At 38.3% G+C, this 72,089-nt stretch overlaps 1 protein-coding gene and 2 long non-coding RNA genes across 8 annotated transcripts; all 3 read left to right on the top strand.

Moving 5' to 3' along the window:
• Positions 1-4,770: 4,770 nt before the first annotated feature.
• On the top strand, positions 4,771-9,821 carry LOC121798100 (phosphatidylinositol/phosphatidylcholine transfer protein SFH11-like). 6 transcript variants are annotated; one of them, XR_006050001.1, is made up of 13 exons: positions 4,771-5,394; positions 5,461-5,560; positions 6,353-6,619; positions 6,869-6,946; positions 7,228-7,329; positions 7,479-7,528; positions 7,598-7,706; positions 7,806-7,874; positions 8,144-8,269; positions 8,338-8,379; positions 8,454-8,534; positions 8,623-8,672; positions 9,726-9,821. XR_006050001.1 is itself a non-coding variant. In XM_042196940.1 (12 exons), exons 1-11 carry the CDS (start codon positions 5,066-5,068, stop codon positions 8,496-8,498), a joined length of 1,317 nt encoding a protein of 438 aa, XP_042052874.1. In that variant the 5' UTR covers positions 4,771-5,065; the 3' UTR covers positions 8,499-8,534; positions 8,623-8,810. The 6 variants fall into 6 exon arrangements, 5 of the variants coding, with proteins under 5 accessions (XP_042052874.1, XP_042052876.1, XP_042052875.1 ...); XM_042196940.1 differs by lacking the exon at positions 9,726-9,821 and having other exon boundaries at positions 8,623-8,810; XM_042196942.1 differs by lacking the exons at positions 8,623-8,672; positions 9,726-9,821 and having other exon boundaries at positions 4,771-5,020; positions 5,109-5,394; positions 8,454-8,593.
• Positions 9,822-36,604: 26,783 nt separating this feature from the next.
• LOC121799330 lies at positions 36,605-52,456 on the top strand. The gene is made up of 5 exons (XR_006050255.1): positions 36,605-36,749; positions 38,612-41,389; positions 42,968-45,746; positions 47,610-50,387; positions 52,257-52,456. It is a non-coding gene; the product is annotated as an uncharacterized LOC121799330 (long non-coding RNA).
• Positions 52,457-69,695: 17,239 nt separating this feature from the next.
• LOC121798574 lies at positions 69,696-71,087 on the top strand. Its single transcript, XR_006050071.1, has 2 exons — positions 69,696-70,071; positions 70,198-71,087. It is a non-coding gene; the product is annotated as an uncharacterized LOC121798574 (long non-coding RNA).
• Positions 71,088-72,089: the final 1,002 nt, after the last annotated feature.

The following is a 72,089-nucleotide window of genomic DNA, read 5'->3' as shown; positions in this document are numbered from 1 at the left end:
CGTATGAAACAGCAGCACGATAAACATCGATTGGATCGCAAATTTTCTTTGGGAGATTGGGTCTATTTGAAATTACAACCATATCGCCAGAACACACTACGCGATCGACAATTTCACAAGCTTAGTCCGAGATATTTCGGCCCCTTCAAGGTTATTGATAAGTTTGGGGAAGTAGCTTATAAACTGTCATTACCTGCTGATTCCAAGATCCATCCAGTGTTCCATGTATCCCAATTAAAGAAGAAAATGGGTCCTCTTTCACAGCTCCACGGCACACTACCTAGCGTGGGCAACTCCACCTTTTTAGAACCGGTACAAGTATTGGAACGCTGCTTGGTTAAGAGGGGTAACAAACCAGCAACGCAAGTCTTAATACATTGGGCCAATTCTTTTCCAGAGGATGCTACATGGGAATGCCTCCACGACATTCAAGAACGCTTTCCGCATTTTCAACCTTGAGGACAAGGTTAATTGAAGGGAGGGAGATTTGATGCATGAAAAAGGAAATAAGAGAATAAGAATGCATTTGGAAGACGAGCTGACGAGCTGAAACGAACGACACGTGTGCATGGACGAGAGAAGCTTCGAGAAGATGACACGTGGAGTTAGTTAAAAGAGTTAGTTACAACGGCCGTTTCAAGTTAGTTAGTTAGTCGAGCTAACAGCTATATAAGCTGTAGCTTCTTCATTGTAATTCATCATCAAAATTAATGCCAAATACTTCTCCTTCTTCATTCTATTCTCCTTCCCGGTCTTCTGTTCAAATAGGTGCAATTCCGGTCACTATTCCGATCACCGGTGACCCCGATTCCGCACCAGCGCCCTCTCTCCCTCCGGTCGGCGTATCGCGTCTCCCGTGCAGACGCTGTTCGTCCGCTCCAGTGGACCAGCCGTCGCCGCCCCCGTGACTCCCTCTCTGCTGTGCATATAAATTAATATATGCACAGGCGGTGCTCTCGCCGTTGCCTCGTCGGCGTCGCACCGAGGCTGTCTCCTTTCTGCCGGAAAAGCCGCTGCTTCGAGGACAGCTCTCGGCATCCGCTCGACGTCATACGCTCCTCTGTCGGCTAGGCTCGGAGACTCCGGACAGCTCCCCCCTTAAGCTAAGTCTTCTATTTTATCCTATTTCAGTTTGGCCTCTCGGGGAAGTAGCTATGGAGGGTCTCTAAATTGGGGTTGGGAGTATTTGGGTTCTATAAAAGCATGCTCTTATCCTAAATTCTCTTATCAATTATTATGTCACAAAAACAAAACTTGGTTAGTCGTTTTTGTGAAGTTGGGGTTCTGGTGCTTACTGTGAAGAAATCATAGTTGAGAGTTTATACTATGTGATGAATGGAGCATTATTTGAGACTTGGGGTGAGGAGTGTGTTACCTCTTGAAGGTAGTAACTGCTTCTGATTTTCTGCCTGATTCCTTTTTGAAAAGTTGGGGAAAAGATGAGCTTGAGCTTTAGCATAAAGTGTTTGTGAAGAGGGCAGAAAAACGGTGTTACCTATGGGGAGTAGGAGTTGCTCTTGCTGTCACTGGTGTTTATACTCCAAGCCCTCTAACTTTGCGGAAAATTTAGGTTGTGCGGGAGGGGGTCTTTATAGGAGAACTTTGGTGTACTTTGCTGAATTAAATGTGGCAGATTTCCCATTTTGTTTTCTATATACAACATATCTTCCTTTTTACGATTCTGCAGTACTTTAACTTAATGTAGCTTTGTAGCTTGGTGTTTAGCTTGGGATTAAAATGACTCCTCATTTACTCATTTTGGTTGATTGTGTAGGCTGTGAGACCACCCCCATCGGTGACTTTGTGATAGGGGGCAAGCATATAAGACAAACTAGAGAGAAATAAAAATAAAGCAAAAATGAAATAACCCAACCCAACCCCCATTTTGTGGTCTTCTCAGCCGGCCCAACCTAAAGTGGAGGGCAAATGACACATGTCCATTTTCTATTTGGTCAATGCATTATTGTTTTTGCTTTTTTTATTTACTATTAATTATTGATTTATACTACTTTATTTAATTGTGTACATGTTTGAGAATTGTATACTATAAATATGAAATGTAAATATTTTAGATAATCAAATTTTGAATATTTTGAACATTGTGAATTTATGATATTATTATTTTTATCTTATATATCATTTCAAAACTCATGTGAATTATTCTTCCAAACATTCATGTGAGCCCCTCTTCTGAAAAATTCACGTGAACTAGTTCATTTTATTTATGATTAATTATTATTTTTTATTATTTCTTTATTATTTGCTACTTTTTGAATGTGCTTAATTTTTTCTATATATATCCCACTAAGTATGCAAAACTCTTCACAAACTAACTTTCTTTTCATTCTTCTTGTGATAAATTTGGTTTCATGGATCCAAATTATCCACACTATCGTCCTTGTTTCCCAAACCATCAAAATTTTCAAAATTATCAACAATTATCAGAATATCCAAACTCTCAATTTTCTGCAAATCCAGAGTATTCACAAAACCTTGAATTTTCTCCAAATCTAAGTCTAATTCCTACATCTACTGAAATTCCCACGTCTGGAAATATCACCCGCAATTTGTTCGGAGATGTCCAACAAGCGAACAAAAATCAGAGGAGCTCAAAAAATGGAAAACCAACGATCATTTTGGAAGCTGTGGCATCGTACGACTTATGGATATGGCATGCATTCTTTGGGACTCCAGGTTCGTGCAATGATATTAATGTGCTCCATCGGTCTCCTGTTTTTGATGATGTCTTAGAAGGTCGAGCACCATATGTTAATTACGTAGTGAATGATCATCAATATAATATGGCATATTATCTTACTGATGGCATATATCCTGCATGGGCTACATTTGTCAAGTCTATCACTTCTCCACAAACTCAAAAGCATAAGTTGTTTGCTCAACACCAAGAGTCTATTAGAAAAGATGTTGAGCGGGCATTTGGAGTCCTACAAGCACGTTTCGCATTTTTGCGAAGGCCGTGTCTTGTATGGGATAAGATTTTGATGGAAAAAATGAACGTGAAGAAAATGTTGAAGCCTTTTGCTATTCCACTCAACGGATCGGGAGCTTGTCATCATATATGACTAATCGAGCTCAACTCCGCAATAGAGAAGCTCATATTGCTCTTCGAGAAGATTTGATTGAGCACATTTGGATTAAATTTGGCACAAATAATTAAATATGTACTAATGTTTATCTTGTTTAAGCTAGCTTTTTTTTCACTCTTCATTTGTATTTTGGTTTGTTTATTTCTATTATCGCCTTGTATGTTTTAATGTGTGTAATTTATTATTATATTGTGCTTTAATTATTTGAATATCTAATATTTCCTGTTTTAAATTTGAATCATATACTTTTTTATTACAATTTTTAGGCATTATTTATAATATCTAAATTAATTATAAATCAAAATATTAATATAAAATATATAAAAAAGAAAATATTTAATTGGGTTGGGTTGGGGTCACTGATGGAAGTAAAAAAGTTGATAGGGGTTGAATTGAGAGAGGTGTGTACATGGAGGATAGAGAAATGAATATTTTATTAAAAAGTTGATTGAGGATGGAGATAGTCTGAAATGGTGGTGCGCAGTGGCTGTTGTGAGGGGAGATTGCAGGTTTTGACTCGCCTTCTTTGGGAAGTCATTAGTTCCCCATCCTTAAAGGAGAGTTGTCTCCCTTCCTCTAATGTTCCTGTACTTGGAAGGCTATGGTAGATGTATTCTAGGATTTAAATATTTTTTTGTTTTAACATTGCAGGATTTGAAGGACGAACACAGACGGGCTGGCCGAGACATTGGGCCGAGCAGCTCTGGGTCCGACGGACCTAAATTTGGCTTGGAAAAGAGGGGCCCAAAATGCAACTATTTTTATTTCCTTAAGCTTTTGGTCCATTCAAGAGTATTGTAGTATTGATACCCCATATCCCCTTTTTTTCATTTATGTAAGACGACCATGTAGTTCAAAAAAATATTATTCTAAATTTGCGCGAACACTTTCATTCGGAAAACAACTTCATATCTTTGTACAACGTTCCTTTTATTCCATGACGTATATTAGATTGTTTAGTTCTTCCGTTTTTTACTTTATTTTTTTATTCTGTGAACTAACAGCATTAAATAACAACAAAATGGCAAAGAGTTCCTTTTAAAAACACGAAACAAGGGAGCCATAATTTCTAGTTCGACAATAACACAACGAAAGAGGTAATAAAGGGGCGGGTATTACAACTAACTCTTTACATTCACATTCTATTATAAAACTAATACTCCATTCGTCCCTTAAAAATATATATACTTTCCATTTTTGTCCGTCACATCAAAATATATGCATTCCATTTTTGAAAAAGTTATATCAATTAAATAATGTAGTCTCACTATCTACTAACCCTATTTTAACTACCATTCACCTCCTTTCTCTTATTTTAGCATACCATTCACCTCATTTATCTTATTTTACCAATTTTGTCTTAATTCCCGTGTCATATCCGTTGCCCATATTTTTATAGGACGGAGGGAATACTGTAAATGTGAGAACCTCATTCCACTAACTTTTTCAAACTTACTTTTATTCATATTTCTTAAAAATTAGACAACATTTCATGGATGTAGGAGCATGTTTCACATTTGTTTTAAATTAATGTAAAATCAGTGAAAATAAGTGAGGAGAAACGTCCTGTATTTGGCGGGGTTTCTTGGCATTCAAACATTCGCAATATTCCACTGCAATGTATGAAAGCAATCTCAATACCCAAAACCCACGCAATCACCATTTCGCAGCTCTCTCTCTCTCTCTCTTACCTATACAGTAACGCCTTCCACATTTTGTCTCATCCAGCTTCCATATATTCCTCTACCTTTTCAAATTCGATGAATTTTTTATTTGCCTCTGCTTACTTTGCAATTAATCACAATATCAACTCGTGAGCTTTTTTTTTTTTTGGTTTCACTGTCATGGTTGAATTGCAACAATCAAGCAAAACAGGATCTCAAAAACCTTGGATAATTCTGATTATAAACTCAGTAATTGCATATTTCCTGATTTTGATGGATTTTAGTAGGTAAATCATGCTGAAACCGAAGGAATTGCTGAAAGAGGTGTTGATTTCAGGGTCGGCAAACCCTAGCAGTAAGTGTACTAAAACTGGCCCCAAAACCTTCCACCCTCCAATTGAAACTCACTGGCAGCTACCGCCGGTGAAAGAGCAACGCCCCCGCGGCATCATGAAGCTTCTCTCGCAGCCGTTCAAGTTCCGGTGGAGGAGCCAGAGCCAGAAATTGCTCCTCGAGGGGACTCATAATCCGAAAGACGATAAAATTGTCGATGCGTTTCGCGAATTGCTCTTTCTCGAGGGTCATTTATCGGAGAAGCATTTGGATTATCACACTCTTTTAAGGAATGCATTGTGATTTGAATTTTTTTTTCGTTTTGAATTTGTGTTGATGTGCTTGTTTCGGTGCAGATTCCTTCGAATGCGAGACTATGATCTGATGAAAGCTAAAGACATGTTTGTGCAGTATGTTAAGTGGCGAGAGGAGATGCGGATTGACACAATTTTACAGGTATCGATTTTCCTAACGTTCGAATGTGTAGTGTCTCTATTAGAAATGGGCCACTCACCCCTTAAAAGGCCTCATAAGGGGGAGGGTTATCCACACTTATATAGATTAGATGGGATCTTCACCAAGTCGATGTGGGACAGAATTTTTAGATAATTTAACACGCCCCCTCACGTGTGGGCCGGAAAGGACATCGGTCTTCCATCACGTGGGTAGGCAATGCAAGAGAAGCCATCATCGATGTGGGCCGGAAAGGACATCGGTCTTCCACTCGTGAGGTAGATAAGAGATAAAGAGAGAACCATCATCGACTTGGGCCCGCTCTGATACCATATTAGAAATGGGTCACTCACCCCTTAAAAGGCCTCATAAGGGGGAGGGTTATCCACACTTATATAGGTGAGCTAGGATCGTTACCAAGTCGATGTGGGACAAGAATTATGAATTTTAACACGCCCCCTCACGTGTGGGCCGGAATGACACATCGGACTTCCATCACGTGGGTAGGCAAGAGAAGAGATAAAGAGATATAATCCATCATCGACTTGGGCCCGCTCTGATACCATATTAGAAATGGGCCACTCACCCCTTAAAAGGCCTCATTCCGATGTGTCATTCCGGCCCACACGTGAGGGGGCGTGTTAAAATTCATAATTCTTGTCCCACATCGACTTGGTAACGATCCTAGCTCACCTATATAAGTGTGGATAACCCTCCCCCTTATGAGGCCTTTTAAGGGGTGAGTGGCCCATTTCTAATAGTCTCGTTGATAATGAGTTATAAAAATCGACGCAGGAATTCAGCTTTGAGGAATGTGAAGAAGTGAGGAAATGTTATCCTCACGGATATCATGGAGTCGACAGATGTGGGAGGCCGGTTTATATTGAGAGAATCGGAATGGCTGATCTTGACATGTTACTACGAGTAACTACTATTGAGAGATTTGTGAAGCATCACATATGTGAGCAGGAGAAGACTCTGAGCTGGAGATATCCCGCGTGCTCACTTGCTGCAAAGAAACACATCGCTTCAACCATAAGTATCTTGGATGTAAAGGATGTGGTATGACGTCTCTGGCTGCACTATAGTAGAAAAGAAGACAAATTTGATCCTAAATGCTTTATCAAGTTGGATTCAACATAGCAATATAGTTTCTTGAATTGAAAACAACATAGAATTGGTGATACAAGAATAGGAATTTCTTGAAGCAGTAGACAACATGCTAAATTTATTTGTAATCTATTGAAAACTTTCCTGTATCTTGCTGTTGTATTTGATAATTTTACTCAGACATGCAATGTTGTTTGACAGGGAATGAACCATTTTTCAAACCCTGCTAGGTATCTGTTTATGGAAATTCAAAAAATCGATAGCTGCTATTATCCCGAGGTAAATACATTCACCATGTAAATACACAAGTGCTATATCATAGTAGTATCTGATATTGTGTGACCAAATGAAAAGGGATTCACATTGCCTACATTATATCACACATCAACTTTTTTAACCGTTCTAAAAACTTAAATTGAAACATAACTAACTAACAACTATGAGAGAAGTGATTGCTATAACAGAATGTCTCGTTTTTGTTGTTTATTCAGCAAAGTTAAGCTTTTTTAGGCAGCTCCAAATTCTATGCAGTGAATACCTCCCACCTATAATGTTTGCAGACGTTGCATCTGCTTTTTATTGTAAATGCTGGACCAGGATTTAGGGTGCTTTGGAAAGTAATCAAAGCGTTTCTTGATGCCCGCACCTTGGCTAAGATCATAGTAAGCACATCTTGAATGTTGTTCGTTTTCCTTTCTTGCTATTTTCCTAGTTATCTCTGCTTTCTCCCAAAATGATCATGGTTATCTTATAGCCTTGAAAGGTAGTAATAAAGAATTTCAATGTAAGTTTTCACGGAATAAATCTGCAGGTGTTGGGATCAGACTACAAAAGAAGCCTAATTGAAGCTATTGATCCAAGGTACTCTACTCCTCAGTGCACTTGGTTTTATTGTTTTATTGTTTTAAACCATGTCTTATGATCAAATAGTAATCTCCCGAGTTTCTTGGGCGGTGACTGCACATTTTGTGACACTGGTGGCTGCCTCTTTAGCGACAAAGGACCTTGGAATGATCCTGAAATCACTGCAACGCTCGAGGTTATTCCTCAATGACTCCTAGACTTTCAAAAATTATACTCCGTATACGCATTGATGCATTTTCGTGTAATGTGGCTTAGTTTGTACTTTTTCTGCTAGGCAATGCTTTATACCGAGGAGGGGGAGCAGGGGAAGTGTTCGAGCGAAAAGAGTGCCTTTGATCACAATGTAAGCCATTCTGTGCAATCTTTTCCATTTGCTACCTTAGCTAGTAGCTCAGTGATGTTCTGCTAAATCTCAACGAGAAATATGTTGAATCACGCCAAAATATTCTTGCATCTTACTGAAATATCTTCCTTGCAGAAGTAACATTTATGGCCATGAAAAACTGAGGGAAAAATGTGATTAGTATTATTAGTTCATTGAGGTTCCCATCTGTTCTAATTCTCCTTGTTTTTACTAACTTTGTTTCACAAACAAATATAAAACCGATGCAGCAGAATTCTGGATTCGAAGACGCGTCTCCAACAAATGAGATCGCCAGAGACTCTAGGAAATATGTGGATGAGCATTTCTTTCAGAAGCTCCAGGCTTTTGAGCCTATGATTCAAGATGCAAAACAAGTAAGGTTTTTTTTCAAAAATTTAAAGTTTCAAGTAGGTTTCTAACTATTATTCAATAAATTCTGTAGAAAATTAAGATGCTTGAAACTGCAATGGAAGATGCCAAGTTGGTGAGTGAGCAGAATTAGTCAACTTATTTTCTAACTTATTTCTTTTAGTCATTAAATCAACTAAATTTTCCCAGGTCTTAAAAGGACTTTCACAGCATATGGAAGAGCTGAAGAGATGATAAAACTACCACAAAACAGTTATTACATCAGTAAATGTAAATAAATGGCAAAACATGTGTTGTTTGGCAGTCACTATTTAATAAGTTTGCCGTCACCACACTTAAGTGTTTTTTTTGGTGCTAGGTGAATACACGCACATTACTCCGTAATTATCGAGGAGATAAAGATGCTCGGTAAATTTTATTCTCCAAAGCCTTTCTTTTTTATCGTGATACATACACTCAATTAAAATTTACTGAATTTTCACAACGAGACTGATATAATGTGAAAGTGATAGTTTTAATTGGAATAAAATTGTTGACAGAAAAATATTAAAAGTACACTAAGTTTGTGTATTTGGTACGAAAACAAATGTATAAAATAAGGAAATATATCTTCTTCATATATATTTATTTCTCACATAATACATGGTACGCATAACATTTAATACATAAGAAACAGAGAATTTAAGTATGCATTGTACATAGATTTATTTAGCTAGAGAATTTAAGTATGCATTGTACATAGAATTATTTAGCTAGGGGAGTGTTATATTACTAACTCAATACTTAATTGCTAACTATAATTAAATAATAGCCTTAAATATACAAATTAAGGGCTTAGATTATCAATCCCAAAATGTCAATACGATCAACAAAAAAGTGTATTAAGGTCAATTTACAATAAATTAGTTGTAACTAATATTTAAAAAATATCACATAACTTTAAAACACATATAACTTTATCGATTTAAATTATTTTTTCGCACAACATATATCAAAATAAAGATAATTTCATAAGGAATCTAACGAGATCTCCCTTGCATATGTTTCGATGTCAAAATTTGAAAAAAGTTTAAAAAAATTTTAATTTTTTCGTACAGCAACAAATGTCAACATAGTATATAAAATATGTCAATATAATACATGTAGAATGTCATTCTCAAAGCAATGTGTTGACATTCTCAAAGCATTGTGTTGATATTTTCAAAACACAATATTGACATTTTCATCTAAAACCCTAATTTGATAGTTTTTTTTATCCTTTTCAATTTAATTAATAAAAATGAAAAATACACGTGGCAAATTTAAGACCACTAGATTTTTAAAATCAAATGGTCTTAAATTAGTTGTAGTTAACAACTAGAGAGTGAGTTAGCAATTGATCACTCCCCTATTTAGCTATTTATTATAGAAACTGGAATAATATGGTGACTAATTTGTTTGCTGGAGTCTAACCAACATTAGGAACCCTCTCAACTATTCCATTAGAGTCTACAAACACCAAAACTCGATCGCAATAGAGAGCCGGAAGGTACGCATCATCCGGTGTGATTACAACCGCATCAACCGAAGGGTTTTCCTTTTCGATAGTAGCCACAGCGCTGTCTCCAGCCACCCCCACGAGCTCCGGCCACGAGATCTTACCAACACCTGCATCAAAATATTAAGTCATTTAGGTCTAAACACCAATTTCATGTAATTACAATATACTAAGGTTGTTTTAACAGTACTTCCTCCGTCCCTCTGTAGTAGAGACGTTTTTTTTCGACACGATATTTATGAAATTGTGTTAAAAGTGAATTAAGTGAAGAGAGAATAAAGTAGAAAAAGAAAAAGATAGAGTGGTGAAAATAGAATATAGTAAGAGAGAGTAAAATAAGAAAGAAGATATAAATATAGTTTGCTTTTTGCTAAAAGATAGAGTAAAATAAGAAAGAAGATATAAATATAGTTTGCTTTTACTGTAGTGTGATAACCCAAAAATGAATACTTCTGGCATACCTGGACAAAATTCAGACATCTCTCTATCTCTGTCTCTTTTGTTTGTGATTTATATAGTATATGGAATGGAGTTGGATGGTTGTGCTTCAGTTATTTATAGGGAAAAAGATTATGATATTGCTTGTCGTGTGATTTGTAAAGAGCTATCGAAGTCTTGTGTTTTTAAAGAATTGTTGAAAAGTAAAAGTGGCTGCATGCCATTGAACAGAAATGTCAATGATAATAAGTTGACAACCAAAATTTCATAAATCCAGCTAGATGGATAAAATCTTGTAAGGAAATGAAAAGTTAAACCACGACGGCCGTAATATGAATTCTTGTTACAAAATTAAGATTTAGGGTGTCCACATTGGTTGAAAGAAAATACTCCATATACATGTGTAAGTGCGAAGCATTGATAATAGTTTTCGTGAGATTTATAATTGTTTAATGAATCTACATAATACTCCCTCTGTCCCATTAAATGAAACGTTTTCCTTTTTGGTCAGTCCCATTAAAAATGAAACGTTTCTAAAAATGGAAACAATATTCTCTCTACTTTTTATTCTCTCTTACTTTACTCTCTCTTCATTAACTCACAAAACAACATTACATAAAATCCCGTGCCGAAAAGCAAATGTTGCATATTTAATGGGACGGAGGGAGTATGTTATATTTCTAACATTATACTGAGAAACAACATTTCTCCCTTTATATGTATATTAATCAAAATATAAAATATAATTCTTAAAAAAAAGTGCTTCCTTAGTCCCCTAAAAATAAGAAGCTTTGGAAACAGCACGAGTTTTAATGTAAAATTTGAAAAGTAAGAGAGGGATAAAAAGAAAAGTGTGTTAGTGGAAAATGAGTCCCAACTCCCAACTCATTAGAGAGAAAGAAATTTTCTTACATAAAAAGTTTTTATTTTTAGGAAACGGACAAAAAAAATAGATTTTCTATTTTTAAGAGACAGAGAGAGTATAAAGTTATTATGTATTAAAATCATAACCCATTTAAAAAATATTAATGATAAAAACTCGTGGGAGAGCGAACCATATCCCACATCGGAGGACTACCCCAACTTCTATGACACCTTTGAGGAGTACTCTTAAGAGCAAAACCTTGAAGGTTTTACCCAAAATGAACATATTATACTAATAGTCTAATATGAAGTTTGAGTGTTTAACACCAAACCCTTACAAAACTTACCAACAATCACACAAAAAATAATAGGAAGTCATATCAATGCCTAGCGTCCTAAACTCGGAAGAATAATTTAGATTGACTTTGATTGTGTAAATATATAATGAATTATTGCATTAATGATATATGAGTGTATCATATAAATAATGAAGAATTTGTTAATAAATCATAATCATGATATGACAATAAATTGTTACGTGCAAACATATAGATTTGTATTTTAAATAAAATGTTTTACCCCTCCTTCCCTATTTTTAGTCCATTTTGTAGTGGGCACGAATTTTATGATATATTCCCTCCTAAAGGGGTTGACAGCGGAAGCGCGTATGAAATAAATCACATAAAGAATTCAATCTATTTAGCGGATTATTTAGACAAATTCTATTCGCGCAATTATCACATGTATCATGCTCATAACTTGAATTAAAACATGCTTTAAGTATAATTGAAACCTAAAACATATTTTTCTACGGAGTAGGAATAATACCTAATGATTCTCCAAAGAATCGAAGATTGCTCGCTACTTCTCCTCGTGAAGATGTCGCGTACTAGACCACGAATCTTCTGAGTGGTTCCTAACCTGTATTCCGATATCACGGTGGCTGATCACACCAGAACACTATGACTTTAATAAAGGAGGCAGAAAAATCGATCTCATGGAGGAAAGCCGAATGAGAATTTTCGTCCTCTTCTATGTGGAGAGGGGGACGAAAAGAGTGAAACCCCTCCTAAAAGGGGTTGACAGCGGAAGCGCGTATGAAATAAATCACATAAAGAATTCGATCTATTTAGTGGATTATTTAGACAAATTCTATTCGCGCAATTATCACATGTATCATGCTCATAACTTTAATTAAAACATGCTTTAAGTATAATTGAAACCTAAAACATGTTTTTCAACGGAGTAGGAATAATACCTAATGATTATCCAAAGAATCGAAGATTGCTTGCTACTTTTCCTCGTGAAGATGTCGCGTACTAGACCACGGATCTTTTGAGTGGTTCCTGACCTATTCCGATATCAGGGTGGCTGATAACACCAGAACACTATGACTTAAATAAAGGAGGCAGAAAAATCGATCTCATGGAGGAAAGCTGAATGAGAATTTTCGTCCTCTTCTATGTGGTGAGGGGGATGAAAATTTTGCAATTAAATTAAGTGTATTTTTTGTCTCCTTTATTCTTCTATTTATATTAAGTTACATATAGGGCACAGTCAGGGATCTATGGTCAGGGATCTATGGAAGGTTTTGGATATGGACTCACCCCAATTAGTTTTTTACTAATTAAATTGAACCCACAATTTAATACAAGCTTATATTGGAATATTCTGAGCAGCCACTACAGAAGTAATATTAACTTCTCCATCCAAATCCGAAATTGCAAGTAATCCGGGTTTCCGTTTTGACTTTCATTTCCCACGCTTAAGATATAAATGTACATTAATTAATTAATTAATTAATTAATGTCTGCTATGGACTTAATTAATTAACATCTTATTAATTCCAAGAGTGGACTTAACATGAAACACTTATTTATTATTCATAGAGTAATCAAACTCCAACTAGTTAGGTTCAAAATAATAAAACCTTATTTCGAGCTCCTCTTGAAGACATTATCAAACGAGACTCACCTTGCGCATGATTCAACATAATAGCAATCCTAGCACCGCTAGATTTTAATCACCACTACCTAATATATCAGGATTATTGGGTTGCGAAAAACCCGCACCATTTGATAAGTCAAAGTAGTGCATAATCAATACCATATGCTCAATGCTAAGCTACATTGATTAAGAAATAAATATTTATCAAGACCTCGTCTTTCAGTAGATAGCGTAAAGACTTATCTCGTTGTTAGACCCATTCAGTGCTGTACCACACCAATGTCATCTTATTTCAGTAAGGTTTAGAAATATGCGGACTGAGATTGCAACCTTTCTCGATAGGTAGTCTAGGCTAGGGGTGAGCATAAAATCTGAAAACCGAATATCCGAACCGATCCAAACCGAAAATTTAAAATTCGGTTCGGTTTGTTCGATTTTCCGGTTCGGTTCGGTTTTACAATTTTGAAAATTTTGGTTTTTCGGTTCGGTTCGGTTCGGTTCGTACGAAAAAAACAGAAAAACCGAAAAACCAAATTATATTTTAATATTATATATTTATACTACTCCCTCCGTCCCGAGCTACTCGCTCATTTCTTTTTCGGCACGGAGATTAAGGATTGAGTGTATAGGAAAGTCAAAAATGACGGATATAGGTGAATATTTTTACTAAAAATGGAAAGAGTGCAAGTAACTTGGGACGCCCAAAAAGGAAATACGTGCGAGTAGTGCGGGACGGAGGGAGTATTATTTAAATATATTTAAAAATAAAACCCTAAAAACTAAAACATTGAGCGTGACTTTTTGTTTTCCGTCGCTTAGCCCCATCCTCTCTCAAACCCAAAATCTCTCCACCTCTCATCAATGATTCACCAAGCCATCGCCTCTAACGGTCAGCTCCGGCCCGACGCCCCTCCACACTGGTAGAGGGAGAGAGCTCAGCCCGTCGCCCCTCAGTCCTCACGCTTCACGCCGTCGCCCCTCCACAGCTTCACGCCGTCGCCCCTCCACTACCCAAACCTTCAATTGCACAATTATGTGACCCATTGCCCCCCCTCTCTCTCTCTCTACCTTTATTGTGTGATGTATAATTAGAGGTCCCCAAACCGAACCGGCTGAATCGGCCCGGAACCGTCACCGGCGGTTCTGAACCGGAACCGGAACCATGACCGGAACCGCCGGTTCCCCCGGGCTGGTTCAGGTTTCAATTTCAGGCAAACCGTAACCGTCGGTTTCGTCGGAACCGTCGGTTCTGAACCGGCGGTTCGGCGATTTCCGATAACTTTTCAGGCCTATTTCCGACCTATACCCTAGCCTTTTCAGAAACCGGTTCAGAAACCGCTGGTTTTCGTCAGAAACCATTGACGAAACCGGCGGTTCTGACCCAAAAACCACCGGTTCCGGCGGTAAACCGGCGGTTCCGCTGGATTTTCAAAAATTTGAAATTTTGAATTTTTTTTATTTTATTTAATTTAATCACATTTTTCCCCTATAAATACCCCCTTCCTCTTCATTTCTACTCACCTCATTCTTGTGTTAACAAGTCTTTCTCTTCACAATCTCAATTTCTCTATTCTCAAGCCACCATTCTCTCTAATTGCTCAAGTTGTTTACGTTGTTTGCGCTCATAATTTACTCACGTTGTTTACGTTATCATATTCACACAATCACACTACTCTCTAGTCTCTATTCTCCACTTTCAATTTTCATAAATATCATTTCTTCATCTCATCATGGTGGTGATCGGGGCAAGGGAATTGCCCAAGATTAAAGTGATACTCGTTGCGACGTGCCCCTACTAGAGCACAAGTTGCGGAGGAGGTGGGAAGGCGAGCCGCTCTTCGAGCGCACGTAAGTTCTAATATATTTTTGTTTTTTAAATTCATTTTTATTAAATTCATAATTTCATTTTTTAACATTTTTGTGTCTATGTGTTTTATTTTTGTTAGTATTTTTACTTAATTGTATAATTTTCGTAGGAGGAAGAAGATCGAATTGTGGCCTTGTTACTTGCCCTCATTGACACCGACCAAGAAGGGGGGCATTCACATTCGGCTTCGCATTTTGAATACGATGTGAATCTATCATCGGACGAAGGCGATGATGTATCGCATCAATTCCCCCCTTTTAGCGCCGGCCAAGTTGGTGAAAATGATGAGGAGACTGATGCTCCTCCTCCTTCAGGACGACAAAAGAAGAAGATGCCTCCAAAGTTGAAATCCGATATTTTCACCAAACATTACAAGAAGGTCCCGGTGGTAATTTCAAATCCTAATGATCCGACCACTACCATAGAGACAAGTGAGTTCAAAGCATATTGTAACTATTGCGAGAAAGTCTATCCATTTGGAACCAACGGGGGATATGGTACTCTCCATCGCCGTTTGAAGGTAAAACATCCCGTGATATATGGGCATACTAAGTCCCAAAGCCAAATAAATTTCCCTGCCGGCTCATCGTCTCAAACAGGTACGCCTCTATTTAAATATGATCCCAAAAATGTCACCGATGCTATGGTAAGATGGGCGGCAATGAAGCATTTGCCGTTTAATTTTTTTAATGACAAAAAATATGAAGTTACTATGCAAACCGCATTTAATTTCAAATCCTAATTTTTTTAATGTTGCCGTTAATATGATCCCAAAAATGTTACCGATGCTATGGTAATGTTTTCTTGAACCGGAACCGTCGGTTCCCGAACCGTGGTGACGTCTATGTATAATTTTGTCTTATTACAATATTTGTTTAAGAAGCAATTTATGTATTTAATTTTAGTTTCTTTTAAATCGTGTGTGACTTCATACCTTGCATTGCTTTTGGAAATATTGTGCGTGAGATGTTGGAATCATTGGCATCACTTTTTTTCGGTTTTTCGATTTTAGGTTTTAGGTTTTTCGATTTTTTGTATAGTTTCAATTTTTTCGGTTTGATTTGGTTTTTTAAGTTCGGTTTTTGGTTTTTCTATTTCTCGGTTCGGTTTCAATTTGAGCCTAAATTCGGTTTTTCGGGTTTGGTTCGGTTTAGGCAAAAAACCGAACCGAAACCCGAATACTAGAACAAAGACTTAGACTTTGTTAAGTTTATTATACTTTCAAACATGCAATAAACATCCATTAAATGCAAAAACATAACAACATTACGACAAAAATAATCTGTTTTATTCCTTGGAAAATAAAATAAGAGTTTAACAGTATTCAATCACTCGAAAGGTGATTTATAGTATACAAACTGTAATACCTCCGTCCCGTAGAAATAGACCATATTTCATTTTTCGTCCGTCCCATACAAATAGTCCATATTCATTTATGACAACCTTTCTCTCCTTCTTTTTCATTTATGGGGCCCACCATCCACTACACAATTTCAACTTCTTTTTCTCCTTCTCTCTTACTTTACCAATTATGCATTTAAACCCGTGCCAATACCATATTGCCTATTTCAATGGGACGGAGGGTGTATATGTAACGCCCGTACTTTTTAAAGTACGAATTTGAATTTTATGTAGCGAAATAATTGATAAAATTATTTTGGAATGCTATGCTTCTCGATAAATGAGATTTGGAAAAATTATGGTTTATGTGTTTAATGTGAAAAGGAGCGTGCTTGTTTTTTTTAATTGTGAACGATGGGAGACATGTGGAAGGTCTCGTAGAAAGAATGACGATGAAATTGCTATTTGTTTAGCAAAACGAATGAAATACGTGGAAAGGAATATATGTTTCTATGGATAGTGATGCACGTAAATCGAGGAACGGTTGAAGGAATATTATATTTAGAACAACACCAAATATAAATTATGTACGATTTCCCGTACTTTAATTTTCGGTTATGAAGAACAAGATAACAAAATAAAATAAAGACCCGTGAATTTTTAATTAACAAAGGAAAATACTTAAAATAAAGTATGAATTTATTTTGGGCTTTTCAAAATAAATTAGAGTCCAATTAACTACAAAATAATTTGGATCCTAATTATTCTTTTTAATCCACCAAATAATAGTATTATTTTCAATCTTGGGCTTCCAATTAAATTGAGCCCAAGACCATTAAAATAGTTTAGTAGCCCATTCTACTTTCCAAACAATTGGGAACAAGCCCAAAAGTTTTTGTCTTCTTCTTCCTCACACATATGGCCGACGGTTTCCTTCCTCATGGAGGGGACTCTCCATTTTCTCCACCTCCCCATCTTCCCCATCAATGCTACCATCCAAGAGCCTCACCGCTCCTCTTTAATCCATTCCCTAAACACTTCACATTACACTACAAAGAAATCAAAGAGAAGGAAAGTGAGAGAGCCGAGAGGAAAGGAGGAAGATTTGGCCACCATCTTTTGTGTTTCTTCTACCATTTTCAACCATTTTTGGAGGTATAATCCATTCCTATCAAAGCATGAGTTTATTTTAGCTTTGCATATAAGTTTTTATACCTTCTTGTTCCATAACCAAAACATATAACAATCCATTAAGAAACAACCAAACGATCGCCGTACGTAACCGAAACTATGAAAGAACTTAATTTTTTAATGAAAACGCGTGTTGCGGGTTGATTCGGGGTCGTTCGGGGTAATTTCGAACGAGAAGAGGTCACCGCCGGCGACGGGCCGCGGCAGACATGCCGTGCTCGCCGGTGCTGACGACGTTCAGAGGCTGGACCTCCCACGGCGACGACCGCCACGTTCCTCTCCCCGGCGAGACAGCAGCGGCGCTGGAACTGGCGGCGACGGCGGGCGCAGAGGGACGGCCGTGGCTCTTTTCCCTTCGGTCTGCGACGGCGGCGAACGGAGAGGGGAGGCAGCACGACGTCGTGACGTTCCTCTCTCCGGCGGCGACAACAGCTTCCGACGAGCAGCAGTACATCCGACGGCGAGCAGCGGCGGCTGGCCGCTGTGTTCGGTCGGCCGAGAGAGACAGGGAGAGAGAGAGAGGGAAGAGAGAGAGAAGATAGAGAGGGAGATAAAGTTTAGGCCTTTTGTTTCTTTAAAAGAATTGGGCCTCTAATTTAAATTTGATTAGTTGTTAGATGGACTCTATTTAAATTGTTGGGCCGATAATTAATCGTGATGAATTATTTAATTAAATCCCGATTTAATTTTGAAGTATGAATAAATTCTATCCTATGTCCGAAATAATATAGTTGCGAAGAGAAATAATTGCGATAGTTTAACTATACGCTTGAATAATTTTTAGAAATTATTTTCGACGACATGGAAAATACGAGGAGCCAACGGAGGAAAGAACGAGCGTAAGCGGCCGACCGGCGTCGCACGCAACGCCTTGGGCGGCCGCCGAATAACCAAAAATGCACGAAAAGCGAGGAAGAGAATTAAAAGATTCTAATTAGAGTGCATGCATTCTAAATACCTTCGTTACCGAGAATTGATATGAATGTTATTTGTTTTCCGAAAAGGTGGTTCGCACGAACGCTAAAAGTCGGAACGAGGAACTTTTTACGGGAATCCTAAGCTTTTGAGGTGGGCTTTATTCTTTAACGTTTCATCTTAAATCAATATGTTTACGGTGTTATAAGGATGTTTTTATAAGTATGTCATGCCGTGTTTATGTTTTGAAACTGCCTATCTGATTGTCTACTAGAATAAAACTCTACTAGACTTTGATAGTTAACGAATTCGGGTCTAACTAGGGTCTACGCCCTACTTAGGCTAGTGCACTGATGGGGATCATGAGCTGTCCCCTAGGTCGGCCGGTCCAGTGATCGAGATTGTGGCCACAGTCTCGTTTCACATGATGGTTCAGATATGGTATATGATGGAGGATGATGCTTGTCCGCGCGGACACTATTTTAAGGAATGATTTTTTTAGTGTTTCTCGGCCTTTTAAAGTAAAACCCGAGATTCACTCGATGATGGCTTGACATATTTTAACGATAAATGTATTTCGGGCATGAGTTCACTGGGTGCATCAAGTACTCAGCCCCTGCATATGTTTTCCCTATGTGCAGGTTGAGCGAGGCCGGGAGGCGGAGGATGTTGAGAAATGAGCCAAGATTTTTATTCAATAAATGTTCCGGTTACTACTGTGTCCTCATACATAGTAGTAGTCAAACTCTCAACTGCTTCCGCTACTCAATGTTTTAAGAATTTCTGTTTTTTTTAACTGTTGAACTCTGTCATTTTCATTATGTAAATCTCGGGTTCGAACCTTTGGTTTGAATAAATGGAATTTCATCTTTTGATCGTTAAGTTGCATTGTCTTGATTGTTTTCCCCCTTTTTCCCCGCTTCTTAATTCCCCCACTAGTCACGATTTCCCGTGCTTCCTATCCTTAGGAAGTGCGGTCGTGACAGAATGGTATCAGAGCAATTTTTCCTTCCGCTCTGGACCGAGAGTCGTTTATTCAATCTAGTCTAGACTCGTTTCGCTAGACTAAAAGAGTATCCATTTAAGGCTCAACACTCCGTCTCACCGCGCTCAACACGAAAGAAGGCAAAAGTTTGAAACGAAGCATATTAGAAGTGATAGAACGAATGGGGCGCGAAAGGGTGCGAATTCCAAGGGATGATGAGATGACTAGACAAGGATTACCTTGTGAAGCGCGATTTGTGTTAGAACGAAGGATTGACGAAACTGCAAAAGTACCACGTTTTTAAAATACGAAACATCTATCCTTAGATGATAACTTAAAGAGAAAGAATTGTTATGACTTTTCCTTATGGAAATCGACAGGTATATGCACGGTAGCACGTATGACGTTCTCTACGCGTTTTATCTTTCTCTACCTTGCTTTATTCTTTTTCTGCGACTGGTTGCTAAGGGAACTTACTTTCATGTAGATGGCGATCATGATCCACGCACCGCTAAGGGGAAGGTACGTCAAGAATGGACTGCGGGCGGTGGAAATGTATCGCGGGTTCGAGAGGGACGAGAAGGCCCCTTTGATATCTTATGTCGCCGACTACTTGACCCTATGGCGGGACGCTCATGGCTGTGGAGTGAGGCACTATGAGGGGATTAAGAGTTTGATTGATGGACTACCGGGGCCTTGGAATAGGTGGGCCGACGAGGCTTCACGGTCATACATTTGGCATAAGCTCCCCGACTATAGTATGCAAGGTGACATGCATGGTTTTGTAAAGGTCCTCTTGGAAGCCCTGGTCGATGCTCGTGACGGACCGCCACCCTATGCCCCTCCTAGGAAGGAGGCATCCTCATCGAGTCTCAGCCCCTACAGCGGGGGTCGGTACGAGAGTGAGACTCCGCAACCAAACTTCCCCAAGAGGAGGAGGCTTGGGATGCGCACCTCCGCACCTCCCGCGACGGAAGTTCTTGTGGTCGATAAGCATATCGACGTCGCTACTTATGTGCGGGAGAATGATGAGGAAGAAGAGGAAGATCCTCTCGAAGATGAGGAAGAACCCCTTGAAGACGAGGAGGATCCCATGGAGGATGAGGAAGACCCCGAAGAAGAGCCCCTTGAAAGGGAGGTTGAGGTTGACAGCGAGGAAGGGGCGAATTATGAGAGAGCTCCCGAGGAGTAGTGTTTCTTTTGTTGTTTGTTAGCTTTTGAATGTTTTGTTTTGACGAACTATGTAATGTTTCTTTCGAAGTTTTGTTTTGTTCTCTTGTTGCAAAGACTTTGTGGAATCACGTACCTCTTTTGTTTGAAGTTAAATTAAGTTTCCGTTGTTTTACCGTTGTGTTCGTTTTGCCGTGTTTATGTTTTGAAACTGCCTATCTGATTGTCTACTAGAATAAAACTCTACTAGACTTTGATGGTTAACGAATTCGGGTCGAACTAGGGTCTACGCCCTACTTAGGCTAGTGCACTGATGGGGATCGTGAGCCGTTCCCTAGGCGGCCGGTCCAGTGATCGAGATTGTGGCCACAGTCTCGTTTCACATGATGGTTCAGATATGGTATATGATGGAGGATGAGGCTTGTCCGCGCGGACACAATTTTAAGGAATGATTTTTTTAGTGTTTCTTGGCCTTTTAAAGTAAAATCCGAGATTCACTCGATGATGGCTTGACATATTTTAACGATAAATGTATTTCGGGCATGAGTTCACTGGGTGCATCAAGTACTCAGCCCCTGCATATGTTTTCCCTATGTGCAGGTTGAGCGAGGCCGAGAGGCGGAGGATGTTGAGAAATGAGCCAAGATTTTTATTTAATAAATGTTCCGGTTACTACTGTGTCCTCATACATAGTAGTAGTCAAACTCTCAATTGCTTCCGCTACTCAATGTTTTAAGAATTTCTGTTTTTTTTTGAACTGTTGAACTCTGTCATTTTTATTATGTAAATCTCGGGTTCGAACCTTTGGTTTGAATAAATGGAATTTCATCTTTTGTTCGTTAAGTTGCATTGTCTTGATTGTTTTCCCCCTTCTTCTCCGCTTCTTAATTCCCCCACTAGACACGATTTCCCGTGCTTCCTATCCTTAGGAAGTGCGGTCGTGACAGAATGGTATCAGAGCAATATTTCCTTCCGCTCTGGACCGAGAGTCGTTTATTCAATCTAGTCTAGACTCGTTTCGCTAGACTAAAAGAGTATCCATTTAAGGCTCAACACTCCGTCTCACCGCGCTCAACACAAAAGAAGGAAAAAGTTTGAAACGAAGCATATTAGAAGTGATAGAACGAATGGGGCGCGAAAGGGTGCGAATTCCAAGGGATGATGAGATGACTAGACAAGGATTACCTTGTGAAGCGCGATTTGCGTTAGAACGAAGGATTGACGAAACTGCAAAAGTACCACGTTTTTAAAATACGAAACATCTATCCTTAGATGATAACTTAAAGAGAAAGAATTGTTATGACTTTTCCTTATGGAAATCGACAGGTATATGCACGGTAGCACGTATGACGTTCTCTACGCGTTTTATCTTTCTCTACCTTGCTTTATTCTTTTTCTGCGACTGGTTGCTAAGGGAACTTACTTTCATGTAGATGGCGATCATGATCCACGCACCGCTAAGGGGAAGGTACGTCAAGAATGGACTACGGGCGGTGGAAATGTATCGCGGGTTCGAGAGGGACGAGAAGGCCCCTTTGATATCTTATGTCGCCGACTACTTGACCCTATGGCGGGACGCTCATGGCTGTGGAGTGAGGCACTATGAGGGGATTAAGAGGTTGATTGATGGACTACCGGCGCCTTGGAATAGGTGGGCCGACGAGGCTTCACGGTCATACATTTGGCATAAGCTCCCCGACTATAGTATGCAAGGAGACATGCATGGTTTTGTGAAGGTCCTCTTGGAAGCCCTGGTCGATGCTCGTGACGGACCGCCACCCTATGCCCCTCCTAGGAAGGAGGCATCCTCATCGAGTCTCAGCCCCTACAGCGGGGGTCGGTACGAGAGTGAGACTCCGCAACCAAACTTCCCCAAGAGGAGGAGGCTTGGGATGCGCACCTCCGCACCTCCCGCGACGGAAGTTCTTGTGGTCGATAAGCATACCGACGTCGCTACTTATGTGCGGGAGAATGATGAGGAAGAAGAGGAAGATCCTCTCGAAGATGAGGAAGAACCCCTTGAAGACGAGGAGGATCCCATGGAGGATGAGGAAGACCCCGAAGAAGAGCCCCTTGAAAGGGAGGTTGAGGTTGACAGCGAGGAAGGGGCAAATTATGAGAGAGCTCCCGAGGAGTAGTGTTTCTTTTGCTGTTTGTTAGCTTTTGAATGTTTTGTTTTGACGAACTATGTAATGTTTCTTTCGAAGTTTTGTTTTGTTCTCTTGTTGCAAAGACTTTGTGGAATCACTACCTCTTTTGTTTGAAGTTAAATTAAGTTTCCGTTGTTTTACCGTTGTGTTCGTTTTTCCTTGTTGTGTTCGAATGGGAAAGTTTGTGATATCACTTTTGGAAAGGTTGTGTGGTGTGGTGATGGTAAATTGGACTTTAGTACTAACGCATGTGTTGAACAGAATACCTCCCAGACGTGCAGCCGTTCACCACGAGAATGAGGCAAGCAACGAGACCCAAAGCAGTGTGGGTCCTGAAGGACAATCACAACCACCACCACCACCTCCACCACCGCCACAGCCGGAACGGAACATCGAGAAGGAGTTTCAAAAGGGAAGTCCTCCCGTGTTCGATGGAATGGGAGATCCAACCAAGGCCGAGACCTGGATTCAGGCCATAGAACGCATCTTTAAGTTCTTAAGGTGCACCGACCAGGAGCGCCTATCGTGCGTGACCTACCAGCTCACCGGGTCCGCCGAATTTTGGTGGGAGACTAAGCAGCGGCCAATGACGCAAGAGCAATTAGACACCCTGACGTGGGAAGACTTTAAGGAGGAACTGTATGACAAATACATTCCAAGGAGCTACCGCAAGGCAAAGGATGCCGGGTTCTACAACTTAAAACAGGGGCGGATGACCGTGACAGAATATGACCGTGCCCTATGTGACATGTCTCGATATGCACCGGAACAGGTAAACACTGACGAGAAGATGGCGGAAAAGTTTTGTGCCGGTCTGAGGCACGAAATCAGGATGGCTTTGGTATGTCGTGGAAGACTCTCGTATGCCGAGTCGTTATCTCGTGCATTGGATGTGGAGGAAGCGATGCCACGGGAAAAGACCGTTACACCCACTACTCCAACACCGCCGACCCCACAGCAGAATTTCCAGGATAAGAGGAAATGGGACGGAAACCGCGAACCCTTTGACAACAAGAGGTTCCAGGGTACCCCAAACTCTTCCTGGGGAAAAGGAAAGCAAGCTACTCCATTCCAAAGTGGAGATTTCCGTCAGAGAGCACCGCCTTGTGCCAAATGTCAGAAGAACCACATAGGAGAGTGCAGAGTCGGGACCAACGTGTGCTACAAGTGTGGTGGAGTTGGACACTTCGCCAAGGAGTGCACGAGCAACAACACTGGAGTTGGGAGAACACCGAATAGGCCTCGAGGGAATCCTACACCACCTCAGCAACCGCAGCAGCGTCGCCAACCATACCCAACTCAAGCTAGGGCCTATGCCTTGGGATGCAAGCAAGCTAAAGCCCCACAGGGAGATCCAAAACAAGATAATCTGGCAGGTATGGGAACACTACTTGACATGCCTGTTGCTGTTCTATTTGATACAGGTGCGTCGCACTCCTTTATATCGCACTCCTGCGTGAATGCTTTAAGACTACCTGTTAATGAACTTGAACATAAGATGAACGTGAACTCACCGGTAGGAGGCCTTGTAGAAATTTCACAATCTTGCTCGAACATAGAACTTGTGGTGGGAGAACTTAGCTTAGAGGCTCACAACTTACACGTTATGCCGATGGATAACGTGGACATTATTCTGGGGATGGACTGGCTAGCTGAGAACTATGCCACTATCCGATGCCAAGAAAGACATATCTCATTACAAACCCCGGGGAAGGAGCCCTCTACCTTCCACGGGATTTTGATGAATCAACAGACTTGTGTAATATCGGCACTTCAAGCAACTACGACGATTAGAAAGGGGCGTCCGGCCTATCTCGTGTATCTACAAGGACATGACAAGAAAGAAAGGAAAGTGGAAGATGTGGCTGTAGTACGTGAGTTTCCCGACGTATTTCCCGATGCTTTGCCAGGCCCTCCGCCTGACCGACAGTTGGAATTTACTATCGATCTGGAACCAGGAGCCGCACCAGTATCGAAAGCACCATATAGGATGGCACCGAAGGAGTTGGAAGAACTCAAAATCCAGCTACAAGAACTACATGACTTGGGTTTTATCCGACCCAGTGTATCGCCATGGGGAGCACATGTGCTGTTTGTGAAGAAGAAAGATGGGACACTGAGAATGTGCATAGATTATCGGGAACTGAACAAATTGACTCTCAAGAACAAATATCCGCTGCCGAGAATAGATGACCTGTTCGACCAACTCAGGGGAGCAGGAGTATTTTCAAAAATGGATTTAAGGTCAGGATATCACCAGCTGAGGGTACGAAGGGAAGACATACCCAAGACGGCATTCCGAACAAGGTATGGGCATTATGAGTTTGTAGTAATGCCGTTTGGACTAACAAATGCACCGGCAGTATTTATGGATTTAATGAATCGAGTATTCCATCCATACTTGGACAAGTTCATCCTGGTATTCATAGATGATGTGCTGGTTTACTCGAAGGATGAAAAGGAACATGAGGAGCACCTAAAGATCACGTTGGAAACACTATGAATGGAGAAGTTGTACGCCAAGTTCAGTAAGTGTGACTTCTGGCTAAAGGAAGTGAATTTTCTGGGGCATATTGTGACGGCCGAAGGGATTCGAGTCGAACCTGCAAAGGTGGAGGCCGTACAACAGTGGAAGGCGCCAAAGACCCCAAACTAGATTCGGAGTTTTTTTGGACTGGCAGGATACTACCGGAGATTTATTGAAGGATTTTCTAAAATCGCAAGGCCGATGACTCAACAACTGAAGAAGGGGACCAAGGTCAATTGGACACCAGAGTGTGAGGCTAGCTTCCAATTGTTGAAGGAGAAGTTGACCACCGCTCCTATTTTAGCCGTGCCGGAACCAGGGGTAGACTATGTGGTTTACACTGATGCGTCGAAAGTTGGACTGGGATGTGTTTTGATGCAGAACGGTAAGGTGATTGCCTATGCTTCACGGCAGTTAAGGCCACACGAGTTAAACTACCCTACTCATGACTTAGAACTAGCGGCCGTTGTACACGCGTTGAAGATTTGGAGGCACCATCTCTATGAAGTTCGGTGTGAGATTTTTACCGACCACAAGCCCTGAAATACTTCTTCGAACAGAAAGACTTGAACATGAGGCAATGCAGACAGCTCGAATTAGTCAAGGATTATGACTGTGGCATTCACTATCATCCCGGCAAAGCAAACGTAGTGGCAGATGCATTGAGCTGGAAAGCCCAACCACAGTTGGCGACATTTCTCACTCAGGAAGCGGAGTTGATTCGCGAATTTAGCAAGATGCGATTGGAAGTAGTGAGAGCTCCGGAGACCGTGAAGGGAAAGATCGCCACCTTGGTAATTGCATCCGATCTGGGAACAAGGATAATAGAAGGACAACGAAATGATGAAAATTTGGAGAAAGTTCAACTGAAGGTTAGGAAGGGCGAACAAGAGAAATTTCGAGAGGAGGCTGATAATGCTCTCACCTACGAGGGGAGACTATGTGTGCCAAGCGATGAAGGACTTCAAAATGAAATTCTGACCGAGGCACACGAGACTCTATACACCGCTCATCCTGGAAGTACAAAGATGTACCAGGATTTGAAAGGATCATTCTGGTGGGATGGAATGAAGAGGGACATAGCTTCATTTGTAGAGAAATGTTTGGCGTGTCAACAAGTAAAAGCTTTGCATCAACGACCCTATGGGAAGTTGCAACCATTGGAGATTCCCGAGTAGAAATGGGAACATATCGCTATGGATTTTGTGACAGGTTTACCAAAGACCCGGCAAGGGAATACGACCATTTGGGTAATCATAGACCGCCTCACCAAGAGTGCGCATTTTATACCTATCCCTATAACTTATGGATCCGACAAACTGGCCCAGATTTATGTGAAAGAAATCATTCGGCTACATGGGGTGCCAGTAACAATTACGTCAGACCGAGATACAAGGTTCGCTTCAAGGTTTTGGATAAGTCTGCAACGAGAGCTTGGTACACGACTGAATTTTAGTACTGCTTTCCATCCACAAACCGATGGACAGTCCGAGAGAACGATTCAAACTCTCGAGGACATGTTGAGAGCCGTGGTTCTCGACAGAGGAGAAAATTGGGAAGTTGTACTACCGTTGATCGAGTTGGCCTACAACAACAGTTTCCAGGCGACAATAAATATGGCCCCATATGAAGCATTGTACGGGAGAAGTGTAGATCACCACTCTACTGGGATGAGGTTGGTGAAAGAAGAATACTCGGGCCAGATTCGGTCGAAGAGATGATTGAGATTGTGCGGCAAATTCGACAAAGGATAAAAGAAGCTCAAGACCGACAGAAGTCGTATGCTGATGTTCGGCGTACAGATTTACAGTTCAATACTGGAGATAAGGTGTTCTTGAAAGTATCTCCGTCGAAGGGAATAACGAGGTTTGGTGTAAAGGGGAAGTTGAAGCCACGATACGTAGGGCCTTATGAAATTCTTGAGAAGGTGGGACCCGTAGCGTATAGGTTGGAACTACCACCGAGTTTTGGGACTGTGCATAACGTTTTCCATGTGTCACAATTACGAAAGTACGTGTTCGATCCCAAACACGTGGTTCACCAAGAGGAAATGCTTTTGAATCTCGACTTGAGTTACGAGGAAAAGCCCAAAGCTATTCTGGACAGGAAAGTGCAGGAGTTGAGGAATAAGTCAATCGTTTCCGTGAAAGTGCTTTGAAAACATCATGGTCACGAGGAGGCTACTTGGGAACTCGAGGATAAAATGAAAGAGAAATACCCAGACTTGTTCGTTAGAAATGAGTAAATTTCAGGACGAAATTTCTGTTAAGGTGGGTAGAATGTAACGCCCGTACTTTTTAAAGTACGAATTTGAATTTTATGTAGCGAAATAATTGATAAAATTATTTCGGAATGCTATGCTTCTCGATAAATGAGATTTGGAAAAATTATGGTTTATGTGTTTAATGTGAAAAGGAGCGTGCTTGTTTTTTTTTAATTGTGAACGATGGGAGACATGTGGAAGGTCTCGTAGAGAGAATGACGATGAAATTGCTATTTGTTTAGCAAAACGAATGAAATACGTGGAAAGGAATATATGTTTCTATGGATAGTGATGCACGTAAATCGAGGAACGGTTGAAGGAATATTATATTTGGAACAACACCAAATATAAATTTTGTAAGATTTCCCGTACTTTAATTTTTGGTTATGAAGAACAAGATAACAAAATAAAATAAAGACCCGTGAATTTTTAATTAACAAAGGAAAATACGAAAAATAAAGTATGAATTTATTTTGGGCTTTTCAAAATAAATTAGAGTCCAATTAACTACAAAATAATTTGGATCCTAATTATTCTTTTTAATCCACCAAATAATAGTATTATTTTCAATCTTGGGCTTCCAATTAAATTGAGCCCAAGACCATTAAAATAGTTTAGTAGCCCATTCTACTTTCCAAACAATTGGGAACAAGCCCAAAAGTTTTTGTCTTCTTCTTCCTCACACATATGGCCGACGGTTTCCTTCCTCATGGAGGGGACTCTCCATTTTCTCCACCTCCCCATCTTCCCCATCAATGCTACCATCCAAGAACCTCACCACTCCTCTTTAATCCATTCCCTAAACACTTCACATTACACCACAAAGAAATCAAAGAGAAGGAAAGTGAGAGGGCCGAGAGGAAATTGCCGAGAGGAAAGGAGGAAGATTTGGCCACCATCTTTTGTGTTTCTTCTACCATTTTCAACCATTTTTGGAGGTATAATCCATTCCTATAAAAGCATGCGTTTAATTTAGCTTTGCATATAAGTTTTTATACCTTCTTGTTCTATAAACAAAACATATAACAATCCACTAAGAAACAACCAAACGATCGCCGTACGTAACCGAAACTATGAAAGAACTTAACTTTTTAATGAAAACGCGTGTTGCGGGTTGATTCGGGGACGGGCAGCGGCGGACATGCCGTGCTCGCCGGTGCTGACGACGTTCAGAGGCTGGACCTCCCACGGCGACGACCGCGACGTTCTTCTCCCCGGCGAGACAGCAGTGGCGCTGGAACTGGCGGCGACGGCGGGCACAGAGGGACGCTGCGGCTCTTTTCCCTGCGGTCTGCGACGGCGGCGAACGGAGGGGGGAGGCAGCACGACGTCGTGACGTTCCTCTCTCCGGCGGCGACAGCAGCTTTCGACGAGCAGTGGTACATCCGACGGCGAGCGGCGGCGGCTGGCCGCTGTGTTCGGTCGGCCGAGAGAGACGGGGAGAGAGAGAGAGGGGGAAGAAAGAGAGAGAAGATAGAGAGGGAGATAAAGTTTGGGCCTTTTGTTTCTTTAAAAGAATTGGGCCTCTAATTTAAATTGGATTAGTTGTTAGATGGACTCTATTTAAATTGTTGGGACGATAATTAATCGTGATGAATTATTTAATTAAATCTCGATTTAATTTTGAAGTATGAATAATGTCTATCCTAAGTCCGAAATAATAAAGTTGCGAAGAGAAATAATTGCGATAGTTTAACTATACGCTTGAATAATTTTTAGAAATTATTTTCGACGACATGGAAAATACGAGGAGCCAACGGAGGAAAGAACGAGCGTAAGCGGCCGACCGGCGTCGCACGCGACGCCTTGGGCGCCCGCCGAATAACTGAAAATGCACGAAAACCGAGGAAGAGAATTAAAAGATTCTAATTAGAGTGCATGCATTCTAAATACCTTCGTTACCGAGAATTGATATGAATGTTATGTGTTTTCCGAAAAGGTGGTTCGCACACACGCTAAAAGTCGGAACGAGGAACTTTTTACGGGAATCCTAAGCTTTTGAGGTGGGCTTTATTCTTTAACGTTTCATCTTAAATCAATATGTTTACGGTGTTATAAGGATGTTTTTATAAGTATGTCATGCCGTGTTTATGTTTTGAAACTGCCTATCTGATTGTCTACTAGAATAAAACTCTACTAGACTTTGATGGTTAACGAATTCAGGTCTAACTAGGGTCTACGCCCTACTTAGGCTAGTGCACTGATGGGGATCGTAAGTCGTCCCCTAGGTCGGCCGGTCCAGTGATCGAGATTGTGGCCACAGTCTCGTTTCACATGATGGTTCAGATATGGTATATGATGGAGGATGATGCTTGTCCGCGCGGACACTATTTTAAGGAATAATTTTTTTAGTGTTTCTCAGCCTTTTAAAGTAAAACCCGAGATTCACTCGATGATGGCTTGACATATTTTAACGATATATGTATTTCGGGCATGAGTTCACTGGGTGCATCAAGTACTCAGCCCCTGCATATGTTTTCCCTATGTGCAGGTTGAGCGAGGACGGGAGGCGGAAGATGTTGAGAAATGAGCCAAGATTTTTATTCAATAAATGTTCCGGTTACTACTGTGTCCTCATACATAGTAGTAGTCAAACTCTCAATTGCTTCCGCTACTCAATGTTTTAAGAATTTCTGTTTTTTTTGAACTGTTGAACTCTGTCATTTTCGTTATGTAAATCTCGGGTTCGAACCTTTGGTTTGAATAAATGGAATTTCATCTTTTGATCGTTAAGTTGCATTGTCTTGATTGTTTTCCCCCTTCTTCTCCGCTTCTTAATTCCCTCACTAGTCACGATTTCCCGTGCTTCCTATCCTTAGGAAGTGCGGTCGTGACAGTATAAAAAAAATGAGTTGAAAAAATTAGTGAGATGTGGATCCCACTTTTATATATTAGTTGTATACTCCCTCCATCCCATTAAATATGCAACATTTGCTTTTCGGCACGAGATTTTATGTAGTGTTGTTTTGTGAATTAATGAAGAGAGAGTAAAGTAAGAGAGAAGAAAAAGTAGAGAGAGTATTGCTTCCATTTTTAGAAATGTTTCATTTTTAATGGGACAGACCAAAAAGGAAAACGTTTCATTTCTAATGGGACAGAGGGAGTATTAAATTGTGAGTGAAATGAGTTAGTGGAATATGAAACCTACTTACCATTTATAGTAAAAAGTGAAAGTGAACAATAAATTGGGGATTGATGAAAATGACAAAAGTGGACAAAAAATGGGGGACGGAGGAAGTAAATTTTATTGTAATCATAATAGTTACTCCATCCGTCCATAAAAAAAAGTCTATTTCTTTCCGGCTCGAGTTTTAAAAAATGTTAAGAAAAGTGAGTGAAAAATGTCACTGATATATGAGACCCACTTATATATATATATATATAGGGTCCTGTTAGGTTGAGATTATTTAGCTAAATTGAGAAATGAGATGCAATATCAGCCACTAATTCACAAGATTAACTAAATGTCAACAGCTATCACATTATGTCAACACGGGGGTATAAGTGTCATTTCATTTCAATAGCCAGAATATCAAATGTCAACAGCTCGTATTAAAATGTCAACAACTAAAAAATAACACTTACAATTCACATTTGAATACCGAGAATATCAAATGTCAACAACTCGTATTAAAATGTCAACAACTAAAAAATAACACTTATAATTCACATTTGAATCTCGAGAATATCAAATGTCAACAACTCGTAATAAAATGTCAACAACTAAAAAATAACAATTACAATTCACGTATCAATACCGAGAATATCAAATGTCAACAACTCGTATTAAAATGTCAACAACTAAAAAATAACACTTACAATTCACGTATAAATACCGAGAATATCAAATGTCAACAACTCGTATTAAAATGTCAACAACTAAAAAACAACACTTACAATTCACCTTTGAATACCGAGAATATCAAATGTCAACAACTCGTATTAAAATGTCAACAACTAAAAAATAACACTTACAATTCACATTTGAATTTCGAGAATATCAAATGTCAACAACTTGTATTAAAATGTCAACAACTAAAAAATAACACTTATAATTCCCTTGATCACGACCTTTCTTTCCTATGATGAAACCTAGAAAGAGCGATACAGTTATAGCACATTCATTTGAAGCTAAATGTGATTAAAAAAGAAAAGTTTCAAAATCTCGCATCAAATTTGATTATAGCAGAATCCAATTGAGCTTTTTTCTATACTACAGATTTCATATCACTGGAAATCGGTTCAAAAGCAGATAATGTTGAATCAAAGCACAAATTCCAAAATTATGAAATCATCACACGAACAAATTGGGCGTAGAAATCAGGTTATCTTTCAATACTCAATTCACACAATATTTCAAACATTTCTTCGCAAAATCAACCAAATAAAAACAGCGGAAATCTGAGGTTATCAAAAAGGCAATCACGATTACCAGAATAGTCACGCGGAAGAGCAACAGTGGTTCCGTTCAATTTCCAGCGAAGATGAGTACCGTATGATATTTCTCCGGCGGCGAGATTCAATCCACATCGAAACCGTCACCAACCGCCTGACTCAATTCGACCACATCGCATCTCTGCAGCTCACAGAGGAGCTCCGCCGTGGAGCCGGCGATAGGCTTCACCAGAAATTCAAACACGCCGCTGGAGGCGGCGAGCGACGGAGGAGAGGAGATGGCAAGGACCGTGCGGCGGTCGCAGAGGCGGAGATGCAGGTACTGGCCGGGGCTGGTGTAGGACGCGGCGAGCTCATGGGAGCTCGATACGTCGACGGTAACAAGGAACAGCGATTCGGCGACGGGGGAGACTTTGACGAGCGGAGTGGGGGTCCAGACGGCGGAGGGCGGCAGAGGATTAGGCGGGAGAGGTGGTGAAGGGCGGTGGATTTAGCGACTGGTCACAGAAATCGCCCAAATTGAAAGAACCCTGATTAAATCATAATTAGAATATAAAATTACCACTATGCCCTTTCACAATTAATTAATCTAAAAATATTTTTTGTGTGGCAAAATCTGGACAACTCATTTAATAAAAATGAGTGGATGAGATTGCATCTCATTTCTCAATTAGCCTAAAAAATCTCAATTGATCATGGACCTATATATATATATATAGGGTTTTAATCTACCAAAAGAAGCCCTTATGTAAAGAAATACAGACCAAATATGGACCGTGAGATCTGGAAATGAATGGCCACGATCTGCTGTTGTGAACGATTATAATAGGAGTGTTCTGTGTCATGTAAGGGTAATTTAGGTATATAAAATATAAACAACTGCCTTCCATTTTTTAAGAGCGGATTAATTGGAACATTACTCCATACGTTATTAATCTGATTCTTCGGTTCCCGCGCCATTCAATTCGTCTCTCTCACCAAAATCTGAACTCAAAAAGCCCAAACCCTTGAATCTGCTCTAAAAAACACCCAAATCTTCTTGGCATCCGAATCGCCCAAACCATACAAAGCTCTACAAATTAGTCATCCCCTCCACTATTTCATCATCGCCTGCACCAAAAATCACCTCTGCCAGAAAAACCGTTTCCTCGACCAAAAACCTAGTCCGAATCCAAAACTCGACGAAGAAGGGGAAGAAAACATCTAATTCAACCATGGTCAACACTAGAGCATCTGGATCCGCTACTCATGACGGAAAAGGTAAGTAAGATGTTGTAACCCATGACTTGAAGTTGACAAAATCAAGCCGATTAATAACATCAGTTTGTTGTTCACGTAGTTTATCAGAGAACGTCCTCGAAGAAAAAGCTACCAAGGATTCCAAAAGCTCCGAAAGGAAATACGATACCAAATTCTGGTATTTTGATGCCTGTAGTTTTGATTCTATTTTGGAATTTGGTATTTAATTGTGTTTTTTTTGTTTCATAACCAAAAGTCGAAAATTCAACAGAACCCTCAACTGAAGCCATTCCTGATATCCATGACATAAATCAAGGTTAAATTTATACATTTTTAACCTTATTGTAGCTCTGCTCTTTAATTACTGATGAATAAGTATGCCATATATGTGAAAAGAGTTATGGAATAAATGAATATTTATATGCTTTGTTTGTTGTAATGTTATACGATAATTTATTTATGTTTCAGTTATGGAAACACATAGCAAAGTCTTTCCACAAATTGAAAAAGAGAAAGAGTCTGCAGGTGATTTACCCATTTCTGGAAAAGGTGCGTGCTGCTCCCAACTAGTACTTACTTGATATGATTGTGATTGTATCTGTAATTCACTTTTGTTTTGTTATGATACTTGGATTAAGTTGGAACATGTCATATATTCCTCTCTGTGCTGGTTAGGTACTACCCATTGTTTGTGGGAAAAAAAGTGTGATCTTTGGTGACAGGCTGGAGTTTATATAAATGTCATTTTTGTTTAATATTTGTAATATGTTTCTGTAAAAGTATCACGTAGCTGCAATATGCTTTCAGATATGGGAACTCATACAAAAATCATTCAAGAAGGGGCTAAAGGGAAAGAGACGGATAAACATGTATCAAAATCTGGAAAAGGTATATACATGAAAAAATAGTAATAACTTGCTATGATTGTGATGATTTGTCTATTACACAATAGTTTTGTTATGACACTTACGACTCAATATTAACCTCTTTCTTATGCTTACTGAACACTCGATTCTGGAAACGTGTGTGCTTTTAATGCTAGGTCAAGCTTCTCAGATCCAGAGAATCCGCTAGATCACGAGGTCTAGGAACTCAGAGGATATCAGAAATCTCAGTCGTTGGACACACTGATTCCGCGTTCAAAACCCTCAACCCGCTATCCTATGAATTAGTACAGGGAAGCAGGGATCGATCCCACGAAGATGGACGCGTAAGAAAGCATTTAGAAGACCTTGGAAATGGTGAATGACTGCTGCCACGCAATTTTAGGTTGAGGTTTAATTACTACTAGACCTAGGCAGGAAATCAAATACTAGACCTAGGAAACTGTAAACATCATGCTGACATCAACATCCTTATAACTACGAATTATTAAACTAACTTCTTAGACCGAGCAAATAACTTCCTAATAAAGCTAGACAGAAAGTGAGTAAACTGCGGGGACCATCTTCCAGAAACAACAAGTACGGAATAAAAACTGCAATAACAAACTATGAATTTAACTAACTCTGACATGCATCTCATCAGCTGATTCAAACGCGAACATGAAGAAAACATAGCACATACCCAGATTCAAACAAGATATAAAAATTCGGACGTCGGAAACTTGCAATTAGCTGGAAATTAAACAGATCTACATATACTAGACGGAATGAAACGAACACACGAAAACTAAGCATCAATCACGAATCCTCTGTTTCAGATCCAGACGTCGGATGCTTAATACACTCCGGATCGAAGCATTCTGAACCCAACAATCCACTACATCAACTCCATAACTTCCGATTTCAACAGATCTGCCCCGATCAACACAAGTCTCCAATAATTCCACTCAAACTCAGTAAACCAACGCAAAAATCAAACATCCAACTCAGCAACTACATCAAACTCCAAACAATTCGCATCCATAATCGAAATCAACAGCAGCTCAAATACGGAAAAGAGAAATTGCACAAACCAACGGAAATTCAACATGAAACTAGGCCGAGCTTCGAACAACGAAGCTCGGTGAAATTCACGACATCAAATTAAAACGAAAGCGATTCAATTGTATCTTCGTCCTCCACAAGGATGGTGTTACCCAACTACTGACTACTAGTGAAATGAACCAAACCCCTACAAATTCCCGAACATTCCCCCCAAGTGTGTAAAAGTGAGTGAGCTACGAGCTATATTCTGGTCACAAGTCCTCCACCGAGTCCTCCTTTTCAGATTGCATGCTCTCCTCTTTATATAGGCGCGGAGTTGATCTTCTAGAAGCCTTCGTAGAAATCTCCATTCTACCCTTCAGCTTCGTTGTCTCCTCCGTCCAGTCATTTTCTCCAAATTGCTCATTTATTCGCCAGTTTCCTTGCACCATGCAAATGTCCTCTTCTTTTCCTGGACCTGGCGAAAACCTTCTACACACCTGGCTTAAAACATGTGTTAGACCCCGCAAATGCATGAATTTAACCCTTTAACCAATGCACGAAATTAGCTTTATCAAACTGCTCACACTTAAAACATAATTTTCCTCAAGTATGAAGACAAGAAAAATAGAAATAAGGCGAATTTCAATGCATGGTTATCCTTGACTCACAGACACAACAAAACCAAAAACTCCTAGATCTAGACATACTACAGACTCATAAAAAAAAGAAAATAAACACTAAAAGAAAAACACAAAAAAAACACAAAGGCATGAACTAGCTTCAACTTTTTAAGCAGTCGTCCCCACAAGCTTAAGGTCTATCCGATTCGTCTACAATCTCCAAATCCTCCCTTTTCCCTCTTCTACCTAATCGGTCTGTCAGTTCGCCAAGATACCTTATTGACTTCCTAATTGTTGGATTCACTCGATCACTCATTCCTCACCAGGGATGTTAAGATCGAATCACTCTTAAGTCAATGTTATACCACTGACGCGTCAGGTTATGAGAGTTTCTGTAACATCCCGAATTATAGGCACCAATAAAAGGTTTGGATATGTGGTGAGGAATAGTAGTTAAGTTAAACCGTAAGGTATAAATTTGATACGAAATGCCGATTAGTCAATTTTCGGCAATTTCTTTTGTCCGTGTAAAATCATAAATCGAAGCTAAGGGGTAATAATTTTATAAATTACAAATTATGGCCTAGAATAATTGTTGATAATGTGAGGAATTGTTTTGGGCCATTTGAAGGTAATTAAAAAAATTTCTATCGCCGATAATTTCAGTTTTTAATGAAAACGATCGGCGAAACTTTTGAAGATATAGACAGGAATAATTTTGCCTTAAACTAGAATTTAAATGCTAAATGATGATATAAAGAGTTCCTAAATGTGATATCATATGATAGGGCAATAAAATGTTACAAGATAATTAATTTATTTAAAAACTAACTAAATAATTAAATAATGATTAGAATTCTCTAGAGAATTCTTTTGTCTATCATCAACTCTAAACCCCCCCTCATTTCAGCCAGAAGCACGTCCTCCCCCTCTCCATGGAAGACCAAAAGCTTAAGCTTTTTAATTTCCAAATATTTGTCATTTAATCGGTAAATCGATTGGGTAATCTTGTATCCGCCAGCAAATCGAGCGAAGGAGCATATAGTGCGTTTTGATCACAAAGGAGTGGATTTAGAGGGTAGAGAAGTATCAAGGTGAAATAGGCTTATGTTCATAAGCCTGCGAGGTAGCGTATCCTCTCTATGGTTTTCGATTCTTTAGGTTGAGATGATGTGTGCTATAATGTGATTATATGTGAGATGTTTAAATAATGTGCTTAAATATGCTTATAATTTAATATGTGGATTATTATGATTCTTATTAATTTTAATATGAATGATCTGTGGAAAAAAAAATGGTACGAATATGAATAAAGACAATGGATATGATATGCAATGAAGTGTAATAAATTATGAAGATCTGAATAATGTGAAATATGTCTGAATAGATTATGAAAAAAAATATCTGAATATATATGAAAAAGAGTGTCTGTGAATTCGATAAGAATGATTATCTGAAGTGATATTTGGAAATGGAATATATGTGAAAAAGAGATTTGAAAGAAGAATATGAAATAAAACGTCCTGTTTGCTTGGTCATATGTGTTGGGTACAATTGGCATGCCATAGGACAGCAGCGCTGCATTATCTGTGATCACTCGTCTTCTGGATAACCGAAGCGAGGATCGTCTGTTATCTGATGGGCCCCTATCTGATCTGTCTGATCTGCACCCTAATGGGTGGTTTGATTATCTGTCCGCACCCTCATGGGTGGTCTGATTATCTGTCTGCACCCTCATGGGTGGTCTGATTATCTGTCTGCACCCTATGGGTGGTCTGTGCGGAGTCCTCTCGAGGACAAAATCCGCGTCTGCATCTGATTCTGTTTCTGATCTGGTCCGTGTACCCTGCCTGAAACCAAACAGATATTGGGGCTATAAGAGAAAATAATATCTGATGATTTCTGAATAAAGGATCTGTAATCTGTGATATATGATAATATAAGATAAAATAATATCTGATGATTTCTGAATAAATGATCTGTAAGCTGTAATCTGTGATATATGATAATATAAGATAAAATAATATCTGATGATTTCTGAATAAATGATCTGTAATCTGTAATCTGTGATATATGATAATATAAGATAAAATAATATCTGATGATTTCTGAATAAATGATCTGTAAGCTGTAATCCGTGATATATGATAATATAAGATAAAATAATATCTGATGATTTCTGAATAAATGATCTGTAATCTGTAATATGTGATATATGATAATATAAGATAAAATAATATCTGATGATTTCTGAATAAATGATCTGTAATATATGATAAGATAAGAAAAAATTAATATCTGATGACTTGTGAATAAAGGATCTGTAATATGTGATATGTGATATGTGATTTGTGAAATATGATATATGATATGATTGTTGATCAGTCCTCACGGAGGAAATGATATTTTATGTTGAACGGTCCCCGCTCGGGGTAATTAACACGGAAGAATAGTATACGAAAATAAATGGTAAAATGAGAAAAATGTGATACGAAATGATATATGATGATATGCGAAATCTGGAGAAACCAAAGCTATAAGATACAATGAAAATGTTGTAGTATAGAAATAAATATATGAATATGTTATCAAGAGACCATAAGAGAAATATGACGAGGATGATATGATGAATATATATGGGTATCTGAACAGGTATGCTTTGGTGTGAAAATTCTGAGAATTTGGAATATATATATTGTAATAATAAGTCAAGATAATAAGGAAATGGCATTAAGAATGAAATCTCTGAAGAGACATGAGTAAGAATATATGGAAAAGTTGTATGACGATAATACAAATAAGTTTGATATAATGTGATTGTAAGTAATTTTGGAAATCTGTGAAATTGAAATGAAAACAAGCAAAAGATTAAAAAGGAAATAATGTAGTTATTATAGTTACTATTGTCTTAGCTGAGAGGGTTGGATTCTGTAGTTTGGATATTGCTACTGGGCTTTCGAGCTCACTCCCCCTCTTTCCCCCCTGCAGGTTAGAGTCGACATTATGTCAGTGGTGTTGCGCAGCTTTGCATCTTTGGCGAGTCACTGGTGGTCAACTTGGTTTAGTAGTCGTGGCATGTTATGTAATAGTTTAATCTTTAACCTTCCGCTGGATAAATGTTAAGTTTTTAAATGTAATAGATTTTAATTATGCTTTTAAGCTAAAAGAAAAAGGAAAAATTTCAGCACGGGTTTTCGATACTGAAACGTGACATCACTTATTCGGTGGGTTACCTACCGGGTAAGGGGTGTTACAAGTTTTGGTATCAGAGCCTAGGTTTAGGCGGTTCTGGAAAGAAGTGATTCAGTAAAGTGTGTAGAAACATGCCACATAGGTTTAATTGTCTGTTAGTACCAGTGACTCGATGCAGCTGCTTATGTCTAAAGTGGAAAGAAGTTAACAAGGTACGGGACATAGTTTCCCGTGTGACCGAGAAAGATGTTATATGGGACTGGCCACCCCATATAGCTCTAATCTCGGTAGCGTCGGTATGTGTAAAAGATTTAAAAAAAAAATTCAGGGAGGATGGGTCTGAAAATGTTGATGAAAAGTATGTCCTAATGAAAGATACTAATAAATATATGCAGATTATGAAAGAGTATAAGTAAAAGAGAAGAAAATGAGTTAAAGGAATGATATGGAAAGAAAGTAAGTTATAGACTAAGTGACCATCATGATATAAAAGTGTAACACGAAAATTCACAAAGGTATGTGGATTGTCTGATATAAGATGGATTAAGAGTCATAAAGTAATATCCTATAATGATAAACAAAAGTATAGAAATATGTGAAAGGAAATGTGTTTGGCAAAATGATAAATATTGATATGAAAACATATGAAACTATAAGGCATTATATGAATAAAACCATAAATGTGCGAATGAGAAAATGCGACGAATAAGAAATAAATGATATGATCTGAACATGTGTGCCCCTATATGGATTACATGTGTACTTCGAATCGGGCAATATGAGATATGACGTGATGTGATGGAAATATGAACTGAATAATCGTGCAAGACAATAAATTATATGATTGGAAATGTGAACTCCGTGAGAATTATGTGTGCGCTCGAATACGAGCTATATAAATGTTAGAACCGAATGATGATTCAGAAATGAAATGGAAAATGGGAATGTATGCTCTAAGCGAGCTGTATAGTATATGATAAGATATGTCTAAAAATATGAGTTTGAAATTGAGCTATATGATATAAAATGGTATTCTGGTTGAAAGTGTTGTCTGTGATCTGTAAATGTGTTAGTTATGGATAAGAATGAGTTTTGAAAATAAATATGGTTGTTGATGAATACTGACTTGATATTTGAATTATGTTGTGATTTGGTGGTTTGATTTGATAATCTGTGATTAACATTGTATCTTGTTGGTTTTGGGGAAGCACTGGTTATAGAGAAAACGCTGCCCAATTTTTGCTAGAAATTGATCAGATAAATTAATACGAAATTGTGGTAAATAAACTGATAAGTGATAATACATGAAGAGAATGATGTTACATGATGACTTAAGAAAGGAAAAAGGGAAAAGATAAGAAGTGTTGTGAATGATAATAAAGGAAAACGTAATGAAATGATGATATGTGGAAAGTGAAATGCACCCTTCGTCGGCTATAAGTGCCCGAATAGGGACTATGCAATTGGGACTATACAATATATGATGAGTATGTGAATTATACATATGCGTGATGAATATGATATGTGCGCCTCATGTGGACAAAGAAAAGATGCAAATAACATGGAAATTACTATGTAAAGAAATGATAATGTGACAAATGTGCATGAAATATATTAGAGATAATGATAATATTATTATGTGATCGCAAAATGTGGCTATGTGTTAAGATGTGATTATGTGATTTTGTATGTCATTCTGTGTTTGGTTATGGAAGTGAGGATACGCTATGTAGATGAGGATATAGGATGTCGTGGAATGGCATACGTATATGCGACGCTTATAGGAATGATGTAAACCCGAGGGAATTTCGAGGACGAAATTCCTTTTAGGGGGGATGAGTTGTAACATCCCGAATTATAGGCACCAATAAAAGGTTTGGATATGTGGTGAGGAATAGTAGTTAAGTTAAACCGTAAGGTATAAATTTGATACGAAATGCCGATTAGTCAATTTTCGGCAATTTCTTTTGTCCGTGTAAAATCATAAATCGAAGCTAAGGGGTAATAATTTTATAAATTACAAATTATGGCCTAGAATAATTGTTGATAATGTGAGGAATTGTTTTGGGCCATTTGAAGGTAATTAAAAAAATTTCTATCGCCGATAATTTCAGTTTTTAACGAAAACGATCGGCGAAACTTTTGAAGATATAGACAGGAATAATTTTGCCTTAAACTAGAATTTAAATGCTAAATGATGATATAAAGAGTTCCTAAATGTGATATCATATGATAGGGCAATAAAATGTTACAAGATAATTAATTTATTTAAAAACTAACTAAATAATTAAATAATGATTAGAATTCTCTAGAGAATTCTTTTGTCTATCATCAACTCCAAACCCCCCCTCATTTCAGCCAGAAGCACGTCCTCCCCCTCTCCATGGAAGACCAAAAGCTTAAGCTTTTTAATTTCCAAATATTTGTCATTTAATCGGTAAATCGATCGGGTAATCTTGTATCCGCCAGCAAATCGAGCGAAGGAGCATATAGTGCGTTTTGATCACAAAGGAGTGGATTTAGAGGGTAGAGAAGTATCAAGGTGAAATAGGCTTATGTTCATAAGCCTGCGAGGTAGCGTATCCTCTCTATGGTTTTCGATTCTTTAGGTTGAGATGATGTGTGCTATAATGTGATTATATGTGAGATGTTTAAATAATGTGCTTAAATATGCTTATAATTTAATATGTGGATTATTATGATTCTTATTAATTTTAATATGAATGATCTGTGGAAAAAAAAATGGTACGAATATGAATAAAGACAATGGATATGATATGCAATGAAGTGTAATAAATTATGAAGATCCGAATAATGTGAAATATGTCTGAATAGATTATGAAAAAAAATATCTGAATATATATGAAAAAGAGTGTCTGTGAATTCGATAAGAATGATTATCTGAAGTGATATTTGGAAATGGAATAAATGTGAAAAAGAGATTTGAAAGAAGAATATGAAATAAAACGTCCTGTTTGCTTGGTCATATGTGTTGGGTACAATTGGCATGCCATAGGACAGCAGCGCTGCATTATCTGTGATCACTCGTCTTCTGGATAACCGAAACGAGGATCGTCTGTTATCTGATGGGCCCCTATCTGATCTGTCTGATCTGCACCCTAATGGGTGGTTTGATTATCTGTCCGCACCCTCATGGGTGGTCTGATTATCTGTCTGCACCCTCATGGGTGGTCTGATTATCTGTCTGCACCCTATGGGTGGTCTGTGCGGAGTCCTCTCGAGGACAAAATCCGCGTCTGCATCTGATTCTGTTTCTGATCTGGTCCGTGTACCCTGCCTGAAACCAAACAGATATTGGGGCTATAAGAGAAAATAATATCTGATGATTTCTGAATAAAGGATCTGTAATCTGTGATATATGATAATATAAGATAAAATAATATCTGATGATTTCTGAATAAATGATCTGTAATATATGATAAGATAAGAAAAAATTAATATCTGATGACTTGTGAATAAAGGATCTGTAATATGTGATATGTGATATGTGATTTGTGAAATATGATATATGATATGATTGTTGATCAGTCCTCACGGAGGAAATGATATTTTATGTTGAACGGTCCCCGCTCGGGGTAATTAACACGGAAGAATAGTATACGAAAATAAATGGTAAAATGAGAAAAATGTGATACGAAATGATATATGATGATATGCGAAATCTGGAGAAACCAAAGCTATAAGATACAATGAAAATGTTGTAGTATAGAAATAAATATATGAATATGTTATCAAGAGACCATAAGAGAAATATGACGAGGATGATATGATGAATATATATGGGTATCTGAACAGGTATGCTTTGGTGTGAAAATTCTGAGAATTTGGAATATATATATTGTAATAATAAGTCAAGATAATAAGGAAATGGCATTAAGAATGAAATCTCTGAAGAGACATGAGTAAGAATATATGGAAAAGTTGTATGACGATAATACAAATAAGTTTGATATAATGTGATTGTAAGTAATTTTGGAAATCTGTGAAATTGAAATGAAAACAAGCAAAAGATTAAAAAGGAAATAATGTAGTTATTATAGTTACTATTGTCTTAGCTGAGAGGGTTGGATTCTGTAGTTTGGATATTGCTACTGGGCTTTCGAGCTCACTCCCCCTCTTTCCCCCCTGCAGGTTAGAGTCGACATTATGTCAGTGGTGTTGCGCAGCTTTGCATCTTTGGCGAGTCACTGGTGGTCAACTTGGTTTAGTAGTCGTGGCATGTTATGTAATAGTTTAATCTTTAACCTTCCGCTGGATAAATGTTAAGTTTTTAAATGTAATAGATTTTAATTATGCTTTTAAGCTAAAAAGAAAAAGGAAAAATTTCAGCACGGGTTTTCGATACTGAAACGTGACATCACTTATTCGGTGGGTTACCTACCGGGTAAGGGGTGTTACAAGTTTTGGTATCAGAGCCTAGGTTTAGGCGGTTCTGGAAAGAAGTGATTCAGTAAAGTGTGTAGAAACATGCCACATAGGTTTAATTGTCTGTTAGTACCAGTGACTCGATGCAGCTGCTAATGTCTAAAGTGGAAAGAAGTTAACAAGGTACGGGACATAGTTTCCCGTGTGACCGAGAAAGATGTTATATGGGACTGGCCACCCCATATAGCTCTAATCTCGGTAGCGTCGGTATGTGTAAAAGATTTAAAAAAAAAATTCAGGGAGGATGGGTCTGAAAATGTTGATGAAAAGTATGTCCTAATGAAAGATACTAATAAATATATGCAGATTATGAAAGAGTATAAGTAAAAGAGAAGAAAATGAGTTAAAGGAATGATATGGAAAGAAAGTAAGTTATAGACTAAGTGACCATCATGATATAAAAGTGTAACACGAAAATTCACAAAGGTATGTGGATTGTCTGATATAAGATGGATTAAGAGTCATAAAGTAATATCCTATAATGATAAACAAAAGTATAGAAATATGTGAAAGGAAATGTGTTTGGCAAAATGATAAATATTGATATGAAAACATATGAAACTATAAGGCATTATATGAATAAAACCATAAATGTGCGAATGAGAAAATGCGACGAATAAGAAATAAATGATATGATCTGAACATGTGTGCCCCTATATGGATTACATGTGTACTTCGAATCGGGCAATATGAGATATGACGTGATGTGATGGAAATATGAACTGAATAATCGTGCAAGACAATAAATTATATGATTGGAAATGTGAACTCCGTGAGAATTATGTGTGCGCTCGAATACGAGCTATATAAATGTTAGAACCGAATGATGATTCAGAAATGAAATGGAAAATGGGAATGTATGCTCTAAGCGAGCTGTATAGTATATGATAAGATATGTCTAAAAATATGAGTTTGAAATTGAGCTATATGATATAAAATGGTATTCTGGTTGAAAGTGTTGTCTGTGATCTGTAAATGTGTTAGTTATGGATAAGAATGAGTTTTGAAAATAAATATGGTTGTTGATGAATACTGACTTGATATTTGAATTATGTTGTGATTTGGTGGTTTAATTTGATAATCTGTGATTAACATTGTATCTTGTTGGTTTTGGGGAAGCACTGGTTATAGAGAAAACGCTGCCCAATTTTTGCTAGAAATTGATCAGATAAATTAATACGAAATTGTGGTAAATAAACTGATAAGTGATAATACATGAAGAGAATGATGTTACATGATGACTTAAGAAAGGAAAAAGGGAAAAGATAAGAAGTGTTGTGAATGATAATAAAGGAAAACGTAATGAAATGATGATATGTGGAAAGTGAAATGCACCCTTCGTCGGCTATAAGTGCCCGAATAGGGACTATGCAATTGGGACTATACAATATATGATGAGTATGTGAATTATACATATGCGTGATGAATATGATATGTGCGCCTCATGTGGACAAAGAAAAGATGCAAATAACATGGAAATTACTATGTAAAGAAATGATAATGTGACAAATGTGCTTGAAATATATTAGAGATAATGATAATATTATTATGTGATCGCAAAATGTGGCTATGTGTTAAGATGTGATTATGTGATTTTGTATGTCATTCTGTGTTTGGTTATGGAAGTGAGGATACGCTATGTAGATGAGGATATAGGATGTCGTGGAATGGCATACGTATATGCGACGCTTATAGGAATGATGTAAACCCGAGGGAATTTCGAGGACGAAATTCCTTTTAGGGGGGATGAGTTGTAACATCCCGAATTATAGGCACCAATAAAAGGTTTGGATATGTGGTGAGGAATAGTAGTTAAGTTAAACCGTAAGGTATAAATTTGATACGAAATGCCGATTAGTCAATTTTCGGCAATTTCTTTTGTCCGTGTAAAATCATAAATCGAAGCTAAGGGGTAATAATTTTATAAATTACAAATTATGGCCTAGAATAATTGTTGATAATGTGAGGAATTGTTTTGGGCCATTTGAAGGTAATTAAAAAAATTTCTATCGCCGATAATTTCAGTTTTTAACGAAAACGATCGGCGAAACTTTTGAAGATATAGACAGGAATAATTTTGCCTTAAACTAGAATTTAAATGCTAAATGATGATATAAAGAGTTCCTAAATGTGATATCATATGATAGGGCAATAAAATGTTACAAGATAATTAATTTATTTAAAAACTAACTAAATAATTAAATAATGATTAGAATTCTCTAGAGAATTCTTTTGTCTATCATCAACTCCAAACCCCCCCTCATTTCAGCCAGAAGCACGTCCTCCCCCTCTCCATGGAAGACCAAAAGCTTAAGCTTTTTAATTTCCAAATATTTGTCATTTAATCGGTAAATCGATCGGGTAATCTTGTATCCGCCAGCAAATCGAGCGAAGGAGCATATAGTGCGTTTTGATCACAAAGGAGTGGATTTAGAGGGTAGAGAAGTATCAAGGTGAAATAGGCTTATGTTCATAAGCCTGCGAGGTAGCGTATCCTCTCTATGGTTTTCGATTCTTTAGGTTGAGATGATGTGTGCTATAATGTGATTATATGTGAGATGTTTAAATAATGTGCTTAAATATGCTTATAATTTAATATGTGGATTATTATGATTCTTATTAATTTTAATATGAATGATCTGTGGAAAAAAAAAATGGTACGAATATGAATAAAGACAATGGATATGATATGCAATGAAGTGTAATAAATTATGAAGATCCGAATAATGTGAAATATGTCTGAATAGATTATGAAAAAAAATATCTGAATATATATGAAAAAGAGTGTCTGTGAATTCGATAAGAATGATTATCTGAAGTGATATTTGGAAATGGAATAAATGTGAAAAAGAGATTTGAAAGAAGAATATGAAATAAAACGTCCTGTTTGCTTGGTCATATGTGTTGGGTACAATTGGCATGCCATAGGACAGCAGCGCTGCATTATCTGTGATCACTCGTCTTCTGGATAACCGAAACGAGGATCGTCTGTTATCTGATGGGCCCCTATCTGATCTGTCTGATCTGCACCCTAATGGGTGGTTTGATTATCTGTCCGCACCCTCATGGGTGGTCTGATTATCTGTCTGCACCCTCATGGGTGGTCTGATTATCTGTCTGCACCCTATGGGTGGTCTGTGCGGAGTCCTCTCGAGGACAAAATCCGCGTCTGCATCTGATTCTGTTTCTGATCTGGTCCGTGTACCCTGCCTGAAACCAAACAGATATTGGGGCTATAAGAGAAAATAATATCTGATGATTTCTGAATAAAGGATCTGTAATCTGTGATATATGATAATATAAGATAAAATAATATCTGATGATTTCTGAATAAATGATCTGTAAGCTGTAATCTGTGATATATGATAATATAAGATAAAATAATATCTGATGATTTCTGAATAAATGATCTGTAATCTGTAATCTGTGATATATGATAATATAAGATAAAATAATATCTGATGATTTCTGAATAAATGATCTGTAAGCTGTAATCCGTGATATATGATAATATAAGATAAAATAATATCTGATGATTTCTGAATAAATGATCTGTAATCTGTAATATGTGATATATGATAATATAAGATAAAATAATATCTGATGATTTCTGAATAAATGATCTGTAATATATGATAAGATAAGAAAAAATTAATATCTGATGACTTGTGAATAAAGGATCTGTAATATGTGATATGTGATATGTGATTTGTGAAATATGATATATGATATGATTGTTGATCAGTCCTCACGGAGGAAATGATATTTTATGTTGAACGGTCCCCGCTCGGGGTAATTAACACGGAAGAATAGTATACGAAAATAAATGGTAAAATGAGAAAAATGTGATACGAAATGATATATGATGATATGCGAAATCTGGAGAAACCAAAGCTATAAGATACAATGAAAATGTTGTAGTATAGAAATAAATATATGAATATGTTATCAAGAGACCATAAGAGAAATATGACGAGGATGATATGATGAATATATATGGGTATCTGAACAGGTATGCTTTGGTGTGAAAATTCTGAGAATTTGGAATATATATATTGTAATAATAAGTCAAGATAATAAGGAAATGGCATTAAGAATGAAATCTCTGAAGAGACATGAGTAAGAATATATGGAAAAGTTGTATGACGATAATACAAATAAGTTTGATATAATGTGATTGTAAGTAATTTTGGAAATCTGTGAAATTGAAATGAAAACAAGCAAAAGATTAAAAAGGAAATAATGTAGTTATTATAGTTACTATTGTCTTAGCTGAGAGGGTTGGATTCTGTAGTTTGGATATTGCTACTGGGCTTTCGAGCTCACTCCCCCTCTTTCCCCCCTGCAGGTTAGAGTCGACATTATGTCAGTGGTGTTGCGCAGCTTTGCATCTTTGGCGAGTCACTGGTGGTCAACTTGGTTTAGTAGTCGTGGCATGTTATGTAATAGTTTAATCTTTAACCTTCCGCTGGATAAATGTTAAGTTTTTAAATGTAATAGATTTTAATTATGCTTTTAAGCTAAAAAGAAAAAGGAAAAATTTCAGCACGGGTTTTCGATACTGAAACGTGACATCACTTATTCGGTGGGTTACCTACCGGGTAAGGGGTGTTACAAGTTTTGGTATCAGAGCCTAGGTTTAGGCGGTTCTGGAAAGAAGTGATTCAGTAAAGTGTGTAGAAACATGCCACATAGGTTTAATTGTCTGTTAGTACCAGTGACTCGATGCAGCTGCTTATGTCTAAAGTGGAAAGAAGTTAACAAGGTACGGGACATAGTTTCCCGTGTGACCGAGAAAGATGTTATATGGGACTGGCCACCCCATATAGCTCTAATCTCGGTAGCGTCGGTATGTGTAAAAGATTTAAAAAAAAAATTCAGGGAGGATGGGTCTGAAAATGTTGATGAAAAGTATGTCCTAATGAAAGATACTAATAAATATATGCAGATTATGAAAGAGTATAAGTAAAAGAGAAGAAAATGAGTTAAAGGAATGATATGGAAAGAAAGTAAGTTATAGACTAAGTGACCATCATGATATAAAAGTGTAACACGAAAATTCACAAAGGTATGTGGATTGTCTGATATAAGATGGATTAAGAGTCATAAAGTAATATCCTATAATGATAAACAAAAGTATAGAAATATGTGAAAGGAAATGTGTTTGGCAAAATGATAAATATTGATATGAAAACATATGAAACTATAAGGCATTATATGAATAAAACCATAAATGTGCGAATGAGAAAATGCGACGAATAAGAAATAAATGATATGATCTGAACATGTGTGCCCCTATATGGATTACATGTGTACTTCGAATCGGGCAATATGAGATATGACGTGATGTGATGGAAATATGAACTGAATAATCGTGCAAGACAATAAATTATATGATTGGAAATGTGAACTCCGTGAGAATTATGTGTGCGCTCGAATACGAGCTATATAAATGTTAGAACCGAATGATGATTCAGAAATGAAATGGAAAATGGGAATGTATGCTCTAAGCGAGCTGTATAGTATATGATAAGATATGTCTAAAAATATGAGTTTGAAATTGAGCTATATGATATAAAATGGTATTCTGGTTGAAAGTGTTGTCTGTGATCTGTAAATGTGTTAGTTATGGATAAGAATGAGTTTTGAAAATAAATAGGTTGTTGATGAATACTGACTTGATATTTGAATTATGTTGTGATTTGGTGGTTTGATTTGATAATCTGTGATTAACATTGTATCTTGTTGGTTTTGGGGAAGCACTGGTTATAGAGAAAACGCTGCCCAATTTTTGCTAGAAATTGATCAGATAAATTAATACGAAATTGTGGTAAATAAACTGATAAGTGATAATACATGAAGAGAATGATGTTACATGATGACTTAAGAAAGGAAAAAGGGAAAAGATAAGAAGTGTTGTGAATGATAATAAAGGAAAACGTAATGAAATGATGATATGTGGAAAGTGAAATGCACCCTTCGTCGGCTATAAGTGCCCGAATAGGGACTATGCAATTGGGACTATACAATATATGATGAGTATGTGAATTATACATATGCGTGATGAATATGATATGTGCGCCTCATGTGGACAAAGAAAAGATGCAAATAACATGGAAATTACTATGTAAAGAAATGATAATGTGACAAATGTGCTTGAAATATATTAGAGATAATGATAATATTATTATGTGATCGCAAAATGTGGCTATGTGTTAAGATGTGATTATGTGATTTTGTATGTCATTCTGTGTTTGGTTATGGAAGTGAGGATACGCTATGTAGATGAGGATATAGGATGTCGTGGAATGGCATACGTATATGCGACGCTTATAGGAATGATGTAAACCCGAGGGAATTTCGAGGACGAAATTCCTTTTAGGGGGGATGAGTTGTAACATCCCGAATTATAGGCACCAATAAAAGGTTTGGATATGTGGTGAGGAATAGTAGTTAAGTTAAACCGTAAGGTATAAATTTGATACGAAATGCCGATTAGTCAATTTTCGGCAATTTCTTTTGTCCGTGTAAAATCATAAATCGAAGCTAAGGGGTAATAATTTTATAAATTACAAATTATGGCCTAGAATAATTGTTGATAATGTGAGGAATTGTTTTGGGCCATTTGAAGGTAATTAAAAAAATTTCTATCGCCGATAATTTCAGTTTTTAACGAAAACGATCGGCGAAACTTTTGAAGATATAGACAGGAATAATTTTGCCTTAAACTAGAATTTAAATGCTAAATGATGATATAAAGAGTTCCTAAATGTGATATCATATGATAGGGCAATAAAATGTTACAAGATAATTAATTTATTTAAAAACTAACTAAATAATTAAATAATGATTAGAATTCTCTAGAGAATTCTTTTGTCTATCATCAACTCCAAACCCCCCCTCATTTCAGCCAGAAGCACGTCCTCCCCCTCTCCATGGAAGACCAAAAGCTTAAGCTTTTTAATTTCCAAATATTTGTCATTTAATCGGTAAATCGATCGGGTAATCTTGTATCCGCCAGCAAATCGAGCGAAGGAGCATATAGTGCGTTTTGATCACAAAGGAGTGGATTTAGAGGGTAGAGAAGTATCAAGGTGAAATAGGCTTATGTTCATAAGCCTGCGAGGTAGCGTATCCTCTCTATGGTTTTCGATTCTTTAGGTTGAGATGATGTGTGCTATAATGTGATTATATGTGAGATGTTTAAATAATGTGCTTAAATATGCTTATAATTTAATATGTGGATTATTATGATTCTTATTAATTTTAATATGAATGATCTGTGGAAAAAAAAATGGTACGAATATGAATAAAGACAATGGATATGATATGCAATGAAGTGTAATAAATTATGAAGATCCGAATAATGTGAAATATGTCTGAATAGATTATGAAAAAAAATATCTGAATATATATGAAAAAGAGTGTCTGTGAATTCGATAAGAATGATTATCTGAAGTGATATTTGGAAATGGAATAAATGTGAAAAAGAGATTTGAAAGAAGAATATGAAATAAAACGTCCTGTTTGCTTGGTCATATGTGTTGGGTACAATTGGCATGCCATAGGACAGCAGCGCTGCATTATCTGTGATCACTCGTCTTCTGGATAACCGAAACGAGGATCGTCTGTTATCTGATGGGCCCCTATCTGATCTGTCTGATCTGCACCCTAATGGGTGGTTTGATTATCTGTCCGCACCCTCATGGGTGGTCTGATTATCTGTCTGCACCCTCATGGGTGGTCTGATTATCTGTCTGCACCCTATGGGTGGTCTGTGCGGAGTCCTCTCGAGGACAAAATCCGCGTCTGCATCTGATTCTGTTTCTGATCTGGTCCGTGTACCCTGCCTGAAACCAAGCAGATATTGGGGCTATAAGAGAAAATAATATCTGATGATTTCTGAATAAAGGATCTGTAATCTGTAATCTGTGATATATGATAATATAAGATAAAATAATATCTGATGATTTCTGAATAAATGATCTGTAAGCTGTAATCTGTGATATATGATAATATAAGATAAAATAATATCTGATGATTTCTGAATAAATGATCTGTAATCTGTAATCTGTGATATATGATAATATAAGATAAAATAATATCTGATGATTTCTGAATAAATGATCTGTAAGCTGTAATCCGTGATATATGATAATATAAGATAAAATAATATCTGATGATTTCTGAATAAATGATCTGTAATCTGTAATATGTGATATATGATAATATAAGATAAAATAATATCTGATGATTTCTGAATAAATGATCTGTAATATATGATAAGATAAGAAAAAATTAATATCTGATGACTTGTGAATAAAGGATCTGTAATATGTGATATGTGATATGTGATTTGTGAAATATGATATATGATATGATTGTTGATCAGTCCTCACGGAGGAAATGATATTTTATGTTGAACGGTCCCCGCTCGGGGTAATTAACACGGAAGAATAGTATACGAAAATAAATGGTAAAATGAGAAAAATGTGATACGAAATGATATATGATGATATGCGAAATCTGGAGAAACCAAAGCTATAAGATACAATGAAAATGTTGTAGTATAGAAATAAATATATGAATATGTTATCAAGAGACCATAAGAGAAATATGACGAGGATGATATGATGAATATATATGGGTATCTGAACAGGTATGCTTTGGTGTGAAAATTCTGAGAATTTGGAATATATATATTGTAATAATAAGTCAAGATAATAAGGAAATGGCATTAAGAATGAAATCTCTGAAGAGACATGAGTAATAATATATGGAAAAGTTGTATGACGATAATACAAATAAGTTTGATATAATGTGATTGTAAGTAATTTTGGAAATCTGTGAAATTGAAATGAAAACAAGCAAAAGATTAAAAAGGAAATAATGTAGTTATTATAGTTACTATTGTCTTAGCTGAGAGGGTTGGATTCTGTAGTTTGGATATTGCTACTGGGCTTTCGAGCTCACTCCCCCTCTTTCCCCCCTGCAGGTTAGAGTCGACATTATGTCAGTGGTGTTGCGCAGCTTTGCATCTTTGGCGAGTCACTGGTGGTCAACTTGGTTTAGTAGTCGTGGCATGTTATGTAATAGTTTAATCTTTAACCTTCCGCTGGATAAATGTTAAGTTTTTAAATGTAATAGATTTTAATTATGCTTTTAAGCTAAAAAGAAAAAGGAAAAATTTCAGCACGGGTTTTCGATACTGAAACGTGACATCACTTATTCGGTGGGTTACCTACCGGGTAAGGGGTGTTACAGTTTCTCCTTCCTACAGGCCCTTTTTATTTCCTGGGTCAGGTAACTATTGCCTCTTGCCCTTGGAATATTTTCATTTCTTTTCCCTTTATTTTTTCCCCTGGACTTCATCCAGCTTATACCTCCGATTGTTTTTAATTTTATTCCTCTCCTGGACTTCGTCCAGCTTATACCTCCATTTCCTGGACTTTGTCCAGCTTATACCTCCATTTCCTGGACTTTGTCCAGCTTATACCTCCATTTCCTGGACTTCGTCCAGCTTATTCCTCCAGAACCCATTTTTTTATTTTTCTTCTTCTGACTCTACTCCCTAAGCATCAAGTGGTGGCCCCTTTTTATACAAGTTAGCTCAAAGTGTATAGGCTTATAACTCACATTTATGGTGGGGCTTCACATCTAAGTCATCTAAAGCATCTTCTATCGTCCTCACTTCATTCAAACCGAATTCAGCTTATTAAGGAAAAAGGCCTCAAAGTTGACATGCATCCTATCTTCAATTGCTCTTACTAAGGGGATCTTGCCTTATTATTTTCACTAGCTCATGCGACACACAAAATAAAAACAAATCCTAGACCTAAAAACAAAATAAAAACAAAATCCTAGACCTAAAAACACATATTCACATTGAAACACAACAGTACGACTCCCTCCCCCTCCCACTTCACTCAAGCTTGTCCCCAAGCTATCCTAGTGAAGGGGGAAAATGGGAAGTACGGAACAGATCACAACAAAACACATAACAACAGAACTTACAAACAAAACAAACTTCTCACACTTAGACCGAGCAACGGGCTAAATGGGAGAAATCGCAACAGAACATAACCAAAGCATGCTTGAAAAGAAACACAAACTTCTCATACTTAGACCAAAAATTTGGCTAAGTGGGAGAAGACAACTATAGACGCAGAAAAATATATACAATACGCGACATGCTGGAAAAAAACAAACACACAACAGAAAACAGCAAACAAACAAGCTTAAAACTGAAAGAAAATAAAGGAGACTGAAAGTAAAGTTACTTGGTCAATGGGGGTTTCATTTCGGGGTTTGGCGCCCGCGGGAGCCAAACTGGGGTGGCACGTAGGGTCGGGTCACCTTTGCTTTCTTCCTCGCCGGCGACTCCGGCTTATTCTCCTCCTTCTCACTTGGTCTAGACACTGGCTTCTTGACTATCACGGGCCTCGATGCAGACGGGGCTATCAGGGGTTTGGACACTGGTGGGGGCTGCTGGATGGAAGAACTTCCTTGCCCTAGCTGCTTGGGCACACTGCTAGGTTCAGCAGGCAATTTCATTTGGGGCTCGGGAAATTTCTCCTTCAGCCACTTTGTCATCATCATCATTAAGTTGATGCGCCCTTTGAGGGCCTGCATCTTCTCCCTGACACCGCCGAGTTCTCTCCTCATCTTGGTCATCTCCTTCCGAATGTCATTGAGCGCCGTTTGCATCACACCCATTTCCTTTCTAACTTCACCCAATTCATTGTGCATCACACCCACTTCCGTTTTCACTTCCTCATGTTCAACGCTAGCAGCCGTTTCGACACCTTCCTGCTCTGGCTTCACTTGGGGCTCCAATCTACCAACCTCATAGAAGCAAACTTCCTTCCCATGCATGTATAACAAGCCCTTGTTGAAGAAGTAATCCACACTGAACAGCTCAGGGGGCTCACACATCGCTACTTCCGGCGCAGATTTGGCAATCTTCATTATCGAGTTGCGCTGAAGGTAGACACCTAGAAGATGATAGGTGTACATATGTCGGGAAGGATTTCCGGCCATCTGATGGCAGGCCTGGGCTAAACAATAATCCAGATGCACTTTAACGCCCTTGGCCATGCACCATGTGAAATATAGACCGGCGGTGGTCAAAGCAGAGTTGGCGGTCCCTATCAAGTTATAGCTGATGAAAGTCTGAGCGAAGCGTAAGATTCGATTGTCGATATGGAAGGCTTTTGAATAACTCGTCTTGAACTGTCCCACCTTCGGATGCGTAACAAACTCCCAGGTAGCCTGCGGTTTGAATCCGGGAGTGTACTTTGGAGCTCCGACCATGCGTTCATTCCATATGCCGTCGTCATCCTCCGCTCGCGTAAACAGACCCATCTTGAGGGACCATTCCCTAAGACTCATTTCATGTTCTTCAGTAAAAAGGTGAAAAGTAATAGAGTCTGCATCCAAATCAGTGGTTGGCTTCAGCCGGAAGGTGGAGAAAAATTCCCTGGCCAATGCAGCCGGCCCCTCCGTATCACTGTGCTTCAGTAGCCAATTAAATCCTATTGCGCCTATGTACTGCCGAAATTCCGTGTCGGAGTCTATCTCCTCCAACTCCTCTCGAACATACCGCTTCCCTGACTTTGCTAGCTTTCCCGAACTACAGCGTTCCTTATACATCGCCGTTCTCTTGGGATCCTCGAACTTTCCCATTGCTTGCAGTAACCCTTTCGTTATCCAAACTTTCGCTGGCTTAAAATTCAGTACTTTCTCTAGCTCTTCTATATCTTCTGCCTCAGATTCACTAGACGAAGGAGGCCCGACTGGTTCCTTGGCGAATGGTACTTTAGTTGGGGCTGAGAGTTGAGCTTCCACAGCCTTGTCCTCCTTAGTCTGCTTGGATTTCTTGACCCGGGATGTAGCAGCATGTTTGCCCTTCCTTTTTTGCTCTGCTGCCAGGCGGCTCTCCTCCTCTTCGTCCACGTCCCTGCTAGACCCAGGGATTATCTCTGCTCGATCGCCCTCTGCTCCCGGGGCTAGACAATCCCCCTTCGTGAGTAGAGTTAGTTCTTCAATTTCGTTACTCAAGTTTCGCCTGGCCCTACGCCTGGCCGCTCTCTTTTCCACTGGTGAATCTGTGTTCGCCGGATTCTCCTCCAGATCGATTAACAACTCAAGCCTGCTCTCCTTAGGCTCCGAAACTTCATCAATCACATGGGTCTCTATCCCCTCAGACAACCCAGGGGTCGCCCCCTCAATGTAGACAGGGGTTTCCCCCGCAGCAACTATAAGATCAGAATTTAGGGCTTCACCGCCCACAGACCTTTCTGGGGTTTCCCCCTGAACAACTTTCTCAGAAATAATAGGGGTTTCCCCCTCCAAAACATCCACAACTGGGGTTTCCCCCTCAACAACTTCAACTGGGGTTTCCCTCTTTTCAACACTTTCAGACACAACAGGGGTGGCCCCACTCGATCACACTATCAACAGAAACAGGGGTTCCCCCTCAATGACACCAACAACAGCAATTAGGGTTTCCTTCTCCACATCCGTCATCTGTACCAACCCGCAACCAGATCCACCTCTTGTCCCTGCTTTTCGCCCACCGCGGCGTCTTTTTCCGGTGCGCTGGTAGACGGTTCGGCTACTGCATGTACAGTGGAAGGTTGGGCCGCCGAATCTTTCCATCATCGTTGTGAACATAGTGAAGGCTTTCATTGCCTCTTCTGCACTGCCAAATTTATGCATCAACTCCGCCATAAACGTCGCCGCGTTGGAATCGGAAGATGCGGTGGGTCTCCCTGCACTTGGTGTGTTCTCCATGGGTTGAATCTGTAAAATTTTACAGAACTTGGAAGAAAATTTCCAATTAGGGTTAAAGAAAAGTGGGTATTGTGAGAGAGAGTTTTGGCGATTTTTAGAGTGAGAGAGAGTTTGGTTTGAGAAATAAAAAAAATAACGAGAGAAAATAGGTATTAGATAGGAATGGGAACCGTTTGCAGGCAGTTGCAGGTATGATGTAAGCAGCCGTACCCCTTCCATAAAATCTAAATTTGAATTTCGAAACATTACCGTTTCCCACCCAAACTAAAATCTCTCTGCCCCATGTAAACGCCACCTTCCTGCAATACCACACTTAAGCAAAATCAACAAAAATGAAATGCCAGACTCCTAGGTAAGGATTTAAGGGTGACAAAACAATTTCCCTAAAGAAATCTGGCATTCCGAAAATATTTTTGGAAGATTAAATTTCTTCTTTGTTTGGCATTTTTTATATTTTTTCGAAAAGCAAACAACTATTTACATTTTCAAACGAGTGCTCTCGAGATCCCCTGGGTCAGTGTATAGATTAAAAATCCATTCTCATTTACCTGACCAAGAATTCATCGAGATCACTTACTCACCAGACCGATTAGGCAATAATAGAGAGTGTGCGTAGTGGCACTTCCTCCACCAGACATAACATAAAATTATCCCTAAAAACCTTCACCCGATGACCATTTACAAGGAAAGGAGTAGAGTTTGGGGTTATCACGACAACCCATACTAGGGGTACCACAACGCGGCGATCGTGACCAGGGGACGATAAAAACGACGACATACAAGGATAACAGTTTATGAAAGCTTAATTAGCTTCAAGGAATAATATTTTTGGTTCATTAAAAGCTTAGACAACAAATTTTTAGTTTAAAGAACTTAATGTTAAAAATTTATTATTAATTAGTAACGACTTAAGACAAAAAGGTTTTTCAAAATAAGCAGCGGAGAAAATTAAAAAAAACAATTAACTTCCAAAAGAAAACATTTGGTTTAGTTCATGAGAAACCATTTTAGAGAACCAAGGTAAACATCAAATTAAAGCCTAACACAATTAAACACGCTCAAACACAGCACGAAATGGAATAAAGTCTTGAGGCCTAGTTCAAAAATATAGCAGCGGAACTAAGGTTTTAAGAGAGTTGAGGATAACACCTATGTATGAAGACACAACGCATCTTAAGTTCTTGGGCCAACTCAACAGTCTCCGCAACATCCCGCTCAACCTGCACATAAAGAAAAAAGAATATGCAGGGTTGAGTACTTGTTGTACTCAATGGGCTCATGCCGAAAACATTTTAATATAGTTATGTCATCCATACTAGTGATCTCGAGTTTTATATGTAGTAAGAAATATCACGAGAACACAAAAATATTTCAAAGTCTGGCCATACAATTTATCTCCCCACTTTTCACATCAATCCATCAATCACAATCATCATATCACAGTGCGACGAAAGTGTGGCCGCACTATTCGCCCACGAGATCGGCCGACTAGCAAGGACAGCTCACGATCCCACCAGTGTACACAACCTGATAGGGTTTACGTCCCTACTTAGACCCGAATTCGTTTCACAACACAACCATATAGCCTAACAGAGCAAGCTCAGACGAACTAGGCATCAGGCAACAAACTCACAAACAAAATAACATGGCATGACATAACAAGTTAAACCACCCTTATAACACCACATCGTATTTTCGAAAAATAAAAAGGTTTGAAAAGAAAGCCCACCTCGATTGCTTAACAACACAATTCCAACTTATGCAACTCTCGTTCCTCGAGCTCATGTATACTCAATCACCCTTGCCAACGACAACACAATCAGCTTTCCATAAACGTATGTTATCATGCATATCCTATTGTTCCTTTTTATCGTTTCCCTTAAATTACGCATCCCATCATTCATCGACATAAGGAAAAACATGCCATAATATTTCTCAACGTGTCACACATAATCACGTCATAGGATACTTTCCCAAATCATACATGCATCATATAGTTCATCAAACTTAGCAATAAGTGATATTTTCACATAACAACAAAACTGGCAGAACTGCGCAGTTGGTTTGTAAAAATCACCAAAAATTCATCCGATGTCCAATGAGGCTGAACTTCTTACACGACTCGGAAGACACTTCAAATATTCATTTAGTTCAAGAATCACATCAAACGGAGGTCATTTGGTTGGTCAAACAGAATACGAAACATTCTGGGCGAGAACACAAGTTTCTGGCAAAATTGCGCAGTCAACTTCAAATATTTATTAAAAATCCATTTTTCGACAAAAAGGGCTGAAATTCACACGAGACACAGAAAACACCTTGAAAGTTACTCAGTTAAATTTTCACATCAAAATTCGATCGTTTGATAGGTCAATTACACATCAGAAACTTCTGTTCGAATGTCACAGATTTTAGGCTCACAAATTCGAAATTAGGGTTTCTTCCTCAATCATCCAAATACAATTTTCCATGCTTATAACACAAAATCATGCTCAAAAAGGTTCTCATAATCATGTTTGCACATAAACTCACATCATTCACTGAAGATTTAAATCAAACTTCACATAAACTCAATCAGAATCGCATAATTATCAAAGTTCTCATGCAAACACACTTTCCTACCGATTAATTTTGCGATCTATCATTCCTACACTCACTATATGCATGTAGGGTTCAAGAACAAGGATTATATGAAAAGATTGAGGGAAAGTGAATCAAATATATCTTTCTTGATGAAAACGAATCGGTAGAAACAAGAATTGATGCGATTCGTCAGAGACTCTTGAAAATTAACTTCAACGGATGCAAGAACAAGGATTGAATGGATGATTTTTGGAGAGAATGTGTGTGGGAGAGGAGAGGCGTGTGAGAGAGAGAGGGAGAGAGGAGAGTGGCGAAAATTTTGAGGGAATGGGGGCTAGGGTTTAGTTTAGGTGATTATATAGTCATAGGTTTAATCCCACAAAATTAATTAATTGTGGATGAATAAAATAGAGGCCAATAATGAAAATCCCACAATTAAAAAGAAGGCATAACTTTCGAAATTTATGGCTGGGAATTAACAAGGAATTATTTGGTATTTACTTGGAGAGAAATAGATCCACAATTTAGGAAATAAAACAATGAATATTCCATAAACAAGGGAACAAAATAAATTAAATCTCCAAGTAGGAAAAATAATGAGGGGGCCGAAAATTCAAGGAGTGTGCACAAGAAAATTATTTAAATCCTCAATTAAATAGAATAGGATTTAAATTTGGTAGTTTCTTTATAGGAAAAGACTCCCATAAATTAGGTAACAATTATAATCTCCTCTACAAAATAGAGGGGGGCCGAAAATTGGCTTAATTAACCACAAGGAATAATTCAACTCTAAATTTAATTTGGGTGAAGAAATAAAATGTGACATGATTTAATTGGATTTAATTAAAAAGAAGGGAATCAATTAGGCACCAATTAAATCAAGGAAAAATAATTCATCCTCCTATTAAATAGGGGATTTTTTAAAAACTCTAAAGAATAGGTTAGAGTTCGGATTTCATGTTGTACAAATTAGGGATAATTTGGTTTGGATTTAATTTGGATAAATATCCAAAAACAATTAATTAAATCCAAGAAATGTAATACTATTTCCAAAAATTAGGAAGGGCCGAAAATTCCAATGAATTGGCTTGGAAAAATATATGCATGATCCTATTAAATTATTTCCCCACATTGGAAAATATAAAAATATCAACCACTTCATTCCACATCACCCACGACAATTATTTCACATAATTCACTTAATCGCATAGAAACAAAAGTTTCATAATTGAAATTTCAAATCAACTTATTAAATAAACATCACAAATTTTTGGGATGTTACATCCTTCCCCTCTTAACAGAAATTTCGTCCTGAAATTTGATCGTCTCACATAAACAACTCGGGGAACTTTTCTTTCAATTTATCTTCTAACTCCTATGTGGCTTCCTCGGGACCATGGTGTTTCCACAACACCTTCACGGACGCTATTGACTTGTTTCGCAACTCTTGTACCTTCCGATTTAGGATTGCCTCGGGCCTTTCCTCGTAGCTCATGTCGGGGGTTAGGATCACTTCCTCTTGATGAATCACATGCTTGGGGTCGAACACGTACTTGCGTAACTGTGACACATGGAACACGTTGTGCACGTTCCCAAAGCTGGGAGGTAACGCCAAGCGGTAAGCTACAAGACCTACTTCATCGATAATCTCGTACGGTCCTACAAAACGCGGTTCCAGCTTGCCTTTCACTCCAAACCTCACAACTCCTCTCGTCGGGGATACTTTCAAGAACACTTTGTCACCAACGTCGAATTTGATTTCCTTTCGACGCACGTTAGCATACGACTTCTGCCTATCTTGAGCTTCCTTGATCCTTGCGCGGATTTGATGCACAATTTCGGTCATCTCCTTTATAGCGTCGGATCCTAACATCTTCTCTCGCCAACTTCATCCCAATAGAGTGGGGATTGACACTTCCTGCCATACATGGCTTCATACGGAGCCATATCGATCGTCGCTTGGTAGCTATTGTTGTAGGCGAATTCAACCAACAATAGAACAGTTTCATAACTTTCCCCTCGATCTAAGGCAACGGCTCGCAGCATATCCTCAAGCGTTTGAATCGTCCTTTCTGACTGTCCGTCCGATTGCGGGTGATAAGCAGTGCTGAAGTTCAGTTGTGTGCCCAATTCACGTTGTAAACTCATCCAAAACTTTGATGTGAACTTCGTATCGCGGTCAGACACAATAGCCTCTGGCACTCCATGCAAACGCACAATCTCATTCACGTAGAGTTTTGCTAATTTGTCCGCGCCATAAGTAATTCGAATTGGTAAAAAGTGTGCGCTTTTAGTTAGTCGATCGATGATCACCCAAATCGCAGTGTTGCCCTTCTGTGACTTTGGCAAACCCGTCACGAAATCCATAGCTAGATGCTCCCACTTCCATTCGGGGGTTTCGAGTGGTTGCAACTTCCCATATGGCCGTTGGTGTAAGGCCTTCACTTGTTGGCATGCTAGACATCGTTCCACATATGACGCTACGTCTCCTTTCATTCCATTCCACCAAAAACGTTGCTTCAAATCTCGATACATCTTCGTGCTTCCGGGGTGTGCAGTGTAAGGCGTGTCGTGCGCTTCACTCAAAATCTCATCTTTTAGCGTCTCATCGCTCGGCACACACAATCGCCCATCGTACGTCAAAGCATTATCTGCCTCCTCACGGTAATGATCAAGCTTCTCGGTTCTCACCTTCACACGTAATTCTTCCAACTTCTCATCACGTCGTTGGGCTTCTATGAGCTTGGTTCTCAAATCTGGCTCAATCACTAGCGCCGCTATTCGTCCTTCTACTGGCTCGGGCACTTTTACTATTTCCAATCTCATTCTGTCGAATTCGTGAATCAACGCTTCCTCTTGCGTTAGGAAATAAGCCAATTGAGGTTGGTTCTTCCTACTCAAAGCATCGGCTACTACGTTTGCCTTGCCTGGATGATAGTGAATACCACAGTCATAATCTTTCACGATCTCCAACCAACGTCGCTGTCGCATGTTCAGCTCCTTCTGCTCGAAGAAGTACTTGAGACTCTTGTGATCCGTATAGATCTCGCATCTCACTCCATAGAGATGGTGTCTCCAAATTTTCAGTGCATGCACCACTGCTGCTAACTCCAAATCATGAGTCGAAATATTCAATTCATTCGGTCTCAACTGTCGGGAAGCGTATGCTATCACTTTTCCATCTTGCATTAACACACATCCTAGTCCTACTTTCGACGCATCTGTATAGACGGCGAACTCCTTGTCGGCTTCGGGTACCGCTAGGACTGGTGCTGTAGTCAATTTCTCTTTCAACAGTTGAAAACTTGCCTCGCACTCCGGCGTCCAAACCACTTTGATTCCTTTCTTCAACAGTTGTGTCATGGGTCTCGCGATTTTAGAGAATCCTTCAATGAAACGTCGATAGTATCCCGCCAATCCCAAGAAACTGCGGATTTCACTCGGTGGTTTTGGCGATTTCCAATTCTGCACAGCCTCGACCTTTGCTGTGTCTACTTGGATTCCATTTGCCGTCACAATATGACCAAGAAAGTTCACTCGAGTCAACCAAAACTCGCACTTACTAAACTTGGCATAAAGCTTCTCCTTTCGCAACGTTTCTAACACTGTTTGTAGATGCCATCCATGTTCCTCCTCGTTCTTCAAGTACACTAAAACATCGTCGATGAAGACTAACATGAACTTGTCGAGATACTCATGGAAAACTCGGTTCATCATTTCCATGAAGACAGCCGGGGCGTTGGTCAGCCCAAATGGCATCACGACGAATTCATAATGGCCATAACGAGTGCGAAAAGCAGTCTTAGGCACATCCTCTTGTCGGACCTTTAGTTGATGATATCCCGACCTCAAGTCCATTTTTGAAAATACGCTCGCTCCTCGAAGTTGGTCAAACAAATCATCAATCCTCGGTAGTGGGTACTTGTCCTTCAAGGTCATCTTCTTGAGCTCACGATAGTCGATGCACATCCTCATCGTTCCATCATTCTTCTTAACGAACAACACTGGCGCTCCCCACGGTGACACACTGGGTCGAATAAAACCCAAGTCTAACAGTTCTTGCAACTGTATCTTTATCATTAGCCCAATTCTAATTAGATTAGTGGCCCCAACCATTTAATTCTTTAGCCCAAAGCTTAAGCCCAATTTAAAGAAACCCTATGTAAAACTAAGTCTTCTTCCTTCCTCCATCATTCTCCAAAAAGAACGACAACCTTTTTCTCCCACTTGAACTCCGCCACCACCAGGCTCACCGCCGCCACCCGCAAGCGCCACCGCTCCGGCGGCATCCCTTTTCCCTCGCGTCTCTCTCCCTCTCTTCTTTCCCTTCTCTCTCTCAGCCTCACGCCGTCGCGCCGCCATCCCCCCCTCCGACTTTCCAGATTCGCCGTCGCCGTGCATGCACAGGCGGCGGCTTTGTCGTCCTTCTCCCGGAAGTCCGCCGTCTGCACGCTCCGTCTCTCTCTCTCTTGGTTTGCCGCACCGTCGCTGCCGCTGCTGATCCGCCATCATCGCGGGTCCGCCCTAGCCGCAGTCGCCGAGGATCTCCCCACCCAGCCGCCGACGCCGTCTCTCGACAGGTAGGGTGGTCGGAAAGTTAGTTCCTCCACCCCTCTCTTTTCATTTTTTTTAAAAGTTATTATTTTTTTATATATTTTTCTTTGATGATAAACTTTGTTGATTATATTCAAAATTCTGGATTCAAGGAATGAAAAAGGACAGATGTGTTTTTGGAGCGTGGGCTGCCATCGTCGGCGACGGAGTACCGAGCTCGCTGCCGGAAGTTCTTCGGCAGATTTACAGATTGGTTCAAGAAAAGTTCCTATATTTAATTGAGAGAATCTGCATTTTTTGTATGTACTTGGGATGCTATAGCAACTATGTCCTTGAGGCTCTAAAATTGTCCACATGAAGTACATATCGATGCTAAATTGGTGTTCTTTAAATTCTGGATACTAAGTTTGTATTTTGACGTAGACATGTTTTTCCTATGTGAAATATGCTGTAATATGTGGAAAGAAGGTGGGGTGTTGATGATACTCACCTAAAGTGACTTGTTGTTATTTTGTTGGTTCTCTTTTTGGACATTCCTTTATGTTTGGTGGAAGGATCTCTGCTGCATTTCCTTTCTCTCTTGTTTTTTATGTTGATGTGAATAAACTTTGGTCGAATGGTGGGGCAGGTGAAAAGGAAAGTATTTAGGGGTGAAGATAGCAAGTGGTCTGACAGAATTTTATAACAAATATTCTCATCTGTCAGATAATGATTGTATGATACAAATTTTATCTGCAGCATTAAATGAGCTGTCGGATTGATCCTCTAGGATCTGCTTCTATTATTTTAATATATTTATTTATTTATTTATTTATTTATTTATTATTATTTATTTTTTAATTTAATTATTTAAGTAATTGTTTATTGATTCATTCACTTGTTTATTAAATTTTGTTGCAGGTATAATCGTTTCAAGTTCGTGGCCGTTCGCGTTGAAGTACCCGTTTTCTTAAAATATATGGTGTATAAATTAAATTTTCGTTGGACTTTTGTTGGATGTATCGGACATTTAACATTTTGATTGTGGGACCATAATTATTAAATTTGTTATATTCATATAGACGTAATATATATATATATATATATATATATATATATATATATATACGTTTTCTACTCACTTCCCTATCGTCAAACAAACAATGAAGACAATCTATCGTAGCTCGGATTTAAATCGCATAAAAGTCAATTATATAAATAATCAAGCTAATAATAATATAGTTTATAATAATATCGGCTTAGCGGGTCGTTACATACTACCCCTCTTAAAAGAAATTTCGTCCTGAAATTTAGGAAGTAGTTAGACAAAAGCTCGGGATATTTTTCCTTTATTTTCTCTTCCAGCTCCCATGTTGCCTCTTCCTGTTCGTGGTGTTTCCACAAAACCCTCACTATAGTAATCGACTTATTCCGAAGTTGCTGCACCTTTCGATCTAGTATTCTCACAGGCTTTTCTTCGTAACTCAGGTCAGGCCCTAGAGCGATTTCTTCGTGGCGAATATCATGTTTTGGGTCGAACACGTATCTTCAAAAGTTAGAAGACGTGGAATACGTTGTGTACGTTCCCAAAATTGGGTGGTAATGCCAAGCGATATGCTACTAGGCCCACTTCCTCTAGAATTTCATAGGGTCCAATAAATCGTGGTTTTAGCTTACCCTTGAGTCCAAATCAGGTTATCCATTTGGAAGGGGATGCTTTCAAGAAGACCTTCTCCCAGACGTTAAATTTCAGTTCGGTTCGACACTCATCGGCGTAGGATTTTTGCCGGTCTTTCGCTTCCTTGATTCAACTCCGGATTTGTCTCACGAAGTCGTATTGTGTTGTATCGCATTTGACATTAATATCACTTTTGGCATTGTTACTCTAATTCCAAAGTTCTATCGCAAATCTTTGCTTGTTTTTTCCTCGCTTCTACGTCATTTCTCGTTCGTTCTCGGTTGTCAAACCTTGTTTCATGTCATCTTGGAGTTAGGTTGAAAATAATTAGGGTACTCACACTTTTATTTCTTAGTCATCATTGTAGTATAGATGTTAATTAGTTCACTTTTCGACTCAACTTAGTCTTAATCGTATCGATTGATCACCCAACTGTGTACATATAGATCTCGCACACTACGAAGGGACTAATCGGGTCGAATAAAATTTTCAATGACTATTGTTATCACTCTTTTCTCAAAATTGTACCAAGTATAAAACGTTCGATCCCCTTGCAACTCGTAGCATGCAGTGTTTAGTCATAGCATAAATATAACGACTTGTCGTTCTAGTCTTGACACTTTTGGTCGGCGCATTATTTTTATGGATGTCCACTTCAGATTATTACTTCTTTTTCTTATTTTTTTGCGTTTTCTGCTCAGGTCAACGTCTTGCAGTCCTTGAGGGTTCACGCGAAGAAATTTAGAGGTGGTCTAACAGTTTAACTTTGATAAGAACCGAATTTGGGATTCAAAGAGAATCATTTGAATCGTCCTTACTTTGGGAGGCTCCAAGGTCACCATGAAAACAAACGACTTAATTAGTTCGATTACGTGAGCAATTTTGTTCATCACAAACTCTCACCAGTAGCTTGCAACAAAGGTTTTCATGAAGTGCAAAGACTAGGCTTAATTGAGCTCATTATGCTCACTCCCAGAAAAGAAACGATACAACTTCAAAGGGCTTGAGCTATATCCATAGAGCTTGGAAATTTTATTGTGGGAAGAGCTTGCCAGATGGAATAAATTGCGAAAGTGAGGGTATGATGAATAGAATGTAGATGTCAACAATAGGTTGCCAATAATATAATCAAAATCAACAGTAAAGTAGAAAAGTTTCAAGTATCCCCAGATGATAACAAGAAGACCCGAGATGGTTGGTTACAAATGGATTTGAAAAGAATAGGAAAAACAAACAATTGCAATTTGCTCAACACTGTGATAGAAGATCATATCAACGAAATTTTTAGAGTTTATAAGCAGTTCAAGGAAACTAACTAATAAAGAGGGCAACAAGAGAAAACTAGCCAAGGGAGAAGCAATGTGCCAGCTTTAACATGGAGCTTGCAGAAAAGCTCAAATCAAGAGACAACATTCATATTTGAATTCAGAAGATGAGAGTACTCATGTAAAACAAAGAGCTTATCAATAAGTATGTCTGAAAACATAAAGGGTCAAATTAAAAGGTTTAAGGTCTCACCAGATGGCTGCTCCAAAATAGTAAGACTGAAAATGATTGGGCTCAAGTGGATTTGAGAGAAAGAAGAATAACAAGGAACAACCCTTTTGGGTCAACAACATCGTGATACTCTATCATGTTAATGAATTCGCAAAGTTTATAACCAAATCACGGAAATTAACTAGTAGAGAAGACAACCAGAGCAAACTAGTTCGGGAAGAGAGCAATTTACTTTAGACTTGGAGTTGCTAAAGTGCTCAAAGCATTATGGAATAATTATAGTGGGATTAAGAAGAGGTGACTATTCTTTATAAATTAATGAGTGTCAGCAAGCACATTTGAAAACACTAAAGGTCTACTAATGATCTTTGAAGAATATATGATCATTGAAGAGACAATAGTTTAAGGAAACATGTTCATTCTGAAGGCTATAAATAAAGTTACTCCTAGTATAGGAGTTTGGTGGCAAGAATTCAGAGAGTCAATGTATTGCTTTTATACAGAATGAGTAAAGAAGGACCGTAATCGGAAAACATGAGGGAGCAAGCTCAAAACTGAAAGTGATTCACAACCTTGACATAGAAGAGGGAAAATAATGGCACATTACCTTGCAAAAGAAGTCATTTAATATCTTAATTAAACAAAAGTATTTTGATCAAGGGGGATGCGATGAAATGGAATTCATGGGAATCCAAGTTAGCGTTGCTGATGAATCTTCTTGGTTAACTACAATGGTGATACTCCCTTGTTTAATTCTTCATAGAGAATAGTAACTGAGTTATGAGAAACTTTCGTCACAAGCTACTTTCACCTTACGATCACGTCAGATGACCATATGTGGGGATTATGACTCCATGGTACTCTCGGTTCGTCAGAACGCTCATCCTCGTAGCACGCCGTTTCTGTTTACTTATTATTGTAAAGCTAGATTCTGTGTTTACATTGTAATCATATTCTCTTGCTATGTATGTGTACATCGCTTAGTTGGATCAAAGGTATGATCCTTTGGAGTGATTGGATTGTCAAGAAAGACAGTGGCTAACCCAGATTATTCATGTCATTGGGACGTAGAAAATGGCATATATCCCCTACCATCTTTCTAGAAACATCGTTTTGTTCTATGTTGAATTGCTTTTCTCGTGACGAAGTTTCTTTCTTATCGCGTCCTTTTCTTTTCGTCGCTCGGGAAAGCGAGAAATGTTCCTACTGTACTTCTAAGTTCGAGTTCATATTGTGTTCTAGAAGGAATGCATAACTAAGTATTCTAAGTTCTTGGAAATTTTGATTTCCCCATTCTAGCAACATGATTCAATGACTAACTCAAAAAGAGATATCATTTCACCAATTGGTACCAGACTCGTATACTTTATACATTCATATTTCAGTACCCATTTTTTTCATTTAGGAAAGTTACTTCTTCTATTCATGCGTTCACAGTCTTTAGCCAAGAAAAGACATACTAACTCTTTCTTTAAGCACGCTACCAAATCAAAAAACATAAACTCTTTATTTAACTTAGTATTTTCATCTGTTCACTCAAATTAACTGCATGCGTTATTTCTCCATTTCAAACTTTCAAACATCTCGACTTTCTTTTGAAAAAGAACAAGTTACCTTTTTCCTCATTGAGCGCGATTAGTGGGAGTGCTAAGAGCATTTTCATCGATTAGACAGTCTAGTGGAACAAGGCTAGACCATGGATTTTCAAAGAAGACTCTCGGGTTCAGAGCGAGAAAGAATGCTCTAATACCACTCTGTCACGACCGCACTTGTTAAGGATAGCATAGTTGGGGAACCGTGACTAGGGGTGGGGGTATAAGAAGCGGGGATAGAAATAAGGGGAAATTAAAGCCAACATTGGTTGCGAGACATGACTAATTAAGTGCTGATACATAGAAGAAAGATACTCGATCATGAAGACTCGAGTAATTGTTTGTAAAAATTTCAAAATATCAGAGTTTTGAACAAAATAGACTTGAGTCTTTTAAGATGCACAACGAAAGCAAATGAACGCGGTTCCAGGTATGAAGACATAAACCTCCGAGAGTTAAAATCTGACTGAATTAAATGTCTTGTCTCAATAGCACTTCCTACACCACTTCGCTGCTCAACCTGCACATTTAGAAATATATGCAGGGCTGAGTACAAAAAGTACTTGGTGAACACATTGCCGAAAAATACACATATACATTTGAAAATATTGTCAAGCCATCATCACAGTAACACTCGGGGGTGTTATTGAAAATGCCCGAGCTTACTAAAAATATTCACATTGGGCTGCAGCCCCTTTTTCCTGTACTTTTAGCCATATCTGATCACATTGTGCCGTCGAGATGGTGTTCTCACACGGTCACCTTCTCTGCCCATCATGTCAGAGGTATCCTTGTGCCGGGAAGGTGGCCACCTTCCACGGTCACCTGCTCTGCCCAACATGTCAGAGGTAGCTTGTGTACACTAGTCCGAGCGGGGACACCACCCTCACTGGGACCCAAATTCGACTTATATCATCATTCATAATTCACTTGGCCTTAGCCAAACAGATAGGCATCATACAAAAACATTTATGGCAATACAACATCTTTAAAAATCACGAACATGTGTTCGTGTTTTCATATAATACGATTTGTATTTTTAGTATAAGAAAGCTCACCTTGATCGTTTTGTTCCCTTAACTTGAATCGTTCGTTCCGACTTTACTTGCGAACGTACCCTTTTGAAAATAAAACAATAGGAAGATACTAATTTAGTTTGAAACTAATCTAATTAAATGAGAAAGAAAATCTCGAGGTTTAACCCTATTATTAATATTATTATTATATTATTATTATAATTAATATTATTACTATTATTAGTGTGATTATCATTCATTAAGAATTTTCTAAAACTTACATTATCTATTACTACTTTGTTGCTATTTCGGGCTCCGACTAAGTGACACTCCATGTGTCACTAAAATTTTAACGTAAAACTCTAAAACTAATTCCAAGATCAATTATTTTAGTTTAATTACATCATTTGAAGAAATCATAATACAATAATTAAAGTAAACATTAATGAAATCTTATTTTAAAACTTAGGCTAAAATTTAATATTAAATTCCTCCAAAATTAGTTCTTATTTTCGAAACTGGACTAAAATACATTACTGCAGTTTCATCTATTAAAGGGAATTGGGCCCAGATTTATTCTTTTCACTAATTCAACCCAAATGAATTATCATTAGCCCAATTCTAATTAGATTATTGGCCACAACCATTTAATTCTTTAGCCCAAAGCTTGAGCCCAATTTAAAGAAACCCTATGTAAAACTAAGTCTTCTTCCTTCCTCCCTCATTCTCCAAAAGAACGACAACCTTTTTCTCCCACTTGAACTCCGCCGCCACCAGCCTCACCGTCGCCACCCGCAAGCGCCGCTGCTCTGGCGGCATCCCTCCTCCCTCGCGTCTCTCTCCCTCTCTTCTTTCCCTTCTCTCTCTCAGCCTCACGCCGTCGCGCAGCCATCCCCCCCTCCGGCTTTCCAGATTCGCCGCCGCCGTGCATGCACAGGCGGCGGCTTCGTCGTCCTTCTCCCGGAAGTCCGCCGTCTGCACGCTCCGTCTCTCTCTCTCTCTCTCTTGGTTCGCCGCACCGCCGCCGCCGCTGCGGATCCGCCATCATCGCGGGTCCGCCCTAGCCGTTGTCGTCGAGGATCTCCCCACCCAGCCGCCGACGCCGTCTCTCGATAGGTAGGGTGGTCGGAAAGTTAGTTCCTCCACCCCTCTCTTTTCATTTTTTTTAAAAGTTATTATTTTTATATATATTTTTCTTTGATGATAAACTTTGTTGATTATATTCAAAATTCCGGATTCAAGGAATGAAAAAGGACAGATGTGTTTTTGGAGCGTGGGCTGCCATCGTCGGCGAGGGAGTGCCGAGCTCGCTGCCGGAAGTTCTTCGGCAGATTTACAGATTGGTTCAAGAAAAGTTCCTATATTTAATTGAGAGAATCTGCATTTTTTGTATGTTCTTGGGATGCTATAGCAACTATGTCCTTGAGGCTCTAAAATTGTCCACATGAAGTACATATTGATGCTAAATTGGTGTTCTTTAAATTCTGGATACTAGGTTTGTATTTTGACATAGACATGTTTTTCCTATGTGAAATATGCTGTAATATGTGGAAAGAAGGTGGGGTGTTGATGATACTCACCTAAAGTGACTCGTTGTTATTTTGTTGGTTCTCTTTTTGGACCTTCCTTTATGCTTGGTGGAAGGATCTCTGCTACCTTTCCTTTCTCTCTTGTTTTTTTTGTTGATGTGAATAAACTTTGGTCGAATGGTGGGGCAGGTGAAAAGGATAGTATTTAGGGGTGAAGATAGCAAGTGGTCTGACAGAATTTTATCACAAATATTCTCATCTGTCGGAGAATATTGTATGATACAAATTTTATCTGCAGCATTAAATGAGCTGTCTGTAAATTGATCCTCTAGGATCTGCTTCCATTATTTAATATATTTATTTATTTATTATTTATTTATTTATTTAATTATTTAAGTAATTGTTTATTGATTCATTCACTTGTTTATTAAATTTTGGTGCAGGTATAATAGTTTCAAGTTCGTGGCCATTCGCGTTGAAGTACCCGTTTTCTTAAAATATATGATGTATAAATTAAATTTTCCTTGGACTTTTGTTGGATGTATCGGACATTTAACATTTTGATTGTGGGACCTTAATTATTAAATTTATTATATTCATATAGATGTAATATATATATATGTTTTCTACTCACTTCCCTATCGTCAAACAAACAACGACGACAATCTATCGTAGCTCGGATTTAAATCGCATAAAAGTCAATTATATATATAATCAAGCTAATAATAATATAGTTTATAATAATATCGGCTTAGCGGGTCGTTACAGTATCGTTATCATATCGAAAATATTGATATGAAAGAATTTCATATCATTCTCGTATAGAAAGTTTCGGTATACCGAAATTTCGGTATAGATAATATCTATACCGTTACCGTTGAAATTTCGGTATATCATACAGAACTTCGGTATACCGTTCTGAACGATATATCGAAATTAAATGGATATCTATTTATATATTTTAAACATTAACCTTAAAAAAGTTAATTATATTATTATTATAATCAGTATAAACGGTATGTATCGATAATTCAATACATATTGATTTTCGATATATTTCGGTATACCGATAATATCGATATATATCGTATATTCGATATAAAACGGTATACCGCAGTATAAGAAAATTCATATCCTTATCGTATCGAAAACTTACGATACGGTATGTATCGTACCAAAAATTTCGGTATACCAAAAATTTGATATTTTTCGGTACAATACGATCGATATACCATATTTTCGGTATATTTACCCAGCTCTGAGTACAACACTATTAATTTGATTATTGTATTTATATTTCCGAGCAATAATTCTCTAGTAAACATGTTACTAATAAACACCATTTCCTACATGAACATTACAAACATCTAGTAATAAATATGAAGTGTATTAATACATAGAGTATATCAATAATATTTCAATGATACGATTATTTTAAAACATTTCCTAAAACGTTCCATTCAAATTTTTATAGAGACGCATGTTCCTTATGTGTCTTTCAGATTAATACTAAAGTTAGAAACATTTGAAACGGCATGGGGTTTAATGCACAATTTGGTAAAATAAGAGAGAGGGAGAGAAAAATTGGTAAAGTTAAAAGAGGGA

The sequence above is a fragment of the Salvia splendens genome, chromosome 4, assembly GCF_004379255.2.
Source record: "Salvia splendens isolate huo1 chromosome 4, SspV2, whole genome shotgun sequence".
NCBI lineage: Eukaryota > Viridiplantae > Streptophyta > Magnoliopsida > Lamiales > Lamiaceae > Salvia > Salvia splendens.
Note: the sequence above shows the minus strand (reverse complement) of the source record. Positions and strands in the feature narration are given on the sequence as shown.

Bases quoted from the DNA above. Each gene is read 5' to 3' on its own strand.
- LOC121798100 (XM_042196940.1), top strand. From the start codon at position 5,066: ATGCTGAAACCGAAGGAATTGCTGAAAGAGGTGTTGATTTCAGGGTCG. The intron at 7,529-7,597 runs GTACTCTACTCC...ATGATCAAATAG, and splicing joins ATTGAAGCTATTGATCCAAG to TAATCTCCCGAGTTTCTTGG. The intron at 7,707-7,805 runs GTTATTCCTCAA...TTTTTCTGCTAG, and splicing joins AAATCACTGCAACGCTCGAG to GCAATGCTTTATACCGAGGA.